The sequence below is a fragment of the Wolffia australiana genome, chromosome 12 (genome assembly GCF_029677425.1).
Source record: "Wolffia australiana isolate 7733 chromosome 12, ASM2967742v1".
Classification (NCBI taxonomy): domain Eukaryota; kingdom Viridiplantae; phylum Streptophyta; class Magnoliopsida; order Alismatales; family Araceae; genus Wolffia; species Wolffia australiana.
The window spans coordinates 7,670,625-7,732,211 of NC_135846.1; the positions used below are offsets into that span (position 1 = coordinate 7,670,625).

At 37.4% G+C, this 61,587-nt stretch overlaps 4 protein-coding genes across 9 annotated transcripts; 2 read left to right on the forward strand and 2 right to left on the reverse strand.

Annotated features, from left to right (window-relative positions):
• Window positions 1-5,127: 5,127 nt before the first annotated feature.
• LOC144710719 (Oxidoreductase family protein) lies at window positions 5,128-14,979 on the reverse strand. Of its 5 annotated transcripts, XR_013583390.1 has the most exons (9): window positions 14,492-14,979; window positions 13,103-13,273; window positions 12,017-12,181; window positions 11,754-11,918; window positions 10,287-10,421; window positions 10,116-10,213; window positions 6,394-6,875; window positions 6,241-6,318; window positions 5,426-5,566 (listed from the first exon to the last, which is right to left on the reverse strand). XR_013583390.1 is itself a non-coding variant. In XM_078584553.1 (7 exons), exons 1-7 carry the CDS (start codon window positions 14,684-14,686, stop codon window positions 5,371-5,373), a joined length of 1,038 nt encoding a protein of 345 aa, XP_078440679.1. In that variant the 5' UTR covers window positions 14,687-14,975; the 3' UTR covers window positions 5,128-5,370. The 5 variants fall into 5 exon arrangements, 3 of the variants coding, with proteins under 3 accessions (XP_078440679.1, XP_078440678.1, XP_078440680.1); XR_013583391.1 differs by lacking the exons at window positions 5,426-5,566; window positions 6,241-6,318 and having other exon boundaries at window positions 6,393-6,468; window positions 6,766-6,875; XM_078584553.1 differs by lacking the exons at window positions 6,241-6,318; window positions 6,394-6,875 and having other exon boundaries at window positions 5,128-5,566; window positions 10,287-10,425; window positions 11,754-11,827; window positions 14,492-14,975.
• Window positions 14,980-15,824: 845 nt separating this feature from the next.
• LOC144710720 (cell number regulator 6-like) lies at window positions 15,825-19,707 on the reverse strand. Its single transcript, XM_078584555.1, has 4 exons — window positions 19,374-19,707; window positions 18,711-18,825; window positions 17,499-17,764; window positions 15,825-16,277 (listed from the first exon to the last, which is right to left on the reverse strand). Exons 1-4 carry the CDS (start codon window positions 19,482-19,484, stop codon window positions 16,041-16,043), a joined length of 729 nt encoding a protein of 242 aa, XP_078440681.1. The 5' UTR covers window positions 19,485-19,707; the 3' UTR covers window positions 15,825-16,040.
• A 7,526-nt stretch (window positions 19,708-27,233) lies between these two features.
• Window positions 27,234-27,906, forward strand: LOC144710575 (uncharacterized). Of its 2 annotated transcripts, none has more exons than XM_078584383.1 (2): window positions 27,234-27,396; window positions 27,475-27,906. In XM_078584383.1, exon 1 carries the CDS (start codon window positions 27,253-27,255, stop codon window positions 27,394-27,396), a length of 144 nt encoding a protein of 47 aa, XP_078440509.1. In that variant the 5' UTR covers window positions 27,234-27,252; the 3' UTR covers window positions 27,475-27,906. The 2 variants fall into 2 exon arrangements, with proteins under 2 accessions (XP_078440509.1, XP_078440508.1); XM_078584382.1 differs by having other exon boundaries at window positions 27,234-27,392.
• Window positions 27,907-52,620: 24,714 nt separating this feature from the next.
• Window positions 52,621-55,463, forward strand: LOC144710693 (type III polyketide synthase A-like). The gene is made up of 3 exons (XM_078584520.1): window positions 52,621-52,878; window positions 54,080-54,834; window positions 55,073-55,463. Exons 1-3 carry the CDS (start codon window positions 52,707-52,709, stop codon window positions 55,283-55,285), a joined length of 1,140 nt encoding a protein of 379 aa, XP_078440646.1. The 5' UTR covers window positions 52,621-52,706; the 3' UTR covers window positions 55,286-55,463.
• Window positions 55,464-61,587: the final 6,124 nt, after the last annotated feature.

Here is a 61,587-nt window from a genome sequence, read left to right on the forward strand (position 1 = left end):
TGAACACAATTCACCCATGCTAGTATAGTTAAGGGGCCTTCCCCTTCTTTTCCCTTCTCCCCTCCTCTCCACTCCCAATGCGATCGAGACGACATAATGGCGCCAACGGAGATTGAACATGGCTCGTTAGTGAGAAGGAGGAGATTCGACGTGCCGAGAATCGTGTGAATACCTCTAGAGGTTGCACACTTGAGCAGCTCGACTCGTCTTGCTCTTGGATCCAATAAATCACATATGCAATCCGTCCAAGGTACTTCATTTCAATGATTTTAATGATGTAGTTCAATTTCTCTAAAGTCTTCCTCTACGGAGTCGTTTCGATTTTTTCATCCGTGTCAAGGCCTATAGAATCCAACAAAAATGACAGAAGATCTTTTCGATATACCCTTTCTGACTTAAGAGTATAGTTCTTGCAGCTCAATCCCTTTTTATTACCATTCCCAAGATTTTTGTTGCTGCTCCCAAGTCTTTCATTTCAAATTCTTTACTGAGCTGATGCTTGATATTTTGAATGTCCCGTTTGTCCTTGCCAGCTAGTAAAATGTCATCAACATATAAAAAGAGATGGATGAAAGAGCAGTTGGATTGCTTGAAATAAACACAACAGCCATATTGACTTCGTCTAAAACCAAGTGAAAAAATAACAGTGTTAAACCTGCTATACCATTGTCTTGGTGATTGAGGGCTTGTTTAGCTTTCACACCATCTTCTCATGCTTGGTGTCAACAAAGCCTTACAGTTGGAGCATGTAGATTTCCTCTTCAAATTCTCCATGGAGAAATGCTGTCCTGACATCCATCTCTTCTAACTCATAATCATTATGAGCAGTTAATGCAAGAACGTCACGAATAGAGCAATGTTTGATAAGGTCAGAAAAGCAAGAAATCATAGAGGGGCTTGTTTAGCTTGCACACCAATACTTTTGATATTTTTGAAAAGTATGTGTTTATTTGTGTCGTTATTTAAGGGTTTTCAAAATTAACCAATAAATTTATTTATCCCTTAGTGCTCAAGTAAGGGGTGGAACCCTAGGGAGGCGATGGTAAAATTCACTTTTTATCGACTTAGGATTTAGAACTCTAAATTGGACTGATATGACATCCTTTTACTCAAATTATCTCAATTAACATAGACTGAATTTCTAATTTTTTTTATCAATGAGAATAAGATTTATGATTAGTTAACAATTCTTGATAAGAATTGCTAAATAATCCCCTACTTAGATTGACTCTGTGTACATTTGAACTTAGATGTTTGGAATGTTAGCATTACTCTTTACTAAATTGTGTTAATCACTAAAGCCTAGATCAAAAGTCGACCATTGATATTCCTTATTTATTTTACCCAAAAAATTATTTCAGTATGAATAATGTTTTTGGGTTATTTAATGAATTGGAAATTGTTTAGGAAAGTTATTAAATCCTAATTGATTTATTAGAATTTTGTTTTGCAAAACCTGATCACTGGTTCTCATGGATTGGAAGCCATAAGAAGACTTTTATGTTGTTTTTGCACTTTCATCTAAATTTAGCTCAAAATTGGGGAAAAACCTTGAATTAGTTATTGGTACTTACATAAAGATAATATAAACCCAAAAAGATTATCTTATTTTTTCATAGATCAAATTTAGACCATGTAATGATGCCAAAGACAGAAATGTCCATAATATATGAGTATTAAGTAAAACATTCTACATTCTTACGTAAGTAAAGTTCAACTAGTTTAAGTATCTCCCAAACAATTAGCCAGATAATCAACAAACTAAAAAGTGAGATAGCAAAGAAACTAGCATACATGCAATGATATCATCCGGCTTACCAGCTTTATATCCAGCAAACTAACAAAGCAGGGAGCTAGCATACCATCTATTTGGCAAGCCACTTAGCTAGCCATTAGATAAGTCATGCAAGCTTAAAATGCATTAAATTAAAAGCAGTTTTTAGTGCCTTATATGATTATATTCACATGTTTTTATGCATTAAATTACTCATATTTGCATGTTATCAAGCTTAAAATGATTAAATCTATTTTTTAGAACAAATTTATGAATTTTCTACATTTTTTGGGATTTTTACAATAATATATTCAAAAATAATACAATTTTTGAGACAGAGTATGATTTTTTGGGAATTTTTCAATATTAAAATTGGAAAGATATGATTTTTTTGAGACAAAAAATATATTGATACATATTTTTTGGGCTTTTATTTTATTTAATATGAATTTTTAAGTATTTTTGGCTTTTTGGGCACAGGGTGACGTGGCACACTCACAGCCACTCATTTAAAACAAAGAAAAAAGAAGAAAGAAGAGGGTGCGGTGGCGCGCTGAAGTGCCGCCACGTCAGCCTATGAAAAAACACGTTTTTAATGTGTTTCTTTTTCTTCTTCTTCTCTCTTTTGTCTTTTTGTCTTCTTTCTAGGCGCACGTGGCGCGGAAAACGACGATTTTTATGCGGTGCACGGAATACAATAAGCACGGAATATAAGGCACTTCTTAATAGGCACAGAAAATGAGGATGCTAACAAGGAGAGAGAAAAAATAAGGGATAGGATTGCTCCAACTTTAAACGGGAATAACTTTTGATCTACAACTATGATTGAGCTGAAATTTTCAGCGTTGCTTCATCTTCCATTCCTCTTTCTATCCATACCTCTGATCTATGAATAGAGGCCTGGATCATTGTAAAATTCATCTTAAAATTGCTTCCTACTTTTGTGGGTTGATTGAAGATAGTGAGATTTGAGATCCATCAAGAGTGTTCTTGGTGTCCTAGGTGGGTGGGGAGAAGCATTGGAGAAGAGGGGGAGCACACTGGCACTCGTAAATCACCGTGATCCTGGCAGAATGTAAGGATCTAAGGTAAGTATCTTCGCTTTACGTTGTCTCTTTCCCGACGCCATAGTTAACATAATTAGGGTTTATCATCATTCTTTTACTCTCATTTTACTCTCTTTTTATGTCTTTTCATCCTCGGCACCGTACCACTACAAACTTCATTCATTATCCTTGTTCATACCGTAGTTCATCGTCATCTCCATCACAATCACTTACTCTTCTCTTTAAGTTAAATTAACCAATAACTTACGTATTTTTAATCAATAACGCTAGCTCATGTACTCGAATCTTGTTTTCATCAATCCTCTCGTTGAACATCACTAGTATAAGAAAGTAATTCCTTAATCAGCATTCCCTATGGAGACGATCCGTACTCATCACTAACTATGTATTTTCAAGTACGATTAAATATATTTTTATTGATTAATCTGAATCACTAATGGTGAATTTTAACCCTAAAATTGAGATCATCACCAAGTATGTATATAGCTTGTTGGCAAAAAACCAGCCTTCCATCCAGGCAAAAAGTAAGATATAGGCCATCCAGACGCCCTGCAGGTGGGAAGGCAGCCATTATTGACCAAGCATGCAGAAGAACCAACCAACAAACTAGGTAGGCAAGAAACCTACTAGCCAAGAGTTCTGTTCTAGCCAACCTACCATGCGGCTTAGAAGACCAAAGAAAATTTGATGATTCATTATTTTATTTTATGTTTGAGCGATATCCATTAGTTGAATTATTGATCACTTAATTTTCAACCTCTTAAATTAGGACATCCTTTTTTCTCAAGAAAAATAACCTCAAGAGAATGAGGCTAGTAATTCTGTAAGAACAGCTTTGTTTCCACCCTGCAGTTTGGACTTTTTTGATTATTTTCTTAATTACATGACAATATTATTGAATTTTTTGATTATTTTCTTTCTAACAGTTCCTTCTTATGTGTTAAGAACTTTGTTAACTTTCCTTCCAGCCATAGAATATGGTTGGGTTTCTCAAAATTATGATGAATTTCACCAAGTTAATTCATTTTATCTAATTCAATTTATAGGTTAAAGGCATTGCCATGATAGTTAACAAAATTAAAATACATTGATTACATGATAATTATACAAATTATAGTCTTAACTTGTGGAGATACTTTAGAAGATGATCCTTGTTCCTAAAATATAAGGAAGAAAGATATGTTTAAAATGTTTTCCCTTCCATTAACTCACATGTATCACATCAGGACGCATCAGATACCAACCTTCAGAAATATTAGTCTCAGAAAGTATTCAACATAGTTGGATAATTTTGAGTGGAACCATAATAACTCTTGTTGTGTCACCGCCAGTTAAAAACCTAGTACAACTCCAAAAGGTGCCAAAATTTTGAGTGGAGGAAAGGTATAAATAATGAAATAAAAGCATGGGAATTCACACGGTCCACCGTTTTGTGCCTAAAAATTTATACTATCATATGCATGTGGATTTTCCAAGATAAATTAGATAAAATATATGAATTTCCGTTTTTATCAAAGGGCTAATCTCATAAGCATGGTATTAAATTCTTTGGAAATTTTCTCAGTGGCAAGATCAACAACCATAAAAATGCTTCTTAACATTGCATCTATAAATAATAGGATTCTTATTGTGGTAGATATGATTAATGTTTTTCTCAATGATTTCTCATATTGGGGGTCATTATATATATTGATAATACCCCATTTTGGAAAAAATATCATCTTGGGTGAAGCTAGAGTGGAGACTTTAGAAGACAGTACACGTTAAGTTAATATATGTCATGCTTCTAAATTTATTGGGATTTGTATTTTTCTGATTAAAACTTTCCATTACCTATTAAATAAACATAAGAGAAGTAACTATAACCATTCTCAACATCCATATAGAGGACACCATTGTCTATGGATCCAATCTTTATGAAATTGACAGAGTAGTGGTATTTGAGGTCCAAATTTTATGTCACATATAGTTTATGTTTGCGGTATTCATGGGATTGGAGATTTTCTAGTAAAAATGAGAGATGATCAAAGCCATTGACTAAGTGATATTGTCTTAAAACAAATCTAAGAGACACTGATACTCCCATGGATGAAAGACCGTAGTTAGTGGGATATGAATATCCTTTATATTATCACAATAAATAAAGAATGATACCTGGGAGGTTAATATGATAGACACTTTGAAGACCCGACATCAGATATGCAAATGCACGATATTAGACAGTACATGTGAAATTCTAGGAATCTATATTAAACTGATCTACTATTCATCCTACATCTTATCAAATCAGTCTAGGCTATCATCTATTTTTCCAAAAATAATATTTTTGAATTCCAATTTCCTTCTCATGAAGACTAGTGTATTTTCAAAGATATTCATAAAAAACCAAATCTCACCTAACCTTGTCGCCTTCCCTGCCTCTCATCTCTCATAGGAAGGACCAGCACACAGGTGCTGCCATGAGCCCATTGAGAGAATAAACGAACAAAGGCGGTGCAAGAGGCAGCAAACAGCTCCCATGGCTCTCTCTTACTCGAGTACTTCCTCGATGGAGACAAAGCGGCCCAGCTCAATGGAAAGTTGACCAGCAACACCAACTGCAACCGACAACAATCCTGCCCGCAAGTCAACGGTAGGCACGGCTCCACCGCCAGCAGCTGCCTTCACTGCCGCTAGAAACGCGAGGTGCTCCAAATAACTAGACCCATGGTGCAGCCCTTCGTACCTTCACAGACGTGGCCCATCAAGACGTGACCATAAATATACAGTGAAAGTTGTCGATAGAAAGATAAACTAGAGAGAGATGTGTATATGTAGATAGATGGGACTAAAGAGAGCATTTGACTGTCATGTGTGTAAGTAGAGATAGATCAATATTAGAAATAGTGAGAGAAAGCGATGTGGACAGAAAGATATCGAGAAATAGATAGAGATGCCAACAGTCAGAGAGGATAAGAAAAAATAGATAGGTAGACATGTATGACAAGACAAACAGAAAGAAACCAAGATACTGAGATACATAATACATAAGATAGAAACGTTGACAGAGAACCCCACATAGACAGAGAGAGAGATAATGATCTTGATATTACGTAGGTCAAACGATAAATGTGCATTGACTTATTGATTGATAAGATATCTAAAGACATATAGAGAGAGAGATTGAACGAGATATGTATAAATTGACATATAAAAAAAGATGAACATGTAGGTAGATCGATAGATAGACAGATATACACTAGATTGACTGATTGGTTGATAATGTTATAATGCTATGATGTAGCACATGAACCTCATGTGCTGCACATAATTTGAGGTGAATTGGACATTTATATTACTGTTGTATCTACTAATGGGGCCTGCTTAATTGAGACCGATATGAACCTTTATGTCACTTACAGTCAATTGAGAAACAAAGCCATTTGCCTTATTTTTCGTCCTACAGGTCTTCTGCCGTCTCTCCTATCTTCCTTTTTCCTGTATTCATTTTTCAGCTAATATAGTATCAGTGACGGTGCTTTCATTATGCTTACAGCTGTCAACAGACAACACCTAGCCTTGCTGCTATTTCTGGCCTGGATTTATCTTCTCGATGGACGATACTTTATCCAGCTGATAGTTCCCAGCCTGCATGATTCAACAACTCCAGCAGTTCCTTGAGTGATTGGTATTGCTACTTCCAAAACACTAGAATATGCTAATGAGTTGCAGGCATTATGGAAAGAAACTATTTTTTTTAACCTCCTTTCGCTAACTCCTTGGAACTTAGATTTATCAACATCTGAGTGATTAGGCTTTCAACATCTGAAGGAACCTTAATGAGAATTTGAAAACACCAAAGCTCAACTTTTTAACTGCGCATGAACTGAAATCTGAAGATATGGTTATCTAAATTTAGAAAGAAGAGGGTCATCTTGGTCTGACCTCTGATCATTCTACCACACTTGCCATTCAAAATTCTGATGACTGGTGAAACCTCAGGGTGTCAACGGGACGCCTCAGTCTGATATATGAGCCACTCCACAACCCGTCAACTGGTGGGAGCCAGCACAAAGGAAGAATCAATCAAAGGGACACTGTGACGATGTCAAATATTCATAGTCATTGACACTAGCATACAAAAGAGATACTAGACAATCCATGGATGACCTGCCTGGGCGGATAACTTATAGTGAAAAGTAATAATGTGATTTAGGCTGATGGGTTGAAGGTTAATTAGCATACTAAACCAAAAACTGAAGACAAACTGAAGACATAATTGGATCACTTTTGGAACCAGCTCAAGGGCACCAAAAGTTTTGGATCAACTTCTCGTTTCCACCCTATAATCCCCTATGTTTATCAATGACAAACAAATCATCTGACCACTCAGCATTTATGTTCATTGAACATAACATATATAGACATATATAGTGGAATTTATGTTCATTATGGATTCCAATGTGACTAATCATATACCTACCTTGAAATAAGCGTTAATACAATATGAAATATGTCATAGCACAAAGAAAGTTCAAACTACAGATGGTACTTCACTTAATTGTTCCCAGTATTGGCAATACAGACACTCCACCCCTTTGAAGTGGTTACAGGACCCTACCCCGATGCCAAGATCCATCATGACTTCAATATGTGCATATTTGTGTGTGAATGTTCTAGGCATTTACACCCTCACCAAACTAGACAATGAGATCCCACAGCTCTCTAATGTGTCTTTAGTGGATATTATAACGCGGAAAAGGTTACGAGAGCTATCATCACACTGCGTGGTGACTACTAATGTCTATATATGTTATGTTCAATGAACATAAATTCTTTTATTCACGCCCTTCCTCAGGAAGCCAAACTATCCTCCAATTATCCAAAGCACATACCACCACCTCCTATCTTCACTAACTCATCTCTTCCTCCGATGACCACATCTCTTGACTCTGATACAACATAGTATACTTTGAGTGTCGGTATGGTGGATATACTTCTGGGCTGATTAGGTACATACTATTCAGACACGTATATGAGCTCTACCTATTTTTCAGCCCTCTAAAGTTTCACCAGAAGTTCCCTCCCCTGCCACTGGTTAAAATGATGATAGGGTACTCTAGGTGCCAGCACTACTTTCCCACTGAGCAATGTTATTAATTACCAATACGCGTCTCATGCCCATAAAAGTTTACTACTGCATCTTCAGTAAATTCTTATCCCATGATATGTCCAGGAGGCACTTGGTCAATTAAATATCGCTCTGATGGTCTGTCGGAATACTATAAAGCCCAATTAGTTGCTCAAGTCTATACACAAAACACCTGGTCAATTTATACTGAAGCGTTTACCCCTGTTGCAAAAATGAACTATCCAGATTCTCAGTTTCTTGGCTGCCAATCAAAATTGGGCTCTTCTACCGTTTGATGTAAAGAATGTTTTTTACACTGACATTTCACAGAAGAATTTTACATGAAGCCTTCCCCCGGCTACGTTCTTCTTAACCGGTAAATGTGGAGCCTTTGCAAGGCACTGCATGGACTAAAACAGTCCCCCACACACATGGTTTAAAAGGTTTACTCAAGCCATGGAACATCTTGATTACCAACAATCAAACGGTGGTGATACTCTTTTCTATCAACAGTTGTCCCCCAATACAACCATTATCCTCATAGTCTAGGTAGATGACATTATTATTAAGGACAATTCCTCCAAGGACATTGCTAGCTTAAGTCAATAACGAAGTACACAATTTGATATTAAGAGCTCAAGTCAACTGATAGGATCGTACCTCCCACGGGGTGTCAGAGAAGGAAGCAAAAAGAGAAAAGAGGAGAATAAAATATCGGACCACAGGGAGATGTCCACAGGGATTTAAGGACTGGAAGATGTCCACAGGGATGGTCGGTTTTTCTGCTGGATTCTGAATGGCCAACGGGCAACATCTTCTGGAGGGTGCGGGTGGAGCTAACTTGAATCCTTTTCGGAGAGCGTGAGCTGGCAGAGCACGAGAAAGAAGCTAGAAGGAACCCAGATTTTGGGAGGTGTTTGCCAGCGGAGCCATTCTCTGGTACATGATTGAGCTTTCCTGTTGCCTGTTGATACGTAGGACGTATGATAAACTTAACTATTTCCTGGGTATTGAGGGTGCCCCATTCCTCCTGATGTATTATGTGTTCCCAGTAGAAGTATATCCATGACCTTCGAGATGAAACTATCAACTTGTGTCGACTCCAATTAAATTCAACCTCAAACTTAAATATGATAATAGTGAATCTGACATAGCTCATGTGGCCTATCAACATCTTATCTCCCTCATAACCGGCCAGACATCTCTTATTCTGTCAATGTTCTCAGTCAATTATGCACCACCCTAAAGTTTTTTTTTTCAAATAATGCACCACCCTAAAGTATCTCAGATGCAAGTTGCACCCCATATTCTTTGCTGCTTAAAGGCACCATTAGCCTTACTCTCATCTCCTCTTGAGGTGGCCTCACAGTCTCAAGGTTTACACTGACTCTGATTATTCTGGCTTGAAGGTTGATCACAAGTCTATGACATGATATTGCTCCCTCCTTTGTGACAACTTATTCACTTTGCATAGCAAAAAACAGTCGGTTATCTCCTTATCCAGCACAAAATCCGAGTTCTGAGCTCTCAGTAAGAACACATGTGAAGCTCTTTGGATTCAAGGTATCCTTCATGAGTTAGCCTTTTCTCCAGCTCAACTTGCGACCCTATTGCGCAACAACAAATTGGCAATTAGCCTGGCCCATGATCTTATTCAGCATGACCAGACTAAAATCATGGAGATCAACTGTCATTTCATTAAGGACAAGCTGGAGTCCAAACTCATAGATATTGTCTATATTCCACCAAGCAACAACTGGTGGATCTCCTCAAAAGAAGCCTTTCCTGAGATCAACATGAAGCTCTTGTCTCTAAGCCGGGAATGACAAGTCTTCATCCTTCTGCTTGAGGGGAGGTTTTATAATGTTGTAATGTAGCACGTGAGCCTCACATGCTATAACTAGGTTGAGGCACATTTTATCTCATATTGGGTTATGCTTAATCGAGCCTAATATGAACAGAGAAACCTAGCCATTTCCCTTATTCATCGTTCCACTGGTCTTCAGCCTTCGCTCCCATCATCCCTTTCATCTAATCAGTCCACAACTAACACACGGAGATAGAGATCATGAGAGAAAGACAAGCAGATCGATACCCATAGAGAGAGATATAGATTGATGAATGGGCAGTCAACGACATTTGAGGAAACTGGAATGTGACCCACCTGATCCGATCATCAGTGGGCTTCATTGTCTGCACACAATTTCTGCCACCTTGCCGGGTTCCCATTCTCACAATGCCCTCCGGGACAAGCGCTTCACCCTGATCAAACGAGGAAAGCAAAAAAATAGATTTGAGAAGTAGAAAGAGGGGGAGAGAGAGAGAGAAGAGGAACCTTTCCGGTGTCGCCGACGACAGAGATCTCCTGCTCATTCTTGCTTCCCTCAGCAAACATGCAAAGGTCTAGCATTCCCCGCACCCCATTTTCAAACTCCACGATCACAAATGCGTTGTCGATTATGTCCGGTACCTGTCTTCTCCACAGTCAATTCCTACTTGCACTATGAATTCTCTCTCTCTTTATCTCTATCTCTTTCTATCTATCTATCTACCAATCAATCTGCCTATCTCTCTATCTATCTATCTATCTGCCTACCTCTCTCTCTCTCTATCTTACTTGTGAAAGCAATGAACATGATAATGCTGATTTGTGGCAATGGAGATGATGGCGACAGTGGTGATGATATTTTTTTTGAAGAAGATAGTAGTGATGGTAGTAGTGTAGGTGTTTTTGATGAAAGGGTGATGTTACTACTGATGATGACAATGTCACTGATAGTGATGCGGTGATAATGGTCAAACTTGCCGCACTCGTACTCTATCTCCTCTCTCTCTTTCTATCTACCTTGTGGTGGCGACAGAGATGATAATGGTGATGTTCAGAATGGAAATGAAGAATATGGTGATGATAAGAGTGAAGGTTATTATGGTAATGGAAGATATGATGCCGATGGTGCGGTTATGATGATGAGGATGGCATCAAACATGACAATAATATCAACAACAATGATGATTACAATAGTGGTCAAACTTGCTGCCGCCATTCTCTCTCTCTCTCTCCAGCAGTATGGTGATCAAACCCGCTGATCCCATTCTCTCTCTCTCTCGATGAGGATGGTAATCAAACATGCAGGCCCCAAACTCCTCCCCCCCCTGCTCTCCCTTTTTCTCTGAGTCTCCCTCTCCCTCTCCCCTCCTCACTCTCTATGCTAGGCGGGCGGTCAAACCTGCGGCCTGCATTCTCTCTCTTTCTCCCTCTCTCTCTCTATCAGTATGGAGGTCAGACCTGCTGGCTCATACTCTCTCTCTCTCTCTCTCTCTCTCTCTGAGTATGGTAGCCAAACCTGCGGCCTCATACTTTCTCTTTTTCTCCCTCTCTTTCTCTTTAGTATGGTAGTCAAACCTGCAGCCCCCATACTCTCTCTTTCTCCTTCTCTCTCTATAAGTATGGAGGTTAAACCTGCAGCCCCCATACTCTCTCTTTCTCCTTCTCTCTCTATAAGTATGGAGGTTAAACCTGCAGCCCCCATCTTACCTCTTTTTCCCTCTCTCTGAGTTTGGAGGACAAACTTCCAGGCCCCATACTCTCTCTCTTCCTCCCTCTCCATATGAACATGGTGATCAAACCTGCTACCCCCGTGCTCTCTCTATGAGTATGGTGGCCAAACCTGCAGGCCCCATACTCTCTCTTCGTCTCTCTCTATCTGTCAACCTATCCATTTATCTTTGTCAATCTATCTATTTCTCTATACTCCAGACATCATCAATGTGCTTCATGGGAAAATGGGAAGAGAACACAGACCTGGCCGTCGTACTCTTCGTCCTTGTGGTTGACGCCAATGGAGCCCGAGGCCATGACCCGGACTGGGTCGGCACCTGCAAAGACCCGCATCAGGTCAAAGAAATGGCAGCATTTCTCCACCAGCGTCCCCCCTGTGTTCGCATTGAATCTGTTCCAGTTCCCAACCTTTTTCATTTTTTTGTTTTTTGGGGTTTGAAGGAAAAGTCAACATTAGAGTTGTCAACTATGGGGTCCACATTTGAGGATAAGTCTATGGGGATGACCTTGACCAGAAAAGGGAAGCGATGCTCGCGGATGGCCACCATCTTGATGCTGCCCAGTTCACGGCTGGCAGCTATTTCGAGCAGCTTGGCGACTGGCGGCATGAACCTGTACTCTAGTCCGACGTGCACCACAATCTCTGGTCTCCCCTCTGCCGCCGCCATGACCTATCCCTCCCAATCACATGACATGATGAAGATGATAATGTTACTGATGATTACGGAGGTTGTACATTGAAGGTGATGGTAATGCTGCCGGTAGAGATGATAACGGCGGTGGTGATTGTGATGGTGATAATGGCAAATGTGATGGTGATCATAATGAAGATGGTTGTGTTTCGCATGATGATGACAATGAGGGTAATGCTGTTGCTGCTGATGATGATGGAGATGATGATGAAGATAAGGGTGTTGAGAATGGTGGACGATAATAATAATGGTAATGACAACAACGACAACGATGGCAATAATGATAGAGAAAATGATATTATCAATTCTGTTGCCTATGATGATGATGAAAATGATATTATCAATTCTGTTGCCTATGATGATGATGAAAATGATATTATCAATTCTGTTGCCTATGATGATGATGAAAATGAAATTATCAATTCTGTTGCCAATGATGATAATGAAAATGATCTTACAATTCTGTTGCCTATGATGATGATGAAAATGATATTATCGATTATATTGCATGTGATGATAATGGAGATAATAGATAGGAGAATGGTGATGATGATGAAAATGATATTATCGATTCTATTGCATGTGATGATAATGGAGATAATAGATAGGAGAATGGTGATGATGATGAAAATGATATTATCGATTCTATTGCATGTGATGATAATGGAGATAATAGATAGGAGAATGGTGATGATGATGAAAATGATATTATCAATTCTGTTGCACGGTTGTGAATGATTATGATGATGAGGATGGTGGGATGGGTGTTGATAATGGTAATGGTAATGATGATGGTGTCAATGGTGATGATGACAGTGAGGATGGGGATAATAACGAACACAATGCTGATGATAATATTACTGATGATGACAATGATAGTCATGAATGTGATGATAATGCCTGCTTGCAGTGGTCAACAGTGGTGCAAAGAGGCTTTTCAACGAGCACATGGTGCGGTCGCGGGTGGCGGAAAACATCCATGAGAATGCCAAAATGGGTCATGTTGGGAGACGAGACCACCACCACATCGCACAGCCCACTATCCAGCAGTCCCTTATGTCCTGAGAAAACCTAATCCAAAACCCACAAAACACTGCTTATAAGCTAGAGAGAGAGAATATGATAATTATGTTGATGATGATCCTGAGGATGAAGATGTTGATGCTGATGATAAAACACGTAATGAAGAAGTTGATAATGATAATCATGACTATGATGATGCTGATACATACGAAGAAGATAATGAAGTATCAGAAGAGGATTTCTTTGAAAAAGCAGAAGGGGATGGCGATTTATTTTTAAGAAACAGAAGGGGATGATGATGATGACTACGATGATGAAGATAATACAGAAAAAGATGATGCTGTCAATAATGATGAAGATGAAGATAATGCAGAATAAGATGATATGATGATTATGATGATGAAGAAGAATGAGAAGAAGTTGACTAGATGATGTAGAAGGTGATGATGATCTTAACGATGCAAAAGTAAAGGAAAATAGGACGATGATTAGATGATGTAGAAAGCGATGATGATGTTGAGATGAAAAAGTAAAGGAGAATAGGATGGTGATCAGATGATTTAGAGGATAACAAGATGATGAGCTTTATAAAATGATGGTGATGATAAGACAAAGAACAGCAGGAAGAAGAAGACGATAATGATTGTGATGATTTTTTTTTTAAAATAATGATTGTGATGATGATGAGATTCCAATAATGATAACGGAAATGAAAATAAAAAAGAAGGAAATGACGGTGAGGACGATTAGGGAGAAGAAGGAGAAGAAGAAGAAGAAGATGATGATATAATAATGATGATAATAAAGTAAAAGACAATAATGAAGACGGAAACGACGATGAGGAAAATTAGGCAGAAGAAGGAGAAAATGATGATGATGATATAATAATGATGATAATGAAGTAAATGACAAGAATGAAGATGGAAACAACGATGAGGATAATTAGGTAGAAGAAGATGATGATAATGATGATGAGGGTAATGATGATGACAACAGTGGCCAAGAAGGAGAAGAAGAAGAAGAAGAAGATGATGATGATGATGATAATGACAACGACGGCAATGAGGGAGATATGATGACAACAGCGGCGATGAAGAAGAAGAAGAAGAAGAAGACGAAGAAGAAGAAGAAGATGATGATGATGATGATGATGACATCGACGACGACGACGACGACGACGACGAAGATGAAGAAGATGAAGATGGTGGTGACGATGACAGAAATGAAGATGAAAAAGAAGAAGATTTAAGAAGCTGATGAAAGTACTTTGAGGGGCCATCCGAAGGAATCGGCGAGATCGAGAGCGGCGTGCAAAGAAGGCGGGTGGGGATCTGCGACGGCAGCGACCATGGCTTTGCCGGCGGGTATATGAGAGATATTCACCATATGCTCGCGACCCATCATGCCCACCCCCACAATCCCATACCTGATCACCCCCATTTCCCCCTCTTCTCCGCCCATGTCTGCGAACTTCTCCAGCAAATCCCTCAACTTCCCACCAATCTCAAAACTTTCAGTCTGGATCTTCCTCAAGACGAAGAAACTATGCAATCGCGCATGGATTGTGCTCCGGTAATCGATTGAAAATAGGAAATCGAGGAGGTTTTATTGCTTGCGAGAGTGAATTCCAAGTTCTCTGGACGGAGGATGAGTACAAGACTATAAACTCAAAGAGAACGCCCACAAGATAGATGATTATCCGCAAGTTTGTGCACAGAAAACTGGAGAATTCCAGGTTAACTTAGAATGATGAAAAATCTAACACGATTAAACCGGTGGAAGGAAATCCACTCAGAATCTGATCCAAAATTTCATTTTTTTTACCACTGGCAGGGTGAATTCTTGGTTTTCTGGACCCAAAAGGTAAAATAATTTTATTTACAGAAAACGTGCCATTTTCAGTCACGGGCAGGGTTTTGATCAACCCGAAAAATAAAGAATAAATCGAGGCACCAAATCTGACGAGAAACAGTATAAAAAATGTGAATTCTTCTCACATGCTGGGTGTCTTCTTGGTTTTCAGGAACCAGAAATATAAAAAAGATTAACTGCAGGGGAAAATCCACCGAAGAGGAGATTCTAAAGTTAATTAAAAAATAAATGGACGATTTTCTATTACAGTCCTGGTGAGTTCCAGGTTTTCATGATCCAAAATAATAATAAAAAAGAATACCCAGAAAAAGAAAATCCAACAAGACGGATATTCATGAGGAAAAAGGAAAAAATAAAAAAATTAACAGAGAAATACCCGCCAAAACAAATAAGAGACGGCGATCTGAAAATCCATAAAAGGGAGATTTTCTAACACTGGCCAGGTGATTTCCCAGGCTTGAGGATTAAAATTTTTATCAAAAAGATCAGAATCCCAGAAAGATGGTGATCCAAAAATTGTAAAAAGAAAACAGGAGATTTTTTGACGCAGGCCGCTTGAGTTTCACTTTCTCAGGCCTGAAAAATAAAAAAAACCATAACGACACTGATTCTCAGGCCTGAAAAATAAAAAAGACCATAACGACACTGATTTTTTCATAATACAGTGAGAATATAATACTAACTTCTCCCGATTGAGAAAACAATAAAAAATAAACCAAAAGAGAAATCCCACCGAAAAGGCCACTAGAATAAAATTTAAAAAAGAAACCGCAAGTTGAATTACAGGCCATTTTCAGTCCCAAAAAAACTGAATTATAGAGTGAAAACTGGCAGTTTCCTATCACAGGCCAGCAAGTTCGAGTTTCAGGGCAGGAAAAAACATTTTTTTAAAAAAGGGAAGTGGGTAAGGAGGAAGAAACACAAGCTCTGATGAACATGTTTATTACAAGGGCCTCATCTGCAGGGTCTCATGCTGGTCTTGACTGGAGGTCTTCTCAGCACCGACAGCCGCCGGCTCGGTCGCCACAGCGGCGGTCATCTCCTGGACGGCAGGGGGGTTGACGATTGTCATGGGCACGACCAAGTCATCGGACAGTCGTTCCTTCATCTCGCGGTGCTCCTGGCAAATGGCGCACCAGTGCAAGCAACAGTGCACAAGGCATGGGTCACATGGCGAGTTCTGCGGCCAAACACATCTCCATGGTCAACCGCGTAAGAGAAATAAAGACATCGAGAAAGATAGAGAAAGAGAAAGATAAACAAATTTCGCACAAATTCGCACATTCGCACACGGGTCCGTGTGATGTTCTGTTCGAATTCGTTTCTGTTCTGTTTTAAAAAATTCGCACAAATTCACACAAATTCGCACAAAAAGAACAGAACGACCACTTCTACTCATCTTCATTGTCCACCCACTTTGAGAAAGCAAAAAAGAGAGATACATGTAAATATTTGTAGTGAGATAATGCAATAGAGGGAAGCACATGAGAGAAGTAGTAAGAGAAAGACGGTGCAAAAGAGAGGCAATAGGAGAGAGGTGGTGGGAGAGATAGAGAGAGGCAGGGGGACAAAGGCAAGGGTTGGAGGGTATGGACGATGACATGGTATTTCTTCCAGGGAGATAAAGGGATCAGAAATAGAAATAGAGATAAGTAGAAAGGGAGAGACATAGAACGAGAAAGAAAAAGAGTTATGACGGAGGGAGGAAAGATGAGCTATAGATTATGGATCTCGAGATGGTGCTTTCGGAGAGATATTAAGATATTTGTTGAGAGAGACTGATGTTGAGAGAGACCGATGTTGAGAGAGTGAAATAGAGAGATACACAAGGAGGAAGGTCTATCAAGGATATCGAAAGAAAAGGAGTTTTAGATTGTGGACCATCAGTGTACATTCTTTCAAAAAGAGAGATAGATACCCGAGATAGAGGTGAACATACATTTAAAGAAAGATAGAGGGGTAAAGCAAGGCAGAGAAGAGGAAGAGAGAGAGAGAAATAAAGAAAGGGAAGAGTTGAAGATCGCAGATTATGAGATGGCACTTAGTCCACAGAGATTGAAATAGGCATATCGAAAAAGAAGTACAGATAGAGAGAGAGAGAGAGAGAGAGAGAGAGAGAGAGAGAGAGAGAGAGGAAGAGTGGTAGATTGTGGGTCTTGAGATGGTGCCTCAGGAGAGGTCTAAAGTGATAAATTAGAAGGGAGATAAAGAAAGAAGCAGAACGAAAATGAGTAGTTGGTTTGGGTCAGGGAGATGGTACTCTGCCTGGAAAGAGATAAATAAATGTATATAGATAGAGAAGGAAATACAAAGTAGAGGAATAATGAGACAGAGATAAATAGATAAATCAAGAGAGAGAAGGAGAAAAGAGATATAAAGATAAGAGTTGAGGGAAAAGAACCTTGAGATGGTACTTCTTCTGGAGGGATTGGCGGAGTAGGCCAGTGTAGATACCGCACATCCACCAGGTGAAGAGGAGGCCCTCGCCAATGAGGAAAGAGGTGCCGGGGTCGATGCCATGAATGAGGGCGGTGATGGCAGCCAAGGCCATGCCCCCTTCGACGAAGATAGCATGGCACACGCACGGCTGGGTCCATGGGGTTTCCTCCCTCAGCCTCTCCACATTTCGCCCGAACAACACACAAGGACAGAACAGCCCAGTCCAGCCTATCAGAGAACAGGGATGACAGTTACTTCCTAACCAAGAAATGAAAGTAGAGAGAGACAGACAGAACAGAAACTCAAAAAGACAGAAAGAAATAAGAAAAATGGTGCCACAACTGTGTTTTGAGAAGATTCCAGACCAGGTGTTCTGTCTAAAATGCAGCTCCAGCCAGGAAAGGAAACAGAGGAAATAGAATATAGGAAATGATTGTGGCCAAGCGGTTTGAGATAGAGAGAGAGAGAGAGAGAGAGAGAGAGAGAGAGTAAAAGACTATTCAAAGATGACCATAATGATCATACACCAGAACTATCTGATGCCGAGTTTGTAGTCGCCTCATCATCATCTTGTTATGACGTAATGTTTTAAAATGTGACGACGATGATGATGGCGAATTCATCATTGTCCACTGACCTTACTGCCATGAGAGGAGAGAATTACCGTCCAGTTGTTGCATGTAATACAGCTCTAATCTCTAATCAAGAAATGATACATGGAGAGACACATGGAGTCAGAGAGAAGAGAGAGAAAGGGATGCCAGTTGTTCTTTACGTAATGCAGCTTCAGTCCGGAGAAAGGCAGGGAGAAAGACGGAAAGAGAGAGAGAAAGATAAAAATGAGGTGTCATAACTGTGCTAGAGAAGATAAATGCTCGTTTTTTCAGCATATAATACATATTCAATCATGAAAGAAAGAAGAGGGGAAGCCGAAGAGGAACAGAGAGAGTTGAGGAGATAAATATAAAGATAAGATCGGGTATAAGATCAACACTTAACCACGAAAATTTTGTCAACCAAAATAAAAAGGACTAAAACCAGAAAATCAGAAAAGCATGAAGAAATTTTGGAAAGTGCTTTCGAAGATGAGAATTTCTTGCCTGCTTGTGGCTTAGATTTGATAATCAGAAGAGAATTAACAGGATTTAGAAAACTACAATCATTCTATACTTACAACTATCAGTGTCTTCAGCGCATCCGAAAATTCCGCTTGTCCACGGCTCATCTGCTGGAGGCGAGTAACTCTCTGGAAGAGGCTGCCCACACTCGTTGCATCTATGCACAACCAGCTGAGCAAGAACACAATCCAATGTCAAAGAACTTCAACTCCGAAAATTAGGAAGAGTACGATGCACAACCAGCTGAGCAAGAACACAATCTAATGTAAAAGAACTTCAACTCCAAAAATTAGGAAGAATACTATGCACAACCAGCTGAGCAAGAACACAATGCAATGTCAAAGAACTTCAACGCCAAAAATTAGGAAAAATACTATGGACAACCAGCTGAGCAAGAACACAATGCAATGTCAAAGAACTTCAACTCCGAAAATTAGGAAGAATACGATGGACAACCAGTTGAGCAAGAACACAATGCAATGTCAAAGAACTTCAACTCCGAAAATTAGGAAGAATACTATGGACAACCAGCTGAGAAAGAACACAATCCAGTGTCGAAGAACTTCAACTCCGAAAATTAGGGAGACAAACTATGGACAACCAGTTGACCAAGAACATATTACAATCTCTAATAATTAGGAAGAAAAACCCAAAAGCAATATAGCCCAATGATGTTTCAAGAACGGCGGATCATCGATAAAGATAGAGATGGGTAAAACCTGAGGGACTTCCACGGGCTGATTGAGCTCCCCAGGGCGAATATCCTCTGCTGGGCCTTCCTGAACTTTGGTCAGCTTCACATACCGCGATGCCACCGTGTCCTCCGCCATCACAACAAGATCAAAAAAGATCGTTGAATCGGAGGATTAGCAAAACCCAGATGAGAAAATCTTCAATTGAGAAGAATCCTCACAGATCTGGCCAAAGACCCAAACCCAGATCTGCAAGAACTGCAGACTGGGAACGCTCCCGGCGAAGGAGTTTCCGCGTGGGTCGACTGCTCTTTAATTACAATCCTTAATCACTGACGTTGGATGAGAGGAAACTTCCCGGGTAAAACCAACCTCTTACCAAAGTTGAGCGCTTTATCAAGCCTCAAGCCGTCAACTGATGGGGCGAGAAGAATTCTCTTGCTGGTCAGCAGTGGGAGAGAGAGAGAGAGAGAGAGAGAGAGAGAGAGAGAGAGAGAGAGAGAGAGAGAGAGAGAGAGAGGGTTTTCTATTAAAAAGGCTTTTATGGTTTCTTTTTTTGTATCTATTTGTACTGGAATTTTAAGAGAGAGAGAGAGGGTCTGGGTGCTCTATAAAAAAGGCTTTTATGGTTTCTTTTTTTGTATCTATTTGTACTGGAATTTTACTTCTAAGTTGGCTTCTCAGTCTTGATGATGAAATTGCCATCGTCGTCTCATGCAAGATCACGAACAAATTATCATCCTCAGCATGATGAGGACGATGATGAAGTATGTCAAGGGATGAGTCGCCCAAACCTGCAAGAACAAACTCTCACTACGAAAGGAAGCGTGATAGTGGCATTGATGTCAGTGTGATGTTGAAAATAAGAATGAAATCTGTCATGACTTATATTTGATATCCGAGTTCTAGCATTTGATTTTTGATATCGTCATCATGCTACGTCTTTCTAAATGGATGCCAACATTGGATAACGGGTACTGATATCAAATTGGCTAGTAAGTTTATAAGTTGAAAAAAATAAGTTTATAAAGTATAAACTAATGAAATATATATTGATTTATTTTCACCAAGTATAATCCAATTATAAGCTCTGAAATATGCATTCTTATGTGCGTTCTAAGTTTTGATTTTGGAAATTTCAATAATGATAATGGTGACAGTGATAGAGTGGGATGAGCAATGGTAGTGGGAACGTATATGTGGCCATTGTGGCTGATGTATATTAGCACATGTGGCTGATGGAAATATATATAACCAGCAAACCAATCACACATTCCATATCTCACTCCATGTTCCTTAATAGAATGCATTCATTATAGTAACCGTGTGATGCTTATAATGAAGTCCATGAATACATGATCAAACTTAGTGAATTATGATGTAATCATAATATGCAGATCACAAGTCTTTAAGCATGCGTTCTAAACATTCCTATTCGAAGGATACTCGTGAAGGATATCAAAGTATCCGGATAGAATAACACTATCTAACCTCACTTATACGATGAGTGTGGCCGGTCCCGGAGCCATTAGTGCGGAGACACTAAGGATAAATAGTAGGTGTTCTTTAGTGGAAAGAGTTCACTAATTGATCCACATTATACCAAGGTTTGCATTACATTTGTGTAAGTGGTCCTTAGATTTGAGACACCAAAGACGTCCTGTGGATGGACATTTACACTTTAACTATGACCTACAAGTTCCTAATCATTTGATTCTAAACAGTCTTAGTTCAGGCGGATCAAAAAGTTTACAAAGAGACTTGAGTGGTCAAGATGGGACCATCCAACCTTGGTATAATGGGAGACAACTCAAGGAGGATGATGTGATGAAGTTCTTGGCAAAGGTAGTGAAATATTGGAGAAGAGTTCTCCGATGATTTATGAACGCATAAGTACTAACTTGAATGACCAATTAGGTTTTGACAGTTGACCATACCTTAAGACATCCTAGGAGCGTCAAGTGGATGAAGGCCTATAAGTATTAGGTAACTGATGACAAGAAGGTTCCATGAGTGAGTCGATGCACACTCATTTGTATCTTCTAGAGTGGGATGTGTAGCTTCACACCCCACAAGTTGGAGATTCAAACTATCGACTAGGTTAAATAAATTCAACATTAATCAATCTATATGATGATATGGTTAACTAATTTAGATGCCCAATAAAAGTTATTGGGCTACTGGAGGCATTAACTAGACTGATACATGGGCCTAGAGGGTTACACACAAATGGTTGTTTGAATGTCATAATATATGTTGGGTTCGGTGCCTTGGTTCGTCCATGGAAAACACATTTCCATGGATGCAGAAGCATGTCAATCAATTTACAATCGTCTTAAAAAAAAACATCAAATGTACCTTTTAGGGAACTTATTCCACCCTTGACATGTTCACTTTGAGATCGTTCCGAAGCCGTTCATGCGTCTAGCCTCTAGAAGTATCCACGCGATCAATCGACACTTGGATCTCCACCTCTTCTTGTTCAACTCTCCTTGGAGACTCTCTCCTTGGTTGAGTAGTGATGTTGAGAATGAAGAAAGGGAGGGGCTCTCAAATCAGGCTTTCAAGGGTGCTTAAAATGAGACCCCTTCTCTCTTTATATTTCACTTAAGGTTTTTCTCAAAAACCCTACAAAGTAAAATATATCCAACAATGCCCTTATGAACTTGTGCATGTGACCCTCTAGGCCCATGCATCGTTCTAGTTAATAACTTTAATGGCCCAATAATAATTATTGACCAACCTTATTAATTAACTATATCAACATATAGATTTAACCCAATCGATAGATTAAGTTTCCATCCCGTGGGGTGCCAAGCTACACCTCGTGCTCTAGACGATACCGAGTAGTGTTGAACTCTCTCATGGAACCTTTACTGTCATCGGTTATCGTATATGTATAATCCATCATCCGCGTGAGACTCTTGAATGACGTAGGGTATGGTTTATCGTCAAACCCTAATCCTTCATTCAATTAGTACTGATGCGTAACGTGGATCATTGGAGAACGCCTTCTCCAATATCCTCACTACCCTGGCTAGGGATTTTCTGCATCATCCTCCTTGAGTCAATCTCCTCTTATATCGAGGGAAGATGATCCCGTCTTGACCACTCAATCATCTACGTGAGCTTCTCGCTACATCAAAGCAATGACTTGTTTGAATCCCATGAATAGATACTCGTAAGTCATAGTCAGAATGTAGTTGTCCCTTAACGAGATGTCCTTGGTGTCTCAGGTTAGTGGATCACTTATACAATTGTGACATGAATCAACTTATTGATGTTTAGGTATAATACCATTTAGGGATTCATACGGATCAATTCAGTGAACTCTTTCTCCAAAGAGCACCCACTATCTATCCTTAGTGTTGCCACACTAATAGCCGCATGATTAGCAATACTTATCACATAAGTAGGATCAACTAGTGCTATTCTATCTTGATAATTCCATGTCCGTCTAGACTATCCATCGAATAGGAATATTTAGAATACATGTTTAAAGACTAGTGGTCGCTGTATTATGATCTCATCATAATGCACTAAGTCATTGTACGTATTCGTGGACTTCATTATAAACATCACACAGAATAATAATGAATGTAAATACTTTATTCAATGAACTTAGCATAATTAGGAGAAGGCCCTCAATGAAATTCACCTAGGCCCAAAATTATTCAGGGACCTTCCCTTTCTTCTCCCTTCTCCTCATAGCTCCTCTCCATTCCCAATGGGATCGAGACACTATAACAATGACGACGGAGTGGGAACAAAGCTCGTCAAGGTGAAGGAGAATATTTGACGTGTCAAAGATCACATGTATACGTTTAGAGGCTGCCCACTTGACCAGATACACACGACTTGCTCGAGGATAGAAGAAATCATGAATGTGATCTGTGCCTAGGTGATTTGTTTCATGATTTTGTTGATGTTGTTAATATTCCATTATAAGTCTTCCACTACAAATCTTTATTGTTTTTCATCTGGATTGAGGCCCTATAACCCAAAAAATGGCAATGGGAATGGGCACGGCTGAGTGGCAGCACTATTAATGGTAGTCTACAAGGCAACATCATACCTTAGTGTTCAGTTGTCTGAAGCCCAAAATCAGATGATGATATCAGGACAAATGTTGAACCTAATTTTATAAATGGGAAATGAGATATCTGTCTTTGCCAATATCTAGATATTGGATGACAATATGGGATGTTAGTTGCCATAATACCAATATCTGATACCATTTTTTGTCCCAATATCAGCATTTCTCTCAGGCGTTGGATGATGATTTAAGATATAGGTGTCAAATATCATTTTTTAATCTCGTACATATAAATTCAAATATAGTTTAAATAGTTAATCAATTTACTTGGAAATACTTGAATGCATAATTAAGCTATACCAGTTATATTTCCTCTATGTGTGAGTAATTCAATTATGTGAGTAATTCCATGGCTTGGCTCAAAATCCATTATTATTAAACACTGAATCCCAACATGACTAGGTCAACATGATTTATCACATGATGCATTTAGTGTATTTAGGAATGTGTAACCCACATGAGTAGTGCAAAATTAGTTCGGTGTGTGGTGTAATTCAAATTTTGAACTGCGAATTGCAAACCAACCCCAAAAACCACACCTCATGCCACACAAAAGCATGTGTGGTCTGAATGTGAGGTTATAGCAAAATTTTAAATAAATGAAGAAAAACAATTCCTGTCTTTCTCTCAAGTATCTTTGTCACTCTCTTTCTTGCTTGCTCTTCTTTCTCTATGTTGCTCACTGTTCTCTCCCTCTCTCTCAATCTTTCTTCCTCTAGCTTTCTCTTGCTCTCTCCTCTCTCTCTAGCACATATTCGTGAGCTTTTCTCCCTCTACCCACCATATCTCTCTCTATCTCGAACACTCCTCTCTCTCTCTCTCTCCCTCACTTGGTCTTTTCACTATGTCGCTCTCTCTCTCTTGCTCACTCTTCTATCCCTCTCTCGTTGTCCCTCACTCTTCTCTCCCTCTTTGTATATTTCTTTCTTTTCTCTATTTCACTCACTCCTCTCTCTTATCTCACTCTATCACCTCCCTCCATCTTGGTTGGCCTTCTTTCTCTTGAATCTCTCTTTCTCTACTGGTATTGTGCAATTTTGTGCTATGAGCTATGCAAATTTCTGCACACACACTGTACCTCACACAATAGGTTTGGCGTGTCCAAATTTGGCACACTGGTGCAAAAAATTGTACCGCACTGCACACCCTTCTCTTAGCACAATGTTTTTTCAACTCATTTTTTAAAAACCATTAAGATTATTTCTTAATTTTATTTTTCCCCATATTGGAGAATGTGTCATTAATTTAACTGATATCTGGATTCAAATATCCTATAACCGGATAATAATTTTTGGCACAGATTTTGATATCCCATATCCGGTATCAGCATCCTCCACATCCTGATCCCTACAAGATCTGTCCTGATATTCGGTATCATATGGATTTTCAATATCCATCCGACATCTAATGTTCGGTATTTGAAAAACTGTCTCATTTATATCTGCCAATGTGGGGATGGCGTGGGAAATGTGAAAGTAGTGGTGACAAAAGCCCCTTCCCTTATGGAAACGTGCATGGAAATTTACATAAATGAGTAATTACTTTTATTCAAGTATTTTACAATATCGATATACCAAATACCAATATGTGGAATGTGGCATCAATTCTTGGTATCAGCATCCTGGCATCTCTATTGTTCACCTAATGATAATATCTTGAATTATCAATGACATATGCCACAATTATGGTAACATAAAAGATATCTTATATCAGAATCAGCACCCAGATTGATTTTTTTGAGTGCGAGATATCATTAGGGACAGTACAGGATAAAGTGCAGAAACTGGTAGACAAACCATAGTTTTGAAGAGGTCACCCATCCCAAATTTTTCCTAGCTTGGCTGCTTGGCTTTAGTGTTTCAAACTCCTGATATCAACTCTAACAAGACCCAGATATCAACGATGAAAAATCTAATTAATTGTTTATTTGGAAGTGTATCATGTGAGTTTCTTGTCTTCATTTTTTAAGGAAATTCATGTACAATAATTGAACATGATATTAAAGAATAAGACTTACTATAGTAATTCTCAATAAATAGAATTTTATTGTCATGATTGAAAACTGAAAGTGAGTAACCTTTGCAAAGAAATTTTAACTTTAACCTCCAAAGAGAAAGCATATGGAAACTTACTGAATATTTTTAATTTGTAGTCTACAGTATGGAAAACTGCTTAAGGGAAAAAAATATTTTTCAGCACCTGTTGACCTGAAAATTTGTGTTGGCATGGTCCCAGTTGATACTGAAATATTATTAAATATGTATTTTTAGTTGGAAAATTGTAGACGTGGATTGAGCGACTCAAAAAGGTTTTCCCAATAATACTAATCACTCACTGAAAATTTAAACATGTCAATTTTTTCTCAAAGGAGACAACTTCTGAAAAAAGAAAAGAGTGATAATTATGCATAGTCTCAAAAAGAAGGGTAAAACAAATGCATAGTCTTTTACATTTAAAATGCATGTCTTAAGAGTGATAATTATGTGTTATGATCATGCACACATGTTATCCACAACTCATGGTTACAATTGGAAGGCAAAATTTATTTATTAAGTACAGAATTTATTTATTTATTTATATTTGAGATTAATCCCACTTATCTCATCAAGTTTGGTGGATTACTTCTCACATTTTTATTTGGAGTTTTACTGAAATTGAAGAATTAACTATTTATATACTAGGGAGACAATAAAGGAAAAACTTGAATCAGAAGTGGAATCAAGGCCCTAGAAGGAGTCAAGAGGTGGCCATTTTCATAAGGAGATCCCTCAAATCCGGATTTGGCGGGCACTATTCAAATCCCATGTATGGAAAAATATGTTGATATGGGCAGGAAGTGATGAAATCAGGGCTGCACTTAGCTTCCTTCACTTTAGGAAACCAGCTAAAGAGAGATTTCCTGTTTGCACTCCCCTTCCTTCCATTTGTATCCTACCCTTGATTTATGTCCCAACTCATTGTTTTATGGCTTGAGTGCATGAGTTTTTCCACATACGTTATCTCTAGAGAGTTTTAGATTGGGAGAACAACAAGCCAGGTCCATTTATCTGGAGAAGAATAAGAAAGAACACTGTCTCTGGTGCTAATTAGTGTGTCAACAGTAGTATTATGTTTAATCCATTTTCTTACCCTATTTCTTTTATCTTCTTGGATATACTACAGAGGGGAGATATAAGAGAGAGATAGGTAGATATAAGAGAGAGATAGATAGGTCGATATAGAGAGAACATATAGAGAGGTAGATATATAAGAGAGAGGGAATGAGAGGATAGAGAGATGAGAGATCAATATAGAGAGAAGAGACTGACATATATATAATATTTAGAGGAGAGATAGATAGGTATATATAGTGAGATGATATATATGTATATCGAGAGAGAGAGGGAGAGGGAGAGAGAGAGAGAGAGAGAGAGAGAGAGAGAGAGAGAGAGAGAGAGAGAGAGAGAGAGAGAGAGAGAGAGAGAGGGAGAGGGAGAGAGAGAGAGAGAGAGAGAGAGAGAGAGAGAGAGAGAGAGAGAGAGAGAGAGAGAGAGAGAGAGAGAGAGAGAGAGAGAGAGAGAGAGAGAGAGATTATTTATTGTGTTTGGAGTTTAATTAACTCGGTTGGGTTTAACCGCCTCTTCTACTACCTTGCGGGTCTTTATCTCCACCTCCACGGATCTCTGTAGAGGTTTCTCTGAGGATCTGAAGAGCAGATCGAAGGCCAAGCGCGGTCGATCCATTCTCCGATCTGATGCATTCGACGCGTCTTCCCGTCGATTCTGATTTTGTATTCTGATTCGATTCTGAGATTTCGATCTGAGATCGCCAATGGAGGTGGAGCCGCCCGGTCTTCTGAGGTACCTCGTTGGTTCTCTGATCATGGTGGTCGGCGTGGTCCTCCCCCTCGGCTATATGATGTTCCGGAACAAACGATCCCCTTCGTCGACATCTTATTTTTCCAAGCAGACGTAGGTGATTTCCTTTTCTTTTGTTCCAGATCGAGTTCTACTTTTGATCCGGACTTGTGACATTTCTTGATCTTTTTCTCAGGAACAGGGTTGTGATCTAACGGGGACAAGGCATCGGTCTCTTCAGTGACAGCAGCACAGAGCAAATTAAACGCGACTGATGAAGATTCGGTCTGATAGATTGTTGCTTGAATCCATCCATTAGTTTTGGTTTTAGGATTCAGGTGCAGAAATATGCGCTTTCTAGATCATCCACTCCGCTAATTACTCGAAAATTTTCTGGATCACTGCTTAGACGGTTGAAATTGGCTGCTGTTTGGCAATTCATATGATCGTTTTCGTCATCTCCACGGGCTTCTGGTTTTATGTTCCATAGGATTATCGTTTGTTTCTTTGATCAAGATCAAGGATGAGTTTACAGGATATGGTGGATTTTCTTGTCAATTTCAGATCATGGGTTCCTATGATATGATGAAAAGTATCATGAATGAAATCTGCAAGGTACTCTATTGAATTCTTTGCATTTTTTTTTTGGGTGACCTGGCTTGTATTTTCTCTTAGACTTGGGCACTAGTCAAAACCTTGTCTGATAAACGTCTACATTGAAATTGAGTAGAATTCCATTTTTGTTCCGCAAGAATGTTAATTATTAGTGAGCTCGGCTGTCTGTTCTTAACTCCACTGAAGACTGCTAACATTGCCCAGACTTTTTTTCCCCTTAAATCTCCATTTTTTCAGCTTTGAACCCTGAAGGAATAAAACGATGAACATTAACAAAGCTAGAGAATTTTTATCAAACCGTAGTAATTTTCTCTTGCAGTTGGGGTATGAAATGGAAACAAAAAAATCTGTCAAATGTTACCTTTGTAGGCGTCAGTTTTAATGCAAATGAAAAACTTTGGCTGATAACTGTCAACTATTTCAGTTAGTTTTGTTCATCAACGTGAAGATTATGCAACAATGTATGGGCACTCGGCTTTACTGCGGTCTCAATAAACTCATTCTCAAAGTATCATAATGAAGTTTACTACCCGAATACCCCATTAAGATTGTGTTCAGAACTTTCAACTCATCTAGCTCGCCCAATTGTAAGCTAGAATAATGTCAAATTTGTCTCTATTTGTTCTCGTGCAATTTGTTTCATCAACACTTACCAGTTTTTTCTTTGAAAACTGTGAAAAAACTCTATCCTGGTTCTGAGTGAAACCTTCTCTTACTCTGAATGTCTAGTGCTATACTACTTTTATAGGCACTTGGGCTCTCAATTATTAAGTTCTTTTGAAACTATTTTTAAACTTCACAATTCTGAAATGATTAATGTGAGAGTATAAATTAAAAACATAGCAAAATAAGTTTTCAGCAGCTAGTTGAGGATAGCTGGAGCTTAGCTTTTTTTTAGAGTGTGGTTCATGAATGTTTGAAATCATCAGTATTCATGTTTATTTTGGTCTCCATGAAGTTCTTTCTTTTACTAATAGTTTTACGTGAAACAAAAAAAAACTAGCATATCTGAAAATAGTTTTTGAGGAAAGTTTACCGATTTTGGTATTATGCTAAATATTTGAGAATGATATTTTGATGAAGTGATAGAAAAAATAGGAATCAATAGGGCATCATGGCGAATGGCTTATTTTGCATGTTTAATACACTATAATAGGACTGTAAAGCTACAGGAGAGTACGTGGGATGTGAACAAGACATTTAAAAAAATCCAGGTGAATTTCTTTGTAGCTGCCCACTAAGTATTATCCTATCAAGTGAATCGATATACATGATAGGAATGTCACTACATTTAAATCCATGTTTGTGATGTTCCATAATCTTGCTAGGGGAGCTCTCTTATCCCTGAGTCTCAACCTCGTATTATCAACCCATCAAGCATCAAGAACACCCTGGCGAATTCAGATTATTTTTAGAAAACCATGGTAAGTATGTTTTGAATGTCCATATCTATAGAAGCCGCATGAGTTGGAAGCTCCAAAGTAATAATTTACTGTCGGTCAATATTCCTTCTTCATTGCAGATCGTAAATAATGTCAACAAAACTTAGACATGGAGTGTAGAATGAGGGGTTAAACATAATTAAAATTTCAATGATTATCAGAAAAAGGATAGCTTCAATTACCTCACGATTGGACTCACTTGTGAATTGCTCAAGCAGTTTGACAATATACACTCAGGAGTGTTACCTAGATCTCAAATAAATACATTTAATTTCATCTATTCAGGTAATTTGTAAAAAGAACCTAGAAGATTATTAGTTTCAAATATTTTAATGGTATGCCTTACAAAAAATATAACATTTATTGATCTTGCAACTCAGAGCATAAATTATCAGATTTAATATTTAGCTTTAGGATATACAAGTTGCAGCAAAGAGGATTTCTTTGAATCTCTACATATGTGATTGCTTCGGCATAAACATCTGCTCACACTAGCTTTATTTTATTTTTGATAAGATGTTAACAGCCAAGATGAGTTTAATTTTAATGTTGAAGATTAAGGCCTAGCGTATTTCAGTAATATACTGTTACAATACCTTGAATCATGTATAAAAGAAAGAAGTACGGAAGAGGACAGAAGGAAAACAAGATGGATGAATCTGCAAGTGGGACCACACTTGGGTCCACACGTGTGGAGTGAATCTAAACCAAGACTGTAACAGCCCAGGGTAGAAACTAACTACCAGGGCTAGAAGCAAGGACTTCTTACTTATATAAGAGGAAACCTCTCGGGAAGGGAGAAAGCATCAATCACTTTGGAGGAAGAACCTTGAGATTGGAGGCATTGCTGAGCTGAAGCTGCATTCGGCTGGGGAGCTCGAGTAGGCGCTACGGATATGGTTACGCTTTTCAAGATTTCATTTCTTGATTTAGTTAGAACCATATCAGATACTTACGCTTTTGATGAATGCTCAAAGTGTATTATGCCGAGACAACCCTCAGTTAAGGGGTATATGTTAGTTCAGATATGTTTAGTGATAACCATAATTGTGCACATGAAGATAAATGACTTCGTATATCTCACACTATGCAATTCACATATGCATTGAATGACTACCTTCATTATATGATTTCAGGCATGCAATTCACAACTCACATCATATAAAGGCACATGATGTTTGAACATCTGGTTAATGACACAGATCTGTTAGTTAGATCTCAATATTTTTATCACACGTTGATAACCAGGTCCTGTTGATAATCTCAAATTTAGGGGTTTTAATTTTTGTCGTTGGTAATCGAGATTATTCAATAAAAGTTATATTTAACTGTACTTAAAGAATACTTAGTTAGCGATGGACGGATCATCTCCTTAGGGAACGGTGATTAAGGAATTAATTTCTTATGATAGTGATGACCAACGAGAGAATAGAGGATATGAGCTAGTGATATCGAGTAAAAGGATATAAGTTATATGTTAATTTAACGAGTAAGTGAACGTTAAGAATACTGTGATGTTCGAGTGCAATTTACGAGTTCCAGTAAGTTCCCCCTCTTCTCCAATGCTTCTCCCCTTGCACTTAGGACACCAAGAACACACTTGATGGATCTCAAAATTCATTATCTTTCAATCAGCCCACAAAAGTAGGGAGCATGTTCAAGATGTATTTTACAATGATCTAGGATCTATTTATAGAGCAGAGGGTATGGATAGAAAGAGGAAGGGAAGACAAAACAATGCTGAAAATTTCAGCTCAATCGGAGTTGTAGATTTAAAGTTATGGCCGTTTGAAGTTTAACCCATCCTAGCCCTTGATTTCATTCGCTCTCCTCATCAGTGTCATTGTTTATTGTTCCCGTTGAGAAGTCAAAGTGCTCAATATTCCACGCTAAGAAGACAAAAAGACAAAAAAATAAAGATAAAAATAATGAAAAAAGAAAGATTCCTCGTAGCTGACGTGGTGGCGCGTCAGCACGGGCCCTCTTTTTCTCCTCTTTACGGCAGCCATGTGAGTGCCACGACGCCTTGCGCGGGCCAGCTATACACAATTGCCTCACATGGCATGGCCACGTCGCTTGCCAATCTATCAAGAAAAGACAATAAAAGTCAACGCCTTTTTGTCTTTTTTCTCCCTCGACCACACGCGCATTCATTGCAAAAAAAAGGACGTCTTTGTTTTGATTATTCCATGTCATCCAGCGCAAAAAAAATAAAGAAAACTTTCCTTAGTCATAAATAGACGTGGCCATTCTGTTCTTTTTGTGCAAATTTGTGTGAAATGTTAGTTCTGTTTGGTTTTCCGAATGGAACAAAAACAAATTCAACAGAAAATCGCACATACCCGTGTGCGGTTCTTTTGTTCGCTTCGTGTGAATTTTTTTCTAGTTTTGTACGAATGTGCAAATTTGTGCGAATGTGTGAATTTTGTTTGTTTTTGAAAAAAAAGAACAGAACAAAGAACAAGGCCTAGTGCAGTTCTTTTGTGGAAATTTTTTGTTAATTTCAAACAAACAGAACAGAACAACCATGTCTAGTCATAAATGCAATCATCGTTTCGTGAATTGCCCATCGATGATTGCCTAGTTAATGATTGGGTGAAGCCAATCATTAACTCAGCTAATGATTGGCTTATGCCAGTCATCATAGAGAGCTATGATTCATCGTCATTTGACGAATCGAACGGTGACACGTGGTGGCGCCAAAAAATATTTTAAAAATTCATATTAAATAAAATAAAAGCCAAAAATACTTATAAATATATATTCAACTTAGAAAAATCATATCTTTCCAAATTTAATGTCAAAATATTCGAAAAAATTATATTTCGTCTCAAAAATCATATTCTTTTAGAATCTATTGTCAGAAAATTCTCAAAAAAATAAAAAATTTGTAGAAAATTTAGAAATTCATTCTAGAAATATATTTAATCATTTTCAGCATGATAACAGGCTAATATAAGTAATTTAATGCAGATAAAGATGTATATATGATCATATTCATGTACTAAGTATGCATGTTATCAGCTGTGTCTCTGGCCAAACATTTATTTTAATTATACTCCATTTAAGCCATGAAATATAATGGTCAATATGGACATATCCATTTAGGTTACATATTTATATCTGAATTAATTAATTATTTTATAATAACTTAACTATATATGAATACAGTTGAATGTTGGTAATATCTTGAATAGGATTATTTATGATGTCTAAAATAATTTTTAGTAAATTTTTATGTTGAGTATATGGAGGAACTGGAATGATTAGTTTTACCTTTTATATCTTATAAAATAAATGACAGAAGTTTTAATTATGTCAATTTAAAACTGAAGCAATTATTGAGTCTTACATTTCTATCTCATATTAAATGAATTTTAATGCTGGTTTTGGAATCTATAGCAAGCATAAGATCTGGAATCTGTAGCAAGCATAAGATCTGGCAATCTTTGCCCTTCTATCTCACATACTTTTCCCTTCTAATTTTGAAGCCCATATAGTCTGATATAGCCCTAATTTTAAATTACATCTTCTCTCTTATTTATGAAAAATTAAGCTACAAAGAGAAAGCATAAGATCTGGCAACCTGTAGCAATTTCCGGGCTTTTAAAATAAAATCTTTCACATTAAATATATTGCTAGCCTAATATGCCATATCCATTGGATTTTGAGTCATATTTTTTGGTTCAGGTTTAAAGAAGTTAAAAGCAGAGGAATATTGTACCCTAGAATTTGCCCCATCAGAAATCTTGGTCTAAAGGTCATTATTTTTTGATTCTGATGATATCCTTTGAATTTTAATTGAAAAAAGTGTTTATTTATAACATCCATACAATTCATGTGCTCTAGAATTTTATCACTTGATACATGATGAAATAAATGACAAGGAGGAGAATTCTGCAAATTCAAGATTTGCATCATCAAAACCTTTCTCTGAAGATCATCATTTGAAGAATTTTCATGATATTTTTTTATCATTTAATTAAAAAACATTAGTTAGTTTAAAATTAATAAAAAATATGTAGTATATATTTTTTCAATTTAACTTGGAATTGAAGCTACAATAGAATTTAATAGAGCATTGTAAAATCGCAGATAAAAAGATTACCAAGTTGAGAGCCAGTTGAATATATATTCACTCAAAGAACCATCATAAAACAAAACAATCTTATTATTCGGATTCCTCCTCTTCCATGTAACCTTTTAAAATACTTAGATGAAAAAATTAGGAATAAAATATTTAAAAAATGTACAAAGAATATTGATTTTCAAAGGTCTTTAATTGTTGGTGAATTTGATTTTGAGAGATATTTAATTTTTTGATAAAAATACAAGAGAATATAATGATAAGAAAAATGAATTAATAGAATCATTAAATAGGTAAAAAATATTGCACATTGAACCTCCTTGTTATAGTTAATTAAATATTTAAACTATTTTCCATTGAAAGTAATAAAATATTAAATATCTTGAATTTGCAGATATTTAATATTTTTCTTTGCAATAAATTATGAGAGTATTTATAACAAGGATTAATCATGTATTTTCATGTATCTTGGCTCTGTGATTCTTTAGCAACACCTTATCAGACCTTTTTACAATGCTTTGGCCAACAAATCATTGGTGATAGTCATATATATTGACTGTAATTCAAATGAACTGGATTGTGACTCATGGGGTTACTGCATTAACTCATGATCAACAAATGTTTTATTTATTAAACCATTTAAACAAACCTTAAAATTTATAATGACTTTAAAAATTATTTTCTTTACTGATAAAGTGTCAGAAAGTTCTATAAGAAAAATTCATAATAATCCAAAAACATTATCATTTTACAATGGATTTGATCATTTTAAAACTGATAAAACCATATAAAATAATTTTAATACAAAATAAACATATTAAAATCAAGAGACTAATGTAAATATTTAGTGGCTTATTAGAACCCCAAACTTAATTCATTTTTATTCCTTTAGAAAGACCCTCGGATTTTCCTTGGATCATCCATTACCTTAGAAACCAAAAGACATGAGTATGAAGTGTTGATGGTACCAATAGCACCAGTAAGTATGAATATCACCTTTGAAAACTAAAGCACCCATGAACGACCACTTTTAGTTTTTATAAAGCTGACGTGCATGGAAGACTTTTCAATACTATATTCCAGGAAATGATCTCACACTTCTCCTAAACTAGGTGGCTCTTTCACAAGCGGTGGCTCCTTAATTCTTGGGGTTTCCCTCCAGGCTTCCTCCTACATGAAAGTAAGACATGATAATATCAAATGTTTACATGAACGATGAAGGTGTGTACAGGAAAATAAAGAAGAGAGAGGTGAAATGACACATGACAAAGGTAATAGTAGGGTAAAAACAAATAGAAAATAAACAAAAAGGAAAATAATGCTCAAGACAGACAACTCCCAATAAACATGAACGATGAGAAAAATGTAAATACAAAAATGAATATTATTGTCTCTTCTAAACAATATAATAATATTTAAAGCATGAAATGGATACTTGTGCATCACATTATCCAAGGGAAGATGATGGTGAAAAAAGTGTGGTGATATACTTGAAATGTTAAAAACATATTAAAAACCAAAAATCTACATACAAAATAAACAGCTCACAATGAGTTTTTTCTTAATTTTATGGGTAGAACACTAAATGAAATAAATCTTAGTTTTTCTTTTAATGGCAAAAAACACGGTGCCGGGTACGCCCAACCTGACGGTTGTGCCCGTAGACCGATCCATCCGTGCCCTGGATGCCACCCAGGGGGATTTTATGTGTAAGTGGTGTGTTTATAAGTGTTTATAGGCGTGGAACAAGTATAAATATCCCAATTACACTCGGATCCCACTCGTCCACGCCCATGTTCAGAAAAAAGAAAAGATATATATGTGATACCTTGTAGGTGCTCGGAGAAGTGTTCGTGTCGACGTCCCACCAGAGCCCCCCGCAAGTAGTTTTGGAGATGTCCTCGCCTCCATCAAGTGGTATCGATGAAGTGCGTGGCGAGGTCTTCAGTCGAGGTGGTTGCAGGCCATCCCTCTAGCTCCAGTGTTCCACGCAATCCTCCATTCCCACGGGCCTGTAGTCGCGAGGATGCGTCGCGTGCGGAGGGTCGGCATGCTGAGACGATCGACACGATAACAGCCCCTAGCTGTCGGAGGGAGCGCCTGCCAAGAAAGAAAGATGGAAGAAGAGGTTCGTGCATGAACCGCTTGGTTGGCGAGGGCATCTGCTGTCTGGTTGCCCTCTCGCAGCTGATGTCGAAAGATGGATGTGCGAGGACGGCACCTCATGATGTCCTGCCATACACGATGGAGCCGCCATTGGGAGCATATACCTACACGAAGCATGTCAACTAACACTTGTGAGTCTGATTCTACGACGATATTGTGAAGGTTTCGCTCCTCATAGGGAGTAGACCATCATGTATCTCCATAGCTTCGGCTACTATATTAGTCTGTGTGCCATAGAAAGAATAAAAAACAAAGAGAATGCTCCCTGTATGGTCCCAGAGGATACCTCCCCCCCCCCAACTGGCCCCGAGTTCCCTTTGGCCGCACCATCCACATTCAATTTAAGGATGCCGATTGGCGGTGGTAGCCAATCGGGGCAGGGGTCACCGGAATGCCCCCAAGAGCGCAGGAGGTCGCATGCGAGTGCTGATCTGCCGGCTTGAGGTGGAATGAGGTGGAGGATGCGCCTGATCCGCAACTTGACTCGACGCATGATATCCGCGGGCCGCATGGGCAAATCTGCAAAACGAGAAGAGTTTTGCCCTTTCCATATCTCCCATAGTAGATAAGCTATGGTGATGTATAGGATGGGGCTCATAAATCTTAGTTAAACAAATGGGACATTCCACAAATGTTTTAGCTAACATGAAGGACACATGTGACGTAATGATGATGCTATGGATTAGACGTGGATGAGGTGTCTATTTATATATCAGATGTTACGGATGGATTGAAAAAGAGAGACAAAGCTGTTGGGTTCTATAAGCCTTGACATGGATGAATAAATCAAAAGGATGCACAGCGGAAGACTTTTGCGAATCGAACGACATCGACTAAAAACATTAAAACGAGGTACCTTTGCACGAATCTCATTCGTGATTGCTTCGATTCCAGAGCGAGACGAGTCAAGCTGCTGAAGTGTGTAGCCTCTAGACGTATCCACGCGGTCCTCAGCACATCGGATCTCCTCCTTCTCGTTGACGAGCCCTGTTCTTTCTCCGTCAACATCGTTACGTCATCCCAATCACATCAGGGATGGAGAGGGGGTGTGGGAGAGTGGAGAAAAAGGGGAAAGACCCTAAACAATTCTGGTCTGGGTGAATTTTTTTCAGGGCCTTCCCCTATTTATACTAAGTGGGTATTTTTCATTAAAACCCCCAAAACTTAAGTACATCTTCCGACGTCCAAAAGACCATTTGCGTGTGGCCCTCTAGGCCCATGTATAAGTCTAGTTAATGACTCTAGTAGCCCAATAACCTTTATTGGCCTTCAAAATTAATTAACTATATCATCATATAGATTAATTAATGTCTGATCAATTTAACGCAATTGATAGGTCGAGACTCCGACACATGGGGTGCCAAGCTACACCTCGTGTCCTAGAAGATACAAAGGAGTGTATATCGACTCACTCATGAAACCTGTTTCTCATCGGTTACCATGTATGTATAATCCCTCATCCACTTGACGCTCCTTGGACGACTTAGGGTATGGTCAACTGTCAAACCCTAATCAATCATCCGAGTTAGTACAAATGCATTCGAAAATCATCGGAGAACTCTTCTCCGATATTTCAATGCCTTGGCCAAGGACTTTATCGCATCATCTTCCTTGAGCTGTCACCTCTTATACCGAGGGTGAATGATCCTACCTTGACCACTCAATTGCCTTCGTGAACTTCTTGATGCACCCAAACTGAGACCATTTAGAATCCCATGATTAGAGACTCGTTGGCCATCGCCAAAGTGCAACCGTCCGTCCACATGATGTCTTTGGTGTCTCAAGTCAAAGGACCACTTACACAACCGTGACGTGAATCAACCTGATTGACAATTCGGTATAATACCATTTTGGGATTCGTACGGATCAATTCAGTGAACTCTTTCCACTAAAGAGCACCCACTATCTATCCTTAGTGTCACCACACTAATGGCTACGGGACCGGCCATACTCATCATATGAGTGAGGCTAGATAGTGCTATTCTATTCGGATACTTTGCTGTCCTTCTCGCGTATCCTTCGAATAGGAATGTTTAGAACACATGCTTAAAGACTAATGATCTCTGTATTATGATCTCATCATAATTCACTAACTCCGATAATGTATTCATGGACTTCATTATACGCATCACACGTGCACTATAATGAATATGTTCTATTAATGAACATGGAATGAGATGTGGAATGTGTGATTGGCTTGTCGGCCACATATATTTCCATCAAAAGCTGTCTTTTAAATCTCAGTTTGAATCTCCTCCTGGATTGTTATCTATTATGATTAGAATTTAAATCACTGTCTGGATTTTTTCCTCTCTTTATTGATCTAGGCATGACATCACCAACATGTCACATAATCTTAAGAGATGATGCATACATGTCGACAAAAAGTGCATCTTTAAATTGTCCAAAAATTGAGTGTCGTATCCACATTGATACTCTCCAAAATTTTTTTTTTTTACTTTATGTCTTGATCAATTAACAAATTGACCACACAATCATGAAAATTTTAATCATGTGTTTCTTATGGGAAATGTCTCGCGATGCGTTAACACACTAAAGGGCCAACTCATGATTGGTCATTATAATCTCACAATTCATCATGTAATAATGACACGTTTTTTTTGGAAGGACTAAAAAGTCAGTCATTGGTTGCCAATTTAGATTATTTGACTACTAATAATTGACTCAATTCCAAGTAATCGGATTGGAACTTTTGGGAAACTCAAATTTAACCCCAAGGAAAATTTATAAATCCTTGAAAAAAATTATATAAAATTAATATATTTTAGAAAACTTATGAAGTTTTTATTCCAACTTAGAAAATAATTTTCTTTGCAATTGTGATGTCATAAAACTCCATAAAAATACCCAAAATACAAAATGTCAAAATATCTTCATAAAATTAAGGGAAATGAATGTAGGATAGATAACATACATATATAATAATTATTACATAATAAACACACAAAATTCATGATATGAATTAAATAGGTTTTGTTATCAGGACCTCCAACCTAGTTTATTACTAGTCCTTAAGCAACGCCTTTGAAGTTTCCTCGGATTGTCCAAAACAAGGTGAAGTGTTAACACTATAAAAAAACACCTTTAAGCAGGAATATCCCTGCTACATACTATAATCTTCATAATTAAATGCCTCAAGGTTTTGGAAAGAGGTTATGGCGATGAAATTTAATGGGATGGGCATCATTGGGATGGATCATTTCATGGAGCTAAGTCATTTGGCAAACAATCTTAAAAGAGTGAATATCAGTTTTTTGGGTTTCAAAGGAGCAACCAGACGAGTATGAGCCATGAACAAGTCCATTCATATAAGAGAGAAAGCAAAATTCAGAAGTATCTCTCAAACCAATGAGAAAGATATGAAAAAAGGGCGAGGAAAGAAATTATAAAATCTCGAATGGCTGTTTTATTAAATTATCCCCTATGTATAAATGCTCTCTTTCCCTCTCTTTTCACTCATTATGAATGTGCTCCCTCAAAGGCTAGACAGTAGAAAATGGCTCACCAAAGATCCAAGTCACTCAACCTAGTTGATGCAAGTTTTTGAACTATTTAGTTTTTCTTCAACTTCTTCTTGTAATAAACATATTTAATCTTGGAAAAATATAAGGATCCAATTTTAGAGGAAGCCATTGAAATCTCAGGAGATGAACCTCAACTCCTTAGAAATTATACTTGATCCATTTCCATCTATTTCCATCAGTTTACCTAGTTTCCATAATTTTCATTCTCTATCTACCTATTTCTATCACATTTTCTCTCCATAACATGCCACTTTATCGGTCTGAACTTCTGTCTCGATTTCCAGCTTCTTTCTCAGTTGTTTCAAAATTTTCCATCTTATAATTCATCTCCTTCTATTTCTTCCATTTTTTATTTTGGTTTATCTCTCTATCCTCCAAAAATCCCCTTCCTCGCTCTTTAAACATGTCCATTTTTTCTATAATTTCACAGTTCATCCATTGTTTATCTTTCTAAAAACATTCTTAAAAATCCTTCATTTATTTATCCAAAAATTGGGTTGTAACATCTGTTGCTGCAACTCAGGAGTGTATGGGCAGCACAGATGAGGCCTTCTTGCCGTTGATATATGTGGGGCCAATAGTTAGCCCAATGACCGTTATTGGCCTTAAATAAAATTTGGGCGGACCTGAAATTTCTCTACAGAGACTGGACACCCATCGATCATATGTTACTAGTGCATGTCTCCACACCAACTATCACTGTGCCAAGATGATGCAGGATGATTAGGGGATGATGGGGTGATGTAGGGTGGCTAGAGGAGACGAGGAAGGGTGACAATGGGAACCAGATACTAGGATGACTAAGGGAGGGATGGGTTAAAATAGACCACAAATCACACCATCGAATTCGAAGATTTAATTTCAGTGAAAATAATGATGGTGCAGCCCCTTTCCTCGTTGAGGGCGGGAGTACTGTCTTACAACCACCGCGGTGAAAACAAAGGAATACGTTCAATAGATCGGAATGACAATCGCTAGAAGATTGTAGCTTGAAGATTCAAAATCCAATCAAATCCGACGGTTATGGATGAACAATCGAAGAACACTGAAAGAAGAACACGGACACCAAAGAGTGTAAAAGTACCTTAGCACTAGATAGTGCGTGAAGAGGCTGCGGGAAATTCTCATTGCGTCGTTGGCAGGACGATTGACCTGCTCTTCGACAGGGTGTCGTGGATCCAACTGCGCGGTCAGTTGGCAGGGGGGTCAAGCGCCCAAAAATCTAAACGGTATGCACGGCGACAAGTGGCTGCGAGGGCATCCAAGGGCACGGTAGGCACGCGTGGGCGGCCGGGGACTCGGCGGGCACAACCAGCGGGAGCGCAGCAAGTACGGGCGGCCAAGGGGCGCGGGCGGCCAGACGCGCAGCGGGTGCGGGCCGCGGGGCACACGACGGCCGCGGGCGGCCGGGCACGCGGCGTGCGCAGGCGGCTGGGGCGCAGGGCGAGGGTGGTGGTTAGTCGACGGGTGGGCGACAGGAGTGGTCCTTCCTCGACGGCGGTGGCGGCGACTGCAAGAGGTGGCGGCGGCGGCAGCTTTGGAGGGGACCACTAGGGCAAACTTTCTTTTTGAAGAAGAAGACTTCAATTCAAAAGAAAATTCACTAAGTGTTTCTCACAACTCTGGCCTATGTATAGGCCTTTGAGGAACGTGAAAATAAGATAAAATAATCGTCAAGTCGATATAGGCGACGTGTCGACTTATCACGTCAAAGGGTGGCCCTGCAGTTGGCGTTGACGACGTGTCATGACACGGGACATCTCGTGTGTGAATGGGGACGTGTTAGATGCCACTGTGTTGACGTGGTCGCCAACAAGACAGTTCTGCAGTTGGCGTTGACGACGCGTCATGACGTGGGAAGTCTCGGGTGGCGGTGGAGGCGCCGCCGAAGATGATGCATTGTGGTTGTCGCCACCACAAGATGCACCACAAATGATGCCACATGAGTGGCTACCAACATCCACCAATGACGTAACTTGAATTCTCTTCTATACTTAATAATTAAGTAAAATCGGTAAATTCTTCTCTATGTAATCATATTCTTCCATTTTTTCGCCAATATAAATTCTATAAAAAATATAAAAATCCATCAACTTCTAGAAATTCCACAAAATGTATATATATTTTTACTCTTTTCTAAAATCGTTACCTCATTTTCAAGCACAGAGAAATCCCAAAATGGAATTTGTGCTTCATTGTGGATTCACCTTTATATCATGTTGATTTATTGTGGAAATATGACATCAAGATTAAATATGCCTAAATGTGGAGTTATCAATTTCTATCTGAATTTGGGCACAACAAGAGTGGGGAAACTATCCTATTTACCTAATTTGAAATATAAAATGGTAATTTTTTGAAAACCACAACAGATCTAGATTTCAAATGTTATACGGACTGGAAGTTAATCACACTTTGATATCTCATTCATATTATTTGAATAAAAAATACTTATTGTTATTCTCATGTGGTGGTTATATTGAAATACTTGAATACATGCAATGATTGAGTGAATTAGGATTAGATCATAGTACAATGATTTGGATTGAGTCAAATGAATGCCTGAATGGTATTATACCTAACTAACAATCAATTTAATTCATGTCATGGTTGTGTAAATTATCCATAGACTTGAGAAAACAAAGGAAACTTTCTGGATGGACAGTTGTGTTTCATGTATGAAATACAAGTTCTTGATCATGGGATTCTAAACCATGATTAGGATTTGATAGCATATAATCTATTAATTCATCTTGGAAGTGTCAAGTGAATGTGAGATTTTACATACACATTAATTGATGGCGTTAAGGTCCTATGAGAGAACTATTCATTCTTTTGCAACTTTTAGGGCACAAGGTGTAGCGTGATACCACTGATTGGAAATTTAATGTACTTGTTGATATATTAAAGTAATACATCTGTCCAACGAAGTTGTCAGGCCACTATACGGGGGTAGAGGGTTGCACATAAGATTTTTAAATGTTGGCTGATATACTTGAAGTTCAGGAAGTTTAATTAAATGTTCTTGAGGCATAGAATTTTATATTTTTTTCCCGAGGACTTATTATGAAATTATCTGCAGTAATATATATGGATGAGGTCACCCATGTTTGATCCCTATGTTAGTCATTCTTTAGTGTGCTCCTCTTTCTTATCTTTCTCTGAGTGTTGCTTTCAGTGCGACTCTATGACAAAAAATCTAGTCAAATTTATGGAAGCATAATTCAAGGAAATTATGAAGAGATCCAATGATCTTAATATTATCTGAATATACATAGAGGCCAGACATCTGAACAGCTTGAAGAGGCTCATCTGAGGAGCCCATGTGATTATTAAAGATTCTCCATGTGGGGTGATATGATTATCTATATTTTCATTTTATATTTTTTCTTGATATGACTATCTATATTTTCAGTTTTATAAATTTTATTTATATTTTCAGTTTTATAATTTTTCTTGATATGATTATCTATATTTTCAGGTTTATAAATTTTATCTTTATTTTCAGTTTTATATTTTTTCCTGATATGATTATCTATATTTTCAGTTTTATAATTTTTCTTGAGATGATTATCTGTCTCAGATTTTAATCAAGAAATCAGTTTCAGAAACTTCTACGAAATTTGTTTTTTATTCTGATCAAAGCCACAAATTCCAATAATAAGGGAATCACATATATGGATAGTGTGATCCTAAATCATATCTTAATATTATAATTTAAATAATATTAAAATAATCATTGATGAGGATCTTAACCCTACTATTCTTGTCTCATAGTTTTCTGATGGTATCAAGAGAATTTATGATGAAAATAAAAATGTGAGCATCAATGCAGACGTATGTTGTTTTTGATAAGAATTTTATTGTTCTTGAAGTTTGAGCCATCATTAAGAAGTGGTGATCATTAGAAACAAGGAGAAGAAAGTGTCACTCAAAGGACTTTGGGAGTTTTAAAAACTACAAAACTGTAAGTGAATGATTCAATATGTACATCAAGGATGATGTTCAAGAGACTTTTGAAACTATATAAACTATTTCAAAGGACACTCTACATACTGAAAATACAGTCTGATTGTCCAATAAGAACCATGTGAAACACTTATTTTGCAACTCTTCCTTCTCAAGTTCACAAGCAGCATACACGTCTTAAGCTTAGTAATGAAACTTTAGAGCAGCACATTATGACTCTGAAAATGGCAGGATGAAAACACAGATGTAAATTTTTAAAGAAGAAAATAAAACCTTTGATGCTTCAATTGATGTAGTACAATTTGTTTCCATGATTATAAGTAGAAAGACGAAGTCATGTATCTCGCTACTTTTTCCTATGGAGAATATATTGGAAAATGAGAAAAAAAATTGAGATGAATCAAGGATTCTCAAAAAAGAACGAGTGGTATCAACATGATAATTATCCCACATTCATGGGACACCAGTAAGAATACCAACTACCACCTTGGAACCTCACAAAGTAGTATCATGAATCTAAATTAAGGCATACATTGTGAATGTCAATGATACACCCTTAAATCCATCATTGAACAGTTGAATGGTTCCCTAATGAGCATAAATGAATTAAATTAAGACATAAAACTCATTGTTTTCAATTGGAGAAAACCTAGAACCTAACAAAAATTTTGAAGATATGGTGGTCCCCACTTGAACATGCATCATTTTTCCCTATTTATTTTGTTTAAAGTCTTCTAGTTTTGTTATGGAAAGGCACATATATTTGTGATGGAGCCACCAGATAACAACCCTTTATCTCACTATCCATGCAATGTATAAATGGAGGATATAATGCAATCTTCAGTATTTTTCTTATAAATTAGGGACAACAGATTGTTCAAGTAGGGGGGGTGTAAAATTATTTTTTAACAAACTAATAATTTTTTTTTAAAATCAGTTGCATTTTGAAGGAAGGCCTCCAGTGTCTTCAAGATAGTGTGTGGAGTCACCTGAGAGATTTAGGTTCTTTGTGGAATAATTCTGGAGTTGATTTTGATTATAGGGATTAATTATTTTCCCTTGGATCAGATAATAGCACAGAGAGGATTTAATAAGGCATTTCAATCTCTAATGAAATCACTTTTAGGGATTTATTTATCATTAATATTGAGTTAATCAATAATTTTTTATAACCTTGAGTAGTAATGAGTATGATAAGCTAATGGTGAGCTTGGATATTCTTTTAGCGTATATATCAGGGATGAAAAACCTTTTATAAATTAAGAATACAGTGAAATGAGAAGGAGAGAAGTATCTATTTATAGATCTGATTTAAAGTATGGATGGATACGAGAGATATCACTTGCCCATAAAATTTCAGCCAAAAAATCCTATATTGTAAGATATTACAATGTGAAGTTAGATCATTCTCAGATATTGGACTTTTCTATCTCCTTTTGATACACACATTGGATTTCCAGTGTTTCACTTCATCCTCTACATTTCCAAAGATTATACCATTTTTTCTAGAATTTGTAAGCATTGTATTGATGTAGAAGTTAAATTTAATTTATAAAATCCATCTAAGTTTTACTTTATTTTCAAAATTTTCAGCATATTTACCAATGGATCCATTCAATTCGATAAAATAGTGGCCAGCCACTTTTTTGCTAATATGGATGAAGCTAATCATCGCAGAAAGATGTCATTTTAAAGTTGACCAATCATAAAAAAATAAAATTTGAATTTAAATGTGCATGGTAATGTCAGCCAACAGAAAAAGGTTCAATTAAGTTGCAATAAAACGTGATTTCTGAGAATAAGAAAGGACAATAATAGGAAATAATTTTTTTTCCCTTTTATTCAAATTGAATAATCTATAATTCAAAAGTTGCAACAGGCATCACATTGTCATAACTCTCATTTATTCTTTAATATTTGTACACATTTATTTACTATGACATAAACATGTGGCCCTGTTTTATTTGGTAAAATTGCATAATGTAAGGATGTGGCATTTTTTGATGCACCACCACATCGGACATCCAATATTTTTATTTGTTTATTTTTGGCCTTCTTCTGTGTAGGGACATAAGATACTATTGGAGCCTTAGGTTTCGAATGACATGAAAAATCGAAGATGATCATTGCCAATAATAGTTGGAGAAGCTAAGGACTGAAACCCTAGATAAATAAAAAGATAAATTGTGAAGCAAAAGCAACATCAATGTGTATATGCAATTTAAACCTTTATATCTGAAAATCCATAAGGTTGATTCAGCTGAAGTTATAAGGGCACATTTTTTCCACCCTTCTTTACATCCATGCCTCGGAATAAGATGATGTGTTGATCACTGTAAAAATTTTCTTTGAACTTGCTTCTGACACTTGTATGATCTTGAAATAGATTGAGTTGATAGATATATCAAGTCTTCTTCATTGGTGTTGCAGGGTCTTGATGAGAGACATCATAAGAAGATGAGCTTGCCTATGTCCACTAATGCCCTTAGTCTTGGAAAAGCATTAGTATATAGGATAAATGTCATTGGTTTTCATTGTTTCCTCCTCATCATCATAATTAGGTTAAATCCAACTCATCCTATAATCACATTATGTTACATCATTGTCATCACTTCTTAAACCCCTTATTGTCATTTTTGCTTACCATTGTAACATCAATAAACTCTAATAACGTTCATCTAGTAATACATATACGCTTTTTCATCTCTCTTGTTCTACCCCCTCATCCTACCATTGCCTGATCACTTTATTTTCTTGTCTTCTTACTCTCTATATCTTCTATACTTTACACTTATATTCTTAATCTTAAAGTAAAGTTATTTCAAATTTATCTAAAATATGCAAATTTTGCCAAATGGAGAGAATGATTTCTCCCCAACGTGGGTTTGTATCCAGAATTGTTTACATGGAGTTTCAATGAACCTATGCCGAGAAATCCTTCTGAGGAGAGCAATGTAAACTCATGGCACATCATGCCAAATGGGTCAATTCTAGTAAGTTCTCCCTATCCTACATGTTGTAACATGTTCCAGAGTATATTAGGTTCATATTTCTGAAGACTGTCTCATTTCCATACATCTAACCACATTGATTGAAAGGTCAAGCATGACTCATTACACATGAAAAGGAATCTTTCATGAGCACAATATGTAAATATATCTCATCCTTGGGAAAATGTCTAAACTTGACATACAAATGCCAAAGAAATGTGTTTCATTAGACTTGCAAATGCCAACACCAGCCTTTGAACTTTTTATTGTCTCATATGATGTGATCAAGGAACAAATGTTACTTAATAAATTGTCAATCATCTTGTATGGATTTGAAATGAGGTGGCCTCCAATTCTGAATGAAGCACCTATCCATCTCTAGCATCTCAAATCTATAGATATTTCCACCTCACCTTAGGCATCAGAGAAGTGCTTATTTGAGGGACTATTTTTATTCCATATTTTCAGAAAAAAATGATCTCTATCACTAAACTGGTAAAAAAAAAAACAGATTATAGTTTGACTCATTTGGAATATTTTTAATGAGGGAAAATACTTTTATCAGTACAGAGATAATAAATGGATTTTCAAAATTGCTTCAATTGAATTACCGAATTTTGTTTTTAGCTTGAATAAGAGAAGAACAGTAGCACAAGATTCTTATATTATGTGGCAAACAAGGTTGGGACACATATCCCAAGGGAGAGTCGAAATATAGTAAAGGATGGCATTTGGTGTTCAATATTATTCACTAACCTTCACACATGCTCTCGATATGAAGATTAAACCCGTACTTTGTAACCTAGACAGATGACTACCCTAGATACAAGTATCTGTACGTTATATATGGTAAATTTTAAATCCATCAAATCAATACATTAGAGAATATACAATGCTCTATCTGATAGAACATCTAAGCACTATGGCCGATATGAGATACCATAATTTTTTGTCCATTTCTAAAGGAACATGGTATAATTTCTAAATGCACATTACCACACAAACCCAACATGAATGGATTAGCAGAACGGAGCATTATAAAACTTAATGAGCCAATCAACCTTTATTATTGTGAGGTGAAGCGTAGAAAACAGCCATGCATATACTGAATAGGATTTCAACCTAGTATGTGATGTAAAGTCCTGATGAGTTATGAACTGATAAAAGACTTTTAGGTTTATCATAATACATTAATTACTCGGTAAATATTATGAATTTACATGTTTTTTAATTAAATATTCATGTATGCCTCTTTTCAAATTAAAATGATTGAATTTATTTTGGAATCATAATTCTGATTTTCTATTATTGGGTATATTTGGAATTTTCCCAACATCATATCCGTAGAGATGAGTTTCAAAGTTAGGATATATATTTTTTATAAATGAATATGCATTATACTTTTAAAAGGAATTTCATAAATTTATTCATGCCTCACCATGTGCCCAAATTGTGTGTTTTTGGATTGTAACTAATCACTGCATGTAGCCAATGATTGGGACATTTGCCATCACAGAAATGTGCCGTTATGACACTATGATTTGACAGTCATAATGACCTATAACATTCCCTTTTTAATAATGCAGGAAGAAATGGAAAAATTAAAAATGGGGGATATTTGAATCACAATTAATGTGATTTCATTAATAAAAATATCATGTACACAGGGAACTTTTTGACTGATGCAGAGATAATAAAACACATTATGGTAGTTCAAGGTGGATTTTCCATTGATGGACATGTGTCACCCAATGATTAACAAATTACATTTGAAGAATTAGAGAGGCTCCTGATAGAAAAAATGATCACGTTTAGGAAAATGTTAGGTTATCACTTAGTCAAAAATAAAATGCATAAATAAATCCATATTTTTTAAAATACAAGAATGTCAATGCCACATTCCTAATCTAATGCATAGGAGAAACAATCACGGGTGGAATTTATTTAAATTCAAATATAGATCTATGCTATGATTGAGAAGGAGTAATTTTCAGGGAGTATTTTCCTCCCTCACCTCCATCCATCCATATACCTGAACTGTAAATAGACCTGTTTATCTATTTGAAATTCATCTTGGAATTTCACCTAATAAATTATTTTGAGTGAAAGAAAGTGATTTGAGATCCATCAAGTGTTTTGGATCTCATCATTGATTGAATTTAGAAAGCAAAAAAAAGTCGAGGGCTCCCTTGTTACAAATTACCTTTGGCTTGGCAGAATGTATGGCTATAGTAATTTTTTGTGCTTACTTTGTCATCCTTTACATTTTATGTCTATTCACTTCTATGCGTTCATGTCTGCCCATGCACATCTATCTCATCCATGGCATCCATAGACATTGTTCATCTGTATTTTACCTATATCCTCATTCTTCACAGCCACTTATTCGATTCATTTATATACATTAGTTATTCTATATGCCCATATTTAATAATGATCCTCTTAATCTCATCATATGTTTAGCATAAATACATTATACGTACTCTCATCCCCTAATCACCATGTAAAAGGCATTTCAAATCCAAGTTTACATTCCCTGTCGAGATGACCTCTTTTTAAGAGAAAATGTTTTCTTTGAGGAACTGGTAGAAGATTTTGTGGAAATTCATCAGATTACAAAGAAAATTTGTAGATGCCCTCGTCAAGTGACCCACACATACTAACCAGTTATTATTCCAACAATGGATAACAATCAGTAGGTAATTCTACCACTTCTTCAAACAAACTCAAAGGTAACCTTTAGAGGAACCCTGGTCAATAAAAATATTTGTCAAGGTTAGGAGGTTATTGATAGACCCAAAATGTGGCATGTAATCATACACATTTTAAAGTCATGTTGGGATCATTTTATATGTATTATCTTCAACTTTATAAGAATTTGCATCTCATGAACTAAATAAAGCAAGGAATAAAACAATGCATTTTTATGAAATTTTTACATAACTTTCAATTCCAAGAATTTATTGGTAAAATTATGTCTTAAACATTGTTAATTATAATGAGATTAATGCTCTATTTAGTATGTTATCTATGTTGTTTCAGGGATGAAATCAATGTGGAAGAATAAAATGAAAGAGAGAAGGAGAAAAGGAAGAAAGTATATATATAAGTATAAAAGAATATAAGAAAATAAAAAAATTGCTAGTGGCCAGATGAAGGGGGAAGAACCGGCTGCAGTCAAGCCAGTTGCCAGTCAGCGTGCGCTCTACGCTCAAGCTGGCCAACAGTGCACCAGCAGACCAACATTTTCTCTGCTTTGAATGCACACAGAGGACCCAAGAGGCCGAACAACATCAGGGCCACAGGGCCCAAGGAGAAGACCGCACATACTTTAAAGGGAAGTCATTTATCTTTTATTCATTATATTGTGTGAAATTCTTATAGAGTCATGTTTTCTAAAGATTTCTGATATGGGATAATGCATGTTTGTAGTTTTCAGATTCGTATCGGGCCAGGCCCAGCTATACTAAAAACGATCGTCGCCCAATGGGGTGTGATCATGACCAGCAATCATGACCGTGCTTCGAGCTGACCCAGCCCAAAGTCTGTGCCATTTTGAGCTTTTTCTTAATAGTCGATCTTCTATACTCTATACTCTCAGATGGATCAGAAATAGGTGTAATAATTATCTATAAGAAGATCAGACGGCTGACATTATATCTGACTATTTTGGGCTTCACATGAAGAGATCAAAAGTTTTGAGATCATATTGGACTTCTTATCCAGTTATTTCTTATCAGGTGTTTTTATACTCGATCTTCTTATAGAGTATTATTGATGAGAGAGATATGTATGTACTGTGTTATGATTTGATCTCTTAATTATTTCTATGAAGTCCCCACGGTTAATAATTTATACTTAAATTAATGATATCGTATAGTTTCTATAATTTTAATGATTTTTGGGCAGAAATATTATGTTATAACTGCAGCCTCCTATGCTTTTGTGAGCACTCCTCCCATAGTCTTCTCAGCACTAAATTTAGAAGCATTTGAAAATTTTGATTGATAACAGTATCATCATTCATTATTACTAACTACTCCACCATATTTATATGTAACCAATATTACAGGTTCAGCTTTTATCTGGAGAATACATTCATTCCATTTAAATTAATAATATCATATATTTTCTATAGTTTTATTGATTTCAGGGCAGAAATATTATGTTATAACTGCCGCCTCCTATGCATTTGTGATCACTACTCTCATAGTATTTTTAGCTCTAAATTTAGAAGCTTTTGAAAATTTTGATTGATAACAATATCATCTTTCATTATTACTAACTACTCCCGCAATATTTGTATGTAACCAATATTCCAGGTTCAGCTTTTCTGTGAAGAATACAGTCATTCCATTTCCATTTTCTGGTGGCATCCTTAGATAATCATGCATATGTAAATTGAAAGTTTCTAAAGTCATCATTCACCACAAACTAAAACCTTAAGGAAGTGATTATGACTACATACTGATATCTTAAATAAATATGAAAGGGAATCTGAAGAGAGGAAGATCTACTTGTGTTCATTCCAGTGCACAGTGAAAATGACATCATGTGAAGCACCTGAATATTTGGAATAAATCTGAATTCTCATTAAGAATAAATCATGGAGATCCTCTTTAGCTTCGAACTATAATTGAACATGGATATCTTCAAGCATATCAAACAAATTCGAGTCCATGTCAATTTTTAGGTCCCTGTTGAAGATCTGAAAGCATGCCATATCTATGACATTCAGGAATTTGCATCATCTCATCTCATAAAAAATTAGGTATACCCTACAATATTGGTAATACTCTTTGAAACCTACCAAGTGATCTTTCTTCCTAGTTATGGCTGATATTTATGGAGAAAATGATTTAGTTAATAAATGGAAAAGGATAGAACAACTTGAGAGTAAGTGTCCCTTAACTCTTGGGAGCCATGTAAACTTTTACATCCTAGTGTTGAAAGGATTTTTTAGGGAAGGGAGCAGTCCCATCTAAGTCTAGAATTTGATTTAAGACTTAACCATTATTAAAGACTCTGGGCATTTTCCCTTGCTGTTGGGCGCAAACACTCGCGGAAGCGTAATTGGACGTGAACAACTGCAGAAGATGTCGAGGAAGATCCCAAGACGATACGAGGAGAAACACCGAGGCGTAGTCGTTAGCCTCGTCACGTCCGCGCGTCGTCACCGTCAAGAGAGAACCAACTCCAAGAGTGAGAGAGAGGGAAGGTGGAAGAGACTTCTAGTTCAAAATGAACTTTCAAGAAACTCTACTCAACTCAAAGGGGGAAAAGAAGAATACATCAAGGGATGTTAGGTTGAAGAAAACAAAGGAAATGGGCGGCCTTTTATAGGCACAACCCAAGGCCTAAATGCCCCCCCTAAAAACTAGGCACGATCCTAGAAAGTACGCACAATCCTATTTTCAAGGATGTGCTAGGTCATCCTACTTTCAAGGATGTACCAAGTCATCCTACTTTCTAGGATGTACCAAGTCAACCCCCACAATCCTGAAACCTAGGGCTGGGGGGTTTGACATTTCCAACACTTGCGCGTCCCCCGTGTATAGGAATCACATAGGCTGCAAAATTGATCAACGCGGAACTTAGTCGATACAGATTACAATGCCTAATCAAGCCGTTAAGCTAGGATAGAACAAGTACCAATTAACAATGCAGTAGAGTTTTAGGGGCAATAGTTTACGGTTAAGCGACAACCATACATACAAGCTTAGAGTGACACACCTCTAAATCTCCACTTATTGATGATAAAATCTTTACTCATCCTACTCTGGATTCTAAGGTGAAGTTAGCAGCGCCCGATCTAGCTGAGTAAAAAATGAGAAAGACAGATGGTAGACAGGTTACTGGCGTTGACATGTTTGATGGGTCGTTTGCATGTCGCCCAGCGTTCTTGAAGACCGGTTCGTCATGCGTCGCAGCCCTCCACAGTTTCACGCAACCCTCTCCTCGAACCGACCAACATTCCCTCTCTCGCTTTCTCTCTCTCTCTCACGCTCTCTCTTTCTCGCGTTCTCTCTCTCTCTCTATCTCTATCTCTTTCTCCCTCTCTCTCTTTCTCGTTTTCTCTCTCTATCTCTATCTCACTCTCTCTCTTTTCGCTTTCTCTCCCTCTCTTTCTCGCTTTCTCTATCTCTCTCTTTCCCCTCTCTCAATCTCTATCTCACTCTCTCTCTCGCTTTCTCTCTCTATCTCTTTCTCTCTCTTTCGCGCTTTCTGTCTCTCTCTCACCCTCTCTATCTCTATCTCTATCTTACTCTCTCTTTATCGCTTTCTCTCTGTCTCCCTCTTTCTATCTCTCTCTCTCTCCTTCCCTCTATCTCTCACTCTCTCTCTTTCTCTCTCTCTCCCTCTATCTCTATCTCACTCTCTTTCTCTCTCTCTCTCTCTCTCCCGCTCGCTATCTCTATCTCCCTCTCTCTCCCTTTCTCTATCTCTATCTCACTCTCTGTCTCTCTCTCCAACCACCTCTCCCTCTCTCTCTACGGGTGTTCTTTGCTAGAAGCCTATAAATCAGGGATCGGCGGGGAGGAAAAGAAGCGAGAAGTCAAGCGACAGAGAAGGTCATCTTCTTTGTCGGGCAAGACTATCGGAGTACGACGGGGATGGCTTACAACGACTTGGCTTACCGCGAGCCCACGAAGGGCAAAGCGACGGTCTTGGCCCTGGGCAAGGCGTTCCCTTCGCAGCTCCTCCGCCAAGAATTCCTCGTTGACGGCTTCTGCCGTGACACCCACTGCGACGACCCTGCCATTCGATCCAAGCTCGAACGCCTCTGTACCACCTCCACCTCTCTTCCTTTAGGGTTTCGCCATCGACCGTAGTTTACGATAACGTTGACGAATTTTCAATATGGGTATCGATCACTGTTGATATGCGCCTGGGACTGTTTACGTTCAGGTGAACGTAAACCTTCCTTTTGAACGTCAACTCCCGTAGCTCGAAATGAGTGAACAATCGTCAATTGATGAGGTTGAAGAGAATTTGAATGCTGAAAATCGTCAATTGCAGACTAGATCACGATGAATTTTACCATCGTTCTAGCCACTGCTATCGTAAACCTTTTTTAAGAGATTTCTACCGATTATCGTTGATACTAAGTCTTCCTTTGCCATCGTAAACCTTTCTTAAGAGATTTCTACCGATTATCGTTGATACTAAGTCTTCCTTTGCCATCGTAAACCTTTCTTAAGAGATTTCTACCGATTATCGTTGATACTAAGTCTTCCTTTGCCATCGTAAACCTTTCTTAAGAGATTTCTACCGATTATCGTTGATACTAAGTCTTCCTTTGCCATCGTAAACCTTTCTTAAGAGATTTCTACCGATTATCGTTGATACTAAGTCTTCCTTTGCCATCGTAAACCTTTCTTAAGAGATTTCTACCGATTATCGTTGATACTAAGTCTTCCTTTGCCATCGTAAACCTTTTTTAAGAGATTTCTTCCGATTATCGTTGATAGAAACATTTTCTTTACCATCGTGAACGTTTTTTAAGAGATTTCTATGGATTATCGTTGATACAATGTCTTCCTTTCCCATCGTAAACTTTTTTAAAGAGATTTCTACCGATTATTACTGATAGAAACTCTTCCTTTGCCATCGTAAACGTTTTTGAAGAGATTTGTACCGATCATCGTTGATAGAAACTTTTCCTTTATTATCATCATAAGCATTTTTTAAGAGATTTCTACCTATTATCGTTGATACAAAGTCTTCCTTTGCCATCGTAAACTTTTTTAAAGAGATTTCTACCGATTATTACCGATAGAAACTCTTCTTTTACCATTGTAAAAGTTATTTAAGAGACTTCTACCGATTATCGTTACAAAGTCTTCCTTTGCCATCGTAAACCTTTCTTAAGAGATTTCTAATGATTATCGTTCATAGAAACTCTGCCTATACCATCTTAATCGTTTTCTAAGAGATTTCCACTGAGTATCATCGTTGACGGGCCGACTTTCGCTGTCTTCTCTAGGCAAGAACACGACGGTAAGAACTCGCTACACAGTCATGTCAAGGGAGATCCTGGCGAAGTACCCAGAGCTAGCGACGGAAGGCACGGCCACCATCCGGCAGCGCCTCACCATTGCCAACCGGGCCGTTCTGGACATGGCCGCAGAAGCCAGCAAGCGCTGCATCGACAACTGGGGCGGGCCATTATCGCACATAACTCACCTAATCTTCGTCTCCTCCAGCGAACTCCGCCTCCCGGGCGGCGATCTTCTCCTCGCCTCTCTCCTGGGTCTGAACGCCGACGTCGGCCGTGTAATGCTCTACTTCCTCGGCTGCTACGGCGGTGCGTCAGCGCTCCGCGTAGCCAAGGACTTAGCCGAAAATAACCCCGGCAGCCGAGTACTTGTAGTCACGTCTGAGACGACTGTTTTGGGCTTCCGGCCGCCGAGCGCGGCCAGGCCTTACGATCTCGTCGGCGCGGCGCTGTTCGGGGACGGCGCCGCGGCTGCCATTGTGGGTGCGGACCCGCTGGCCTTTGAACCTCCGCCGATACTGGAGCTTCATGAGGCGAGGCAGAAGTTCATACCCGGGACGGAGGGAGTTATAGAGGGGAGGTTGACGGAGGAAGGGATAAGCTTCACTTTGGGCAGGGATTTGCCGGAGAGGATTGAGGCCCATATTGAGGAGTTTTGCAGGGGGCTGATCAAGGACAAGGAAGAGGAGTTTGAGAAGGTGTTCTGGCTGGTGCATCCTGGTGGCCCTGCCATACTCAACAAGGTGGAGAAGAAGTTGTGCCTTTTTTTTTTGAAAATTTAATTTGGATGTTTTTATTTTTATTTTATTTTTATTTTGTTCTCAAAATTTTTTTCATAAGAAATTGATTTGAATTTTTTTATTCGAGAAATTTATTTATAAGAAATTCATTTGAAAATTTTCTGATTTAATTTTCTTGATTTTAGAAAACTTTATTTTTAGTTTTTTTACTCTAATTTTTTTCAATTTAATTTTATTTTAGGTGGAGAAGAAGCTTGGGTTGTCTACTGGGAAGCTGGAGAGTAGCCGTAAGGCACTTGTGGACTATGGGAATGTGAGCAGTAATACTATTTTCTATGTTATGGATAATATGGGCAAGGCGCCTCCGGAAGAAGAGTGGGGGCTCGCGCTTGCTTTTGGCCCCGGAATCACCTTCGAGGGGATCCTTGTCCGCAGTCTCCGTCTGCCGAGTTAGAGATCTCTCTATCTCTCTTTATAAGTACTATGTATCTCTCTCTTCCTTTCAATGTTAAGGTTAAAATGGTTTGGTGGGTGATGCGGCCAGACAGGAGGAAGAGACTGTATGTAACAAGAGAAACCTGTCCCCATGCCATGTGCTAAAAAAATTGAAGGCCAAGGCTTTTCATGACTAAGTTAATGTTTTGATCAATATTCCAAATGCCTAAATGCTTGGGCATTCAGGGTCATAGTCAACCATCTGGTCAATTTTTTGTAAAGATTGTTTAATTTGGGTCAATTCATGGTCAACCAAAAGTGATAATCATGATTTATGAATCCATCCGTGTATTTTAAATCATGTTAAGGAATACATTTGGATGCTTATGTATTAATTTGGTAAGAATTATATCAAATTCTTGCGTCTGATGAAAGTCTACCAAATCATTGAATTTGTGATATGAAAAAAATTATCATGGTTGTTAGACTAACAATGATACTTATTTGATTTTCAAATTTCTGTAAAGCCAAGGATAAGGATAAGTTTTGATGAAGATTTATGGACATGAGAGAAGGATAAGGGACCATGAAAAAGAGAATACTCGGCCTTGTGCCAATTGTGCCAATCGAGCCAAAAATGTGGCTAATCCTCATATTCCACCATCTGCGAGCCTAATTAATAAGCTTCAGGGGATAACTACGAAGGATATTTATCCTTTATTTTTTGTTTAAAACTTGCCTTCGCTCCTTTTTATAGCAGTGGTTATTGAGATAACAACTTGTTTAAAATGAAAAGTGAGTCCAGAAGTGCAATCGTGTTTCAAAATTGTAATGGTGAGGCTATCAATGAAAGTTATTATGAAGGCTATACATGAATCAGCTTTGGTCAAGCGTCAAAGTGCAATATTGGTTAAAAATTCAAATCGTGAGGCTATCAATGAAAGTTATTATGGAATCTATGCATGACTGAGCTTATGTCAAGCATCAAAGTGCAATCTTGTTCAAAAATTGTAATGATGAGGTTATCAATGAAATTTATTTAAGATACTATGGCAGATATGCATGATTCAGGTCAGGTCAGGTCAAGAATCAAAGTGAGGTTTTCACTATTCCATCTCTTGAAAGTCATCATATTCTCTCTTGTGTGTTGATTCATTAAGGCTGATCAATCTTGAAGGAATATAAAAAATCATCTCAAATGCACAACCATAACAAATAATACATCCAGTGAGAGAAACTTTCTCATACCTCAAAAAAGATCATGTATCATAAAGCTAATTAGCATCAGCAATAAATAAGAAAACAGAGTTCTGTCATATATAGACTCCTCAACTAATAATTAAGATGCTAGAGGATTGATAAGCAGGAAATTTGTGTTTTTTCTTAATTCATCTCAAATTTTACTCAGGAGCCTCAACGAGATGGTAAAAAAACATCATAACCTTGAAAAAATTCTCTAGGCATTAGCAATTTAATCGAAAGTTTAGAATATTTCTGTGGCACACACTTGAAATTTCAGTTCATAGGCATTTTTATTTAAGTTAGTGTGTTCTTTGATCAATCAAACATGGCTACAAGCCACCATCAATTGATTATAAAATAGTTACTTAATTATAAATATTTCAAAAGTCATCATGAAGGATATTTTGATAAGAAATATTAAAATATTAGGTCAAATACCATGTAAATAAGATGTAGTGATGAAAATAACCAATAATATGGCCGTATCACTTCAGAAACCATGATTTCTGAGTTTGAAAAAACAAGAAATCATGGTCTAAAGGTGAAATAAATTACATGGTATGTCCATACCGTATTAGAGAGTTGGTATTGTGTGATTGGGATAAAACATTGCATGTGATTGTTAATCATAATAATCCATGTTAGTCAATTTCAGACCTTTAGGCTCCAGGAATTTTAGATTGTTATTTTAATATATCTGGTTCATTTAGGCTTACATAAATGTAACTCTTATAATGTAGGAATAGATCTGAGTGAAATTTTTAGAATTCATGGAGTCACTAGATGGTTAAAAAATTCATGAATCTGGTGCTCATTGAGAGAGTAATCTTAAGAAGGGCTATCTAGGCGAAAATGGTCATAATGAGGTACATACAGACAAAAATATCCAGTAATAAATAAATTTTATGAGGAACACATCATATTTGGTTGTAAAATAATTTTTTGGGAATTTAAAAATCTCAATTAAAAACAGTTACATTCGTCTAATGATAATAGTCATTTCCTTAGAATGAAATTCTTCATAAAAGAGACTAAGTTTTCATTCTATTCAAGGAGAAAAAAATTCATGAAACTAATGCTCATTGAGAGAGTAATCTCGAGCAGAGCTATCGAAACGAAAAAGTTCATAGTAAGGAACATAAAGAAAAAAATATCCATTAATAAATAAATTTTATGAGGATCACATCATCTTTGGCGATAAAATATTTTTTAAGAATTTCAGAATCTCAATTAAAAACATTTACATTTGTCTAATGATAATAGTCATTTTCTATAATGAAATCCTTTATAAAAGAGATGAAGTTTTCATTCTAATCACTTGTACGGTTAATAACCACATTATTCTTAACAGAATATATTCGTTTTTATTATCTAATGATTATAAGTCAATTTTTTCTTGAATTGGAAGCCTCATGGTTGTCAAACCGTAGGTTTAGCCAATGTTTCAATGTATCCTTGGTTGAAAGTAAATAAGAAAAAATTACCTATCACTTGTTGATGCGAATTGTGATAGGGTATTCAAAAACTAGGGATTCACTTTTATTATTATTTATTTATCTCGCCTTAAAATAAATACATGTAATTTTTCTCCTCTCATCCATGCAGAAACAGAAGAAAGTGGAGCACTTGTAGAAGGATTTTTTAGTAATCTTGTGCTCTATTAAGTGTATAAACAATATTATAAGATCTGTCAGGTTTTTATGAGCTCCTGGTGTTGCAACAATACAAAATCAAATGAAATAAGAAGGGGTTTGACTGGTTTTTTAAATTTTCCTTATTTTTTTTCTCTTTTTTTCTGTATTCCTGAATTAGCACTTACCAACCTTAAAAATATGGAGAAAGTTTTTACCTTGGTTTGGGAACCAACCTACTTGACAGCATAATCCAAAAAAAAAGTTGTGAAGACTCTTGAATGATATTTCTTCACAAACTTTGTATTATCAAAGGCTCAAGATTCAATCGACTCCCTGCACTCTCATTTCAAAACACTATCCGAGGTTTCTCTATAACTAGGCCACCGTCAACTCTTTCCCTTGATTCATCTCCGCTCATATCTTTAACTTCTCCTTCCTCCCTCAGGATGATAAAGGTCCTTGAATAATGAAATATCCAATACACTTTGGATACCAGAACCATCAATAGAATGGTGCCTAATTTCAGTTCACTTTATTTTCACCTTAAAAGTTAAACAGAATCATCAGGATGAGTAGTTTAAATATGAATGAATATTTTATGAAACGGATTCTAAAATTCAAGTTCATAAAATTCAATTTTTGATGTATTTTTTCATTACATTTAGGAAAAGATATCACAATCTAATTATCAGGCGTATTACTATAGAAAGGCCCAAAATATGTATTGTTGGCTGTCTGAAATTTTCAGACCAAAAATACTAATTTCAAATAAATAAAGAGAGATAGAATCAAGTATATAATGAATTGAGGTTTGTTCCTACAGATAAAATGATATAAATTAATTTCAACTTCAAGAATGCATAAAATATAATAAAATGACCTCAGAGTTTTTGGCAAATGAATAATTTTATGCTACATAAAAATGAATAAAATATAATACATTAGATTTAAAATTTTATGCTACATAAAACTATTAAAATTAATTCATAGAATTCTACAGAAACAAAATTTTCAGAAAAAAAATTCGACTTTGATATTGAATAAAAAGTATCAAAATGACTTGAGAGTTTTCTGCAAACAAATTTCAACTTTCAACTTTCAAAATAGTTATGCTGATTCATTAGGGTATCGGGAGAACTAGTCAGTTTTATTTTATAACTCTAGAAAGTGACCATAAGCCCTTTCTAAGCCTCAATATAGCATATTGGTTTTTACACATCACTATTTGAACCTTTAGATTTTTAGCCTTAGTATTAAACATATTTCAAAGAAATCAAAATTTTCTGAAAATTGGTTTACATAAAATTATTTTTAGGTTCTGTGGCCTTGATATGGATGACTCAAGGTAGAGCTATATAATGGAAGACTGATAAAAAAAATATAAATGATATCTACAAAATGATTGATCGAATCACCTATGCACATATCACATCTTGAATCTTCGATTGAGACATGTTGATCTGTTCACGTGTGCACCTTCTAGACATATCCAGGTGATCCACGGCATGCCAAATCTCCTCCTTCACCTTAAGGTGCCCATTCATGCTCCATCACTGACGTAAGGTTGGCCCAATGGCATTGAGAATGGAGAGGATCTAAGTAGGGGAGGGTGAACAAGGGGAAGGGCCTTGAATAATTCTGCCTCTGCGAATTTCATTTGACCCAAAAGACAATGTACATGACCCTCTAAGCCCATGTATTAGTCTAGTTAAAGACTCAAGTGGCTCAAAAACCTTTATTGGGTTGCCAAATTAATTAAGCCTCCGGCTTGTAGGGTGAAAAGCTATACCTCGTGCTCTAGAAGATACAAAGGAGTGTATGTCAGCTCACTCATTGAACATGTCTGTCATTCATCATCATGCACATATAGTCCCTCATTCGTTTGATGCTCCAGCCTGTAGGGTTTGATAGTTGATCTAAACCCTAGTTGGTCATATAAGTTAGTATGTTTACATATATAAATCATTGTAGAACTCTTCTCCAATATTTAACCATCTTGGCCAACATGCATAAAATATGTACAATCAGCATAATAATTGGTAACATTATGATTAATGAAAACATTATAACATCACAACTCAAGCATATGTAGGCCCATGAGAAATGATTTGTGGAATCATACATTAAATATACTAGAATTGTGAGATGATGACCATTTCTCGACAGTATGAAAATGTCATAACACGCAGAGTTCAAGCCACACATGATTGGTGTTTGAAAACACCCCCGATGTGACATAATATGATGTTGACATGATGATTAGTTTCGACAAATTAGATAAATTCACAGCACCATGCACAATTCAAGCATATGGGTGGCACTTTATGTGACAATTTTGATAACAGAACGGAATCATACCTAAAACCTGCATGATGCAGCACAATAAGATGGTAACTTGATAATTAGTTCTCAACATAAACATGGACAATCAAAGCATACATCCACATGATGTGATGATTAGGATTTGTATCATCGTTGATAACATATACATGATGTTGCATAACAGGAAGCTGACAAAATTATCAGCTTTCAAAAAGATGTGGTTAACCGCATGGTGTAATGATATGGACTTGTGGAATCACACACAAATATGCATGATGCAGAATAATACGATAGTGACATGACGATTATCTCTCTCAAAATAAAAAGGTCATAACACCTTGCACAGTTGAAGCATATAGCCCCATGATGTGAAGATTAAAATTTGGCATCATTCTTCAAAAAACAAATTGGCATCATACATGCACGATGCAACATGACAGGATGGCAACAAGCTGATTAGTTCTCGTTAAATGAAAAAACAAAATTCGAGCATACCAAGGATGATAATGTCTTATTAATAAAAAATGCAACGGTATCTGTAAGATGATCATAGCAAGAATCAGATGACGGGTACCTTCCAATGGGATCCCACTCAATATCAGTGGCCATAAAATGCTCCTCAGTGGCCATGGTTTCCAGCTCATCGATATTGTAGAATTCAAGCTGTCCATCGATATGCTCCTCAGTCAGGAAGCGGCCACCCGGAGGCCAGTAAAGGGCGTTGGCCTGATTTCCCTTGAGAGTCGTCAACTTAGAGACACGGCCCGTGTTCTGAGTGGTAACATAGAATAGAAGCTAACACAGTGAAAGTGACCCCATGTGAAACACTTGAATATTTGGAATAAATCTGAATTCTCATTGGTTGATTCACGCCGCAGGAAGACAGAATAGACCGTGACTGTTGATAATGATGCCGGCCAGAACACTGAAGAGTAACCAAGGCAATGGTGGATTCACGCCGCACGAAGGCAGATTAGACTGTGGCTGTAGATTCGGCGAGAGGAGTCAAGACGACGGAAAGAGAGATCCCGGTGCCAGACTTAGCAAGGAAAAGGAAGATCCCACCAGTTGATTATAGCTTCTCAATGAGGCTGACTATGCCTTGATCAACTCTGGATTTATG

Excerpts from the sequence above, each read along its gene's own strand:
- LOC144710719 (XM_078584552.1), bottom strand. The coding sequence starts at position 14,686 with ATGGGCGGAGAAGAGGGGGAAATGGGGGTGATCAGGTATGGGATTGTG. Across the intron at positions 13,274-14,491 it reads CCTTCGGATGGCCCCTCAAA|GTTTTCTCAGGACATAAGGG; the intron begins GTACTTTCATCA and ends GTTTTGGATTAG. Across the intron at positions 10,422-11,753 it reads ACGAAGAGTACGACGGCCAG|GTACCGGACATAATCGACAA; the intron begins GTCTGTGTTCTC and ends TGGAGAAGACAG.
- LOC144710720 (XM_078584555.1), bottom strand. The coding sequence starts at position 19,484 with ATGGCGGAGGACACGGTGGCATCGCGGTATGTGAAGCTGACCAAAGTT. Across the intron at positions 17,765-18,710 it reads CGCTGAAGACACTGATAGTT|GCTGGACTGGGCTGTTCTGT; the intron begins GTAAGTATAGAA and ends GTTCTCTGATAG. Across the intron at positions 16,278-17,498 it reads AGAAGAAGTACCATCTCAAG|AACTCGCCATGTGACCCATG; the intron begins GTTCTTTTCCCT and ends GTTTGGCCGCAG.
- LOC144710693 (XM_078584520.1), top strand. The coding sequence starts at position 52,707 with ATGGCTTACAACGACTTGGCTTACCGCGAGCCCACGAAGGGCAAAGCG. Across the intron at positions 52,879-54,079 it reads ATCCAAGCTCGAACGCCTCT|GCAAGAACACGACGGTAAGA; the intron begins GTACCACCTCCA and ends TGTCTTCTCTAG. Across the intron at positions 54,835-55,072 it reads GCCCTGCCATACTCAACAAG|GTGGAGAAGAAGCTTGGGTT; the intron begins GTGGAGAAGAAG and ends ATTTTATTTTAG.
- LOC144710575 (XM_078584382.1), top strand. The coding sequence starts at position 27,253 with ATGGAGGTGGAGCCGCCCGGTCTTCTGAGGTACCTCGTTGGTTCTCTG.